At 39.0% G+C, this 72,089-nt stretch overlaps 2 protein-coding genes across 2 annotated transcripts; both read left to right on the forward strand.

Annotated features, from left to right (window-relative positions):
• The first annotated feature begins 27,119 nt into the window (after window positions 1-27,119).
• LOC142174405 (uncharacterized) lies at window positions 27,120-29,705 on the forward strand. The gene is made up of 3 exons (XM_075240192.1): window positions 27,120-27,677; window positions 27,732-28,614; window positions 28,987-29,705. Exons 1-3 carry the CDS (start codon window positions 27,120-27,122, stop codon window positions 29,703-29,705), a joined length of 2,160 nt encoding a protein of 719 aa, XP_075096293.1.
• A 36,646-nt stretch (window positions 29,706-66,351) lies between these two features.
• LOC107809272 (putative inactive poly [ADP-ribose] polymerase SRO5) lies at window positions 66,352-68,566 on the forward strand. The gene is made up of 5 exons (XM_016633878.2): window positions 66,352-67,121; window positions 67,372-67,613; window positions 67,707-67,843; window positions 67,961-68,056; window positions 68,434-68,566. Exons 1-5 carry the CDS (start codon window positions 66,523-66,525, stop codon window positions 68,533-68,535), a joined length of 1,176 nt encoding a protein of 391 aa, XP_016489364.1. The 5' UTR covers window positions 66,352-66,522; the 3' UTR covers window positions 68,536-68,566.
• Window positions 68,567-72,089: the final 3,523 nt, after the last annotated feature.

Genomic DNA, 72,089 nt, shown 5'->3' on the forward strand with positions numbered 1-72,089 from the left:
GAAGCCTTAATTCCAGTCAAGATAGGGGAACCAAGTACGAGATATACACAAGCTACCGAGGAATCAAATGAAGAAGAGATGCGAGTAAACCTGGATTTACTTGAAGAAAGGAGGAAGCTGCATTAATAAGTATGGCAGCACAAAAACAAGTTATGGAACGATACTATAACCAAAAAGCTCGTCTTAGATACTTCAAGATTGGGGACTTTGTACTCAAGAAAATTTTCGAATCTACGAGGGCAGCTAATGCAGGAAAGTTAAGTCCAACTTGGGAAGGACCTTATAAGATTCATGGTATCACAGGAAAAGGAGCATACGAACTGGAAAGACTGGATGACAAGATTCTACCTTCAAATTGGAATGTTGTTCATCTGAAGAGATACTATTTCTAAGGAAAAGAAATACCCATGGGCGTGTATCCTCATTAACAACTTTTATTTTCTAATTGTTAAAATTTTACTAATGATTTTAGATGATAGGCAAAAAGCTAGCCCGCACTAAATGATGAATTACGACCTAAAAAGACACGTGGAAAAAATATAATTCCTGGTCTAGGGTTACAACTATTCCGATGGAAATTTAAATGGGTTAAGCAGTCTTCATCTAAAATCGTACCTCCGAGTCCCGTATGTTTTTCCTTTTCAGGAAAAGGACCGCATGGAAGGAATGATCAATTGCTCGAGATTTCATACTTCAAAGCTCAAACACTTGGGGGACTATATAATATACATATGATATATGGCAAAGAAGACTGAAAACGATTAAAGTTCAAGTCAAGCCCAAAAGTCTACTCATCAAATGTATTAAGTTCAGAGCAAAGTCACGAGCCAATAACACAAGCCAATAAAAAAACCTTCATATAGATTTCAAATCTTATGATGTCTAGGTTAAAGGCAAAATTTAGCCATGGGTTATAAAAAACCCTTCGATTTTCTTTCCTTTGTTGCAAATCTGTTGTAAAGAAAACAATTACGAAAAAGTAATAGAAGGTATTTAAATACATGTAAGATGTTATTTAAACTTGACAAAGTTCATGAAAACTTTATCAAAGTTATTTCAAGAAACATGTGTATTACTATTTCTTTTTTCGTATATTTATACCATTATGAAGTAGAGACGTCTTCTTCATTAAGTGTCGTATATAAAAGGGTCCTCTTTTGTAATTTCATGTTTGATTCAAAGATACATGAAGTTAGCAAAGCATTTTATAAAAAGAATGCAAAAAAGGGTAAGACTAAAACCCATGAATTAAAAAGCAAGACCTTGAATTTACATAATGAAACAAGGCAAAAAGAACAGAAACTCAAGATAAGTAAGTTGGGACGAAAAACTTTATAATATTAAGTTTAGACTAAGTATGAACTTAGTCATAAACTGATTGTCATTTTTACAAAATGCCCGGAAAAGGTCTGGGGACTTGTCATTTCTAAAAACTAAACCCCCAAATGGGACCAGGGATAAAACCACATTCCACCAAGATAAAAAAAAGGAGTCAAACTTCATAAACTTTCATTGGGGAGAAGAAGAAGAGTCTAAAGCAGCATCATCAGCAACGGAAGGCTCGATTTGATCTAAAGGAACTGGGACATCTACCGCGCCTACATTAGCTTCAATATACTCAGGATTATCAGCCATGGGAGAAGGAAAACTTTGGTCTTGCTGAGTTTTCTCAATGGTTTCCTTTACCTTAGCTAACTAAACATCCAAATTAAAACCTTCTTGGCTAACTTCCACTACGGTATCATGGCATGTATTTAAGATAGCCCAACTTATTTCAATAGCAGCTTTGTCCTCAAGAGCTTCATAATCCCTTTCCCATTGGTCAATCTCATTTTTGAGTTCTTTCTTCTCGGCCAAAGAAGCATCATAAGAGGATTGCAAAGGGGCAAGTGAACTTTCTAAGAATCTGACCTTATCAGAAGACACTCAAAGATCCTCTTGGGTCTGGGTGAGTTTCTGAACAAGTTCACCTACATAGACTTCTTTCTCATTTAGCAAGGCCCTAAATCTTATAATCTCTTCACTAGCTTTGCAGAGTTGCTCGGAAAAGGATGTTTCAAGGAGATTTTTATCCTTGCCAGCCTGATTGGAAGAAGCCTTCTCAACTGCTAGCTCCAATGCCATGACTCTTAGCTACTGCTCTAAGGTACACTTGCTTTCTTCTAGAACTTCCATTTCAAGCTGAAGACTTTCGTATTGCTCTTTCTAATTGTCTACTTCAATTTGATAATCATGCATTAAATGCTCCGTATGAGAAACCCTCTTCATCATTTCTGTGCCAATAAGATTGATCTAGAAAAGAAGAAAGGGGTAAGTACCTTAATAAAAGAAGAATGGAATAAAGTGTAAAAAGAAGCAAATACCTTCAGTGATGATTGCACTATATCATTCATCTAAGTCAAAGAACTATGACTCTTGAGCTTGGACTTTTCGACTAGACCAATCAAAGGTTTCAACCATACGTTAGCCCGACCTGACTTTTTCAAAAGATTACCATCGACAGGGACCTCAATGGTAATCTGCTTCATCGCGCCACTTGCACTCAAAGAACCAACCTCAGTACGAGGAACGATAGTGGTGGGAACTGTAGAGAAAGTCATAACAGCTTGGGGCGGAGCAGGAACAGTAGCAGTAACAACCGGCAAAGAATGTACCACAAGAACAGGAATGGTAAAGGAGGCAAGGGGTACTTTATCATAAACTAAATCCAAATTCTCACTATCAAACCCACGAGAAAAAAGGTGATCATTAGAGTCACGAGCTGCCGCAGGAGTATCATAATCAGAGATCACCAAGGTGGCTTCAACAGGCTCGGTTATGGGAACAGAACGAGGAGGAGTCGCTTTGTCATCTAAAAAGACGCGTCTTCTGGCTTGCGGACTTTTAACCAAGGAACTTCCATCCTGTTCCTCCTCCTCCTCAGAATCCTGGGTTGCATCAGCCTTCCTTTTCGATGAAGAACTCAAGATTATCTCTTGAGCTCTTTCCAAAGAAACTTTGGAAGACGCAACTGCTTCAGCACTTACACCACATATGGGAAACCCTAATAAAAAGAAGGGTCAAATAAATTCTAAGGGAAAGATGAATGAAAAAATGAGAAGGAGAGGGTTAAAGCATTTACCATGAGTTTTAACCTTCCAACCAAATCTGTGTGAAAGAGTTTTCCACGATCCACCTTCCATAGGAGCAATTGTCAATAACTTCTCTACCCAACCACAGAAATTGGGAATCTCGTCAACAGTTCCCATGGTTGCTGAAAAAAGGGAAAGTTAAACAATCGCAGGAAAAATAAACCCTTTCAAAATAAAAAAAGGGAAAATTGCAAAAGTAAAACTTACGTGCAAAATTCCACTTTTCAAGGAATGATACATTTCTTCACCTACTAAACCAAAAGTAGGGTCAGCAACAAATCTGGCATACCAGCCACGGTCCTTGTCATCCTCAGGACTAACTAGCACTCTCTTACTTCTCGGCACTAAAGTGAAGATCCCATGTCGGAAAAGCTTAGGGGTGTAGAGATGGATCAAATGGAAAAAAGTAAAAGGCAAATTAGCCAACCTTGTTAAGTGTCTTAAACAAGCAACAACCCTCCACACAATGGGGCCAATATATCCTAGGCAAACGTTGAAAAAACGACAAAACTCAATGATAACAGGATCAATGGGGGGTTTAAAATTCAGCGTAAAGGGATATGTATACACAAAAGAAAACCCGATCAAGTAAGATGTAATTCTTTGGTTTGCATTAGGAATTATAATAGGGAAATCAGATCTCCAATGGCAATCCATGCGAACAACAGAGATCAAACCTTCAGTGATTTGAGAAGGGTAAACATCAACACGATCTAAAGAAGACATAGAAGAAACTTAGTTTCTAATCGATTCTCTATCAGTGTAAAAAGATAGTTCAGCAGGGATAATTTCATCTACTAAAGGCTCACGAACGGGTTCATTAGAGTCTTTACTTCTAGATGAAGGTCTATGGGAAAGAGAACCCCTAGTTCTAGAAGGAGGAGTAGAACTCACTTGAGGTAAAGAAACACCCTGTATAGATGAAAACCTTAAACTACGCAATCTTCCTCCTCTTCTGCTTCTAACAGGAGCAAGAGGAAGTTCATCAACAATGGGGACTCTTCGAGGATTAGGGTTTGAATAAGACATGGCAGTACGAGGAAGAAGAAAATAAGAGTGAATATTCTAAGATAGGTAACTTTTTATGAAAGACAAAGACAAAAGCTATATTTATACTCAGAAGCAACCGTCAAAGAAAAAGGTGTAATAATGGAAACGTCATGATGGAAATTGTCGCTTCGTAATTGATAAAGCCTCAAAAAAGTCCTAAAAACGCTGAAGAGTTGCAGAACCAATCGAAAGATGTCACGTGTCACGAGCATTAAATGGAAGTGACATATGAAGCGTCAGTTCCAGAGAAGGTATAATGGCGGCAAAAATTCTCGCTTTAATGAGATCCACTTCCCAAATATTCTATTGATGAATAAATGGCAAGTGGGGGGACTATCTGTATTGGGAAAAATCAAGTTAATATATCGAATTAATTATGTGCTAACATGTCATGACATGCAGATCAGTAAAGGAATGACAGTTGGCGAAGAATAGTTGAAGAGGCACGAGCTTTAACAAACACGGGCAAAGATCCGAGAAAACCAGAAGGAATGGGTGCTCGAACCTCTTGATAATTTGAAGAAGCATCGGAAGAATGAACAAAAGAGTATAGATACGTATTATTGGTAGTTAATGAGCATTAATTACGGAAAACGTTATAGAATCTGTATTGAAATAGTTACGATTGCCAATTATAACATTACATTAAATGTCATTAATTGTCCATAATGACTCCATTATGGAAGGAGAGAAACGTCTTACTTAGAAATAACAAGGTGAGGAATGAACATTTATAAGGACACGAAATACTATTGGAATATACTGATTTACTTTGCTTTTTATTCAGCTATTATTTACATCAATTATTCCTATTTCTATTTGATTATCAGTAATCCAAGTTCTTCTAAAAACAAGCTTTGACCGAAATCTCTATTTTTTATTAAACAGGGATTGTAGTAATTTTTTATCCCCATAAAAAGGTGGAATAACTAATCCAGGTTAACTAATCCCAGAATAATTAATCCTGGGATAACTTCTTTCCAACCAAACGATCCCTAACTATACTATTAATATTCTCAAAGAAGGATACTTTAAAGGGTTGTTTGGTTCAAAACGAGGATATCCCAAGATTATAATCTTGGTACTATAACTTGTATAATCAATTCAACCTTTATATGGGATAAGTTATAGTATGATGTTTCGTATAAAAATAATACTGATTTTAGCTAATATCTCCAATTAAGCATAGGATAAATTTAATCCCAAAACTTATACAGGGATAATACACTTAACCTTGAACCAAACGACTCTCAAATGCAGATGACATACATGGAAGATCTTATAAGTGATGCAAAGCGTGTGACATGAATATTACAGATCGGAAGAGTCATATATGGGGTACATTATTACTCCATAATGGAAGCATTATATCATAAAATGAGGACAGTTATGACTTATGCGTGATCAATAATATTGCTTGCGAGCCAAGAAATACAACTACGTCTATCTCTTTCAATGGTTGTATCAGATAATGGGCTCTTTTGGTTGGTTAGCGACATGTCGTGTGATAGAAATATGTCACGAAAAGGAACGCCTGCATGTACGTCCCATCTAAGTTGTTATCTTATTCATTTCATTTTACATTTTATATGAAGCTAATTAGCTGTTTGATAAGATAGGAAATTAGTTTAAGAAGAAAAAGAATTCTTTAAAACTTACTATCTTAAATATATAATATATTTGTGTAATTATAAATTATATCATTAAAGGGTAAAATGTAATACTAAAATAAAATTAATTTTAAATATAAAATATATTATTCTTTTTGAATAGACTAAAATGGAAATAATATCACATAAACTGACAGATGAAATATTACATTTATTTTTATACTTTTTTGTTATTTGTATTTCAGAATGAGAGAAGTTTCTTTTCTTTTTCTTTGATTGGGATGGGGAGGATATTATAACTATCTATTTTAATTTGATAAAGTGAAGATCATACGCAAGTTGGTTAATCTACTTATATAATATACTCTAATAATGTTCAAACACTTTGCACAATCATTAGATCATTAGATTAAATGTAAAGTTGGATATGTAATAGTATCACTCTTTTTTTTTTTGGACAATGTTACTCAATATAACTGACACTTGCACAGGTGAGAGGTACCCATAAAAGTAGCCGAAGTGTGGCAAGCTTACCCGAATAAGCTAGTATTTCAAAGAAAAGTTTCCCTCTTTTTTAATTCGAGAGCAAATGTTCCTGACTTATAAGTTACTTATAGCCAGTTTGGCCAACCTTTTTATTTGGCCAAAAGGGTTTTTTTTAGTTAAAAGTTCTTTTTTTCTTGGGTCAAAATTAAGGTGTTTGACCAAGTTTTTTGAAAGAAAAAAGTGCCTTTGAGTAGAATCAGAACCAGTGTTTGAGAAGCAGAAAAAAGTAGTTTCTCTTCAGAAACACTTTTTTGAAAAGCGCTTTGAGAAAAATATATTTAAAAACACCTTTAACAGCTTAGCCAAACACTAATTGCTGCTCAAAAATACTTTTTAAATAGATTAGCCACATACAAACTGCTACTTACAAAAAATATTTTTTTTTAAAATACTTTTTAAAATAAACAGATTTTGCCAGCTTCGTCAAACAAACTATTAGTCTTAACTCCCTCCCCATAAAGAAGAGGAAAGTGAGAAAAGGGCATCGTCATTATAACGCTCACACGTACGATTGCACCAACTTGCTGATTCCAGCGTAAGTAGAGGATGCAACCAAGCAGACCAAAGTTGCCCCTTAGGATGTGACGACCCGGTCGGTCGTCTTAAGAATAACATCCTGATTCCCTATTAACTGCTTTCCCCGAAGTTTAATTCTGCTAATTTGAATTGCCGGGATATTCGGTTTTAAGTTTCGGAGAGTTTTGGGACACTTAGTCCCTAAATGAGAGTTTAAGTGTTGGAAAATTGACAATAGTCGAATCAGTGTGAAGACGACGTCAGAAGGGAAATCCGATGGTTCCGTTAACTCCGTTGGGTGATTTCGGGGTGGGGAGCGTGTTCGGAGTATGTTTTGGAGGTACGTAGCTAATTTAGGCTTGAAATGCCGAAAGTTGAGTTTTTGAAGTTTCCGGTCCGATAGTGAAATTTTGATCCGCGGGTCGGAATGGAATTCCGAGAGTTTCAGTAGTTCCGGCATGTCATTTGGGATGTGCGTGCAAAATTTCAGGTTATTCAGAGATGGTTTGGTTAGGTTTTTTATCGAAACCGTATTTTGAGGAAATTTAGAGTTCTTAGGCTTAAATCCTTGATTAATCCGATGTTTCGATGCTGTTTTAGGTGTTTTAAGGATTGGTACAAGTTTGAATAAGGTATTAGGTGATATTGGTGATTTTGGTTGAGGTCCCGGGGGCCTCGGGGTGATTTCGGATGGTTGACGGGAAGGTTAAAGAAGTGTTGCAGCAGCTGTAGCATTGCTGCTTCTGGTATTTTCGTATCTGCGGCTTGGGAACCGCAGATGCAGCACCGCAGAAGCGGCTAAAGGACAGCCGAAGCAGCTTTGGGTCGATTCTTCAGAAAATGCAGATGCGGTGTGAGGCTCGCAGAAGCAAAACCGCTCCTGCGGTTAAAGGTCCGCAGATGCGGAAGCTGGCGTTTTAGTGAGAGTTGCAGATGCGATGTTTTGTCCACAGAAGCGGGACCGCAGATGCAGTCTCAAGGCCGCAAATGCGGTAATCGCTAGGCAGAACATATAAATAGTTGCCTTTGCGAAATTGAGCCATTCTTCCACCATTTTCATCCGGGTTTGAAGCTTCTAAGAGGGATTTTTGAGGAAAACAAAGGGGAATCACTTGGAGGTAACGTTCTTGGCTTTATAACTCGTTTTCATATGATTAAAGCCTTAAATAATGGTGAGAAATTTGGGAAAAAGGGGTAATTAGGGCTTGAGTTTAAGAGACTTTTAAATGAAGATTTCAGGTATCATTTGGACTCCGATTTCAGTGTTCTTGTTATATATAGACTCGTGAGAGTATAAGATTTCTGAAAATATAAATTTCACCCGATTCCGAGACGTGGGATTGAGGGGCATTTTGGTCATTTTACATAATTTCGCGTATTAGCTTAGACTTTAATTGTAGAATCAGTTACTTGAGGTGTTATTTACAATATGTAATTGAATTGAATAGATTTGGGCCATCTAGAGTCGGATACTCGTGGCAAAAGTGTGGTTTCGAGTTGATTTTGAGCCGGTTCGAGGTAAGTGGCTTGTCTAACATTGTGTGGAGGACCTTCCCCTTAGGATATGGTATTTGATAGTTGAAATGCCTTGTACGTGAGGTGACGAGCACGTACTTGAGCTGATTGTTGAAAATCCAGTTTTACTTTAAGTATTTAGACTGAGTTCCTTTCTTACCTGTTTTTTTGTTCTACTTGCAAACTTAGCCTGTGTTAGTTTAGAAAAACATGCTTAGTTGACTTAATTGCCTATTTGCTTAAACTGCCTTCATTCTGTTACGTGAAGCATGTTAGGCTAGAATTAACTGTTTACTTGTTTCCAACTTAGTATTTATTTTGATATTCTTGAGCTGCTGCTGTGTGTTTTAATTTAGGACTATGGGACAGCATCACGGGAGATCCCCTACACGTATTTATGATCTGGACTAAGGTGCGGGATACCAAGAGATCCTGGCATATATATTGAGGATACCAAGAGATCATCGGGATACCAAGAGATCCCTAGTGTATTTATTGAGGATACCAAAAGATCCTCGGGATACCAAGAGATCCCTTGTATGTTTATTGAGGATACCAAAAGATTCTCGGGATACCAAGAGATCCCTAGTGTACATATTGAGGATACCAAGAGATCCTCGGGATACCAAAGATCCCTGGTTATTATCCTTGTTGTGAGCGGTGTTTTTCCTTGTGTTATGCCTTTATTTTTGTTCCATTATTGTACTCTTATCATACTGTATAGATTCTTACTATAGATTCTCATTTATACTGTTTATCTTATCCTTTCATGTTTATTATTATTTACCTCAGTAGGGCCCTAACTTTCTCGTCACTACCCGACCGAGGTTAGGCTTGGTACTTACTGAGTACCGCTGTGGTGTACTCATGCCCCTTTCTGCGCATGTTTTTCATGTGCAGATCCAGGTACCTCTTCCCAGGCTTATCACCCTTGAGGCAGGGAGATCTTTCGGAGACTTCAAGGTACATCTACCGCGTCTGCAGACCCAGGAGTCTCTATCTTTATTCTATCCTGTAGTGTTAGCCTTTCTATCTTACTGTTGATGTAGACATTCTGGAGATTAGAGCACTTTACTGTATTTCTTCTAGCTTGTGTTCCTGTGAGTTTTCGGGTTTTAGGAATGTGTTGTAGAAGTTTGAGATGTCGTGATGTATATGCCGAGCTGCTTTCTATATATTGCTTCCCTTTTTGGTTATTCTTGGTTTTCCTTTATTTATATTTCCGCAAGTTTCAATTTTATATTTGCACTTGTTAGGCTTACCTAGTCATAAAGACTAGGTGCCGTCACGACAGTTCACGGAGGGCGAACTGGGGTCGTGACAAGTTGGTATCAGAGCTCTAGGTTTATAGGAGTCACAGAACACAAGCCGGTTTCTTAGAGTCTCGCTGATCGGTACAGAGACGTCTGTACTTATCTACGAGAGGCTATGTAACTATTAGGAAAATTTACACTTTTTTTGATTTCCTTGTGCGATATTTTGACACCACAATTCTAAACTTCTATCTTCTATTCTCTCACAGATGGTGAGGACACGTGCTACTTGAGATTATCAGACACCCGCGCCCCCTACTGCCGTTGTCAGAGGTCGGGGCCGGGGTAGAGGCCAATGACGCACACGTGGTGTAGCAAGAGTACCTGCGCAAGCTACCACCGAGGTACCACCAACAGATCCAGCCGGAGTCCAGGCGCTTGATACGCCTACTGCTACTACTATTGCAACCCTTTAGGAGACTCTAGCACAATTCATGAGCATGTACACCACTTTGGCTCAGGCAGGGTTGCTTCCCCTTGCTGCAGCTACATCCCAGGCCGGGGGAGGAGCACAGACTCCCGCCGCCCATACTCTTGAGTAGCGAGTGCATGTTGAGCAGGACCCTGAGATTATTCTTGTACCGCCTGCAGTGCCAGTTCAACCCGAGGGCATGACAACGGCTTCCGAGCAGGAGCAGCTAAGGCTTGAGAGGTTCAAGAGGTACAAGCCCCTAAGTTTAATGGTCTAGCATCGGAGAATGCTCTAGGATTTCTTGATGAGTGTTACCGCATTCTCCGTACTATGGGTATCTCAGGATCGAGCGGGGTTTCTTTCACTACCTTCCAGCATCGAGGAGCCGCCTATGATTGGTGGCACACCTATGAGTTAGACAGTCCAGATGAGGCTACTTCACTAACTTGGGCTCAGTTTTTGGATCTGTTCCCGAGAGAGTATGTTCCTCAGAGCTCAGGGATGCATGACACGTAGAGTTTGAGCATTTGCGCTAGGGTGCTATGACTGTTTCAGAGTATGTTGTCCGTTACACCAGTTTGGCTAGGCATGCACCAACCTTGGTTGCTACTGTTTGCTAGAGGGTTCACCGGTTTATTGAGGGGATTATTCCCAGCATCAGGTCTAGCATGGCTCGTGAGTTGGAGATGAATATTTCTTATCAATAGGTGATGAGCATTGCTAGGGGGATTGAGGGTATGCGTTCTAGGGAGAAGGAGGAGAGGGTGACCAAGAGGTCTCGAGAGTTGCGCCATTTCTCAGGTAACCGTGCTACAGCTTCAGGTCGTCATGGTAGATGTTATATGAGTCGCCCCGTTCATTCAGCTCTTCTAGCAGCCAGCAGTTCTCCAGCTCCTCCTAGGCCTCAGGAACCTTATTATGTACCTCTGGTTTCTAGTGTGCCTCCTGCGTGGGGTGCTTTCAGAGGTCAGTCCAGCAGACCTGGCTTGAGCCAGTCACAGCCACCACATCCTCCCAGAGATTGTTTTGAGTGTGGTGACACACGTCATGTGGTAAGGGATTGCCCCAGACTTGGGAGGGGTGCACCTCTACAGACTTCTCAGCCACAACATGCCCCGCAGTGTGCTCAGGCTATGGTTACAGCTCCAGTTGCTACACCACCTGCTCAGCCAGCTAGAGGTGGAGGTTAGGGAGGTAGAGGTCGCCCTTGAGGGGGAGGCCAAGACAGATACTATGCCCTTCCTGCCCATACCGAGGCTGTTGCCTCCGATTCTGACATCATAGGTATTATACCGGTTTTTCATAGAGATGCATCGGTTCTATTCGATCCAGGCTCCACTTACTCTTATGTGTCTTCTTATTTTGCTCCGCATTTGGGTGTATCCCGAGATTTCTTGAGTTCCCATGTTTATGTTTCTACTCCTGTGGGATATTCTCTTGTTGTGGACCGCATTTATCGATCGTGTTTGGTTGCTCTTAGTGGTTTTGAGACCAGAGCTGATCTATTGTTACCCATCATAGTTGATTTTGACATTATCTTGGGCATGGACTGGTTGTCATTCCATTATGCTAATCTTGATTGTCACACCAAAACCGTGATGCTGGCTATGCTAGGTGTACCGCCTGTTGAGTGGAGAGGTACCTTAGATCACACTTTCAGTAGAGTTATTTCTTTCCTTAAGGCTCAGCATATGGTTGAGAAGGGGTGTGACACGTATCTAGTTTATGTGAGAGATGTCAGTATCGATACCCCATCGGTTGATTCAGTCCTCGTAGTACGGGATTTTCCTGATGTGTTTCCAGCTGATCTTCCAGGCATGCCGCCTGATAGAGATATTGATTTTGGCATTGATCTGTTGCCGGGCACTCAACCCATTTCTATCCCTCCGTATCGTATGGCTCCTCCTGAGTTGAAGGAGTTAAAAGATCAGTTATAGGAATTGCTTGATAAGGGTTTTATTCGGCCCAGTGTTTCACCTTGGGGTGCTCCTGTTTTATTTGTGAAGAAAAAGGATGGTTCTATGCGTATGTGTATTGATTATTGCCAGTTGAACAAGGTTACTGTGAAGAACCGTTATCCTTTGCCTCGTATTGATGATCTGTTTGACCAGCTTCAGGGTCCACGAGTGTTTTCTAAGATTGATTTGCGCTCAGGTTACCATCAGTTGAAGATTCGGGAGCCAGACATCTCGAAGACTGCTTTCAGGACTCGGTATATCATTACGAGTTCCTTGTTATGTCATTTGGGCTGACCAATGCCCCAACAGCCTTTATGAATTTGATGCACAATGTGTTCCGGCCGTATCTTGACTCGTTCGTCATTGTCTTTATTGATAGCATTCTGGTGTATTCCCGGAGTCGGGAAGATCATGAGCAGCACCTGAGGACTGTGCTTCAGGCTCTAAGAGAGAAGAAGTTATATGCTAAGTTCTCGAAATGTGAGTTTTGGTTGGATTCAGTGGCATTCTTAGGTCACGTGGTATCGAGGAGGCAACCTGGGAGACCGAGCAGGATATGTGCAGCCGTTACTCTCATCTTTTCACTACTTCAGGTATGTCTCTATGCTCGTTCGAGGACGAACGAATGTTTAAGTGTAGGAGGATGTGACTACCCGGCCAGTCGTCTTAAGAATTAACGCCTCGATCCCCTATTAAATGCTTTCCCCCAAGTTTTAATTCTGCTAATTTGAATTGCCGGGATGTTCGGTTCTAAGTTTCGGAGAGTTTTGGGACACTTAGTTCCTAAATTAGAGCTTAAGTGTTAGAAAATTGACAGTAGTCGGAACAGTGTGAAGACGACCTTGGAATGGAAATCCGATGGTTCCGTTAGCTCTATTGGGTGATTTCGGGAGGGGAGCATGTTCGGAGTATGTTTTGGAGGTACGTAGCTAATTTAGGCTTGAAATGCCGAAAGTTGAGTTTATGAAGTTTCTGGTCCGGTAGTGAGATTTTGATCCGAGGGTTGGAATGGAATTCCGAGAGTTTTAGTAGTTCCGTCATGTCATTTGGGATGTGCGTGCAAAATTTCAGGTTATTCGGAGATGGTTTGGTTGGGTTTTTGATCGAAAACGTATTTTGAAGAAATTTGGAGTTCTTAGGCTTAAATCCTTGATTAATCCGAGGTTTTGATGTTGTTTTAGGAGTTTTAAGGATTGGTACAAGTTTGAATAAAGTATTAGGTGATATTGGTGCTTTTGGTTGAGGTCCCGGGGGCCTCGAGGTGATTTCGGATGGTTGACGGGAAGGTTGAAGAAGTGTTGCAGCAGCTGTTGCATTGCTGCTTCTGGTATTTTTCGCATTTGTGGCTTGGGGACCGTAGATGCACCGTCGCAGAAGCGGCTAAAGGACCGCAGAAGCGGCTTTAGGTCGATTCTTCAGAAACTACATATGCACTGTGAGGCTCGCAGATGCGGAGCCGCTCCTGCGGTTAAAGGTCCACAGATGCGGAAGCTGGCGTTTTAGTGAGAGTCGTAGATGCGATGTTTTGTCCGCAAATGCGGTAATCGCTTGGGCAGAACATATAATAGTTGACTTTGCGAAATTGAGGCATTCTTCCACCATTTTCATTCGGGTTTGAAGCTTCTAAGAGAGATTTTTGAGGAAAACAAAGGGGAATCACTTGGCGGTAATGTTCTTGGCTTTATAACTCATTTTCATATGATTAAAGACTTAAATAATGGTGAGAAATTTGGAAAAAAGGGGTAATTAGGGCTTGAGTTTAAGAGACCTTTAAATGAAGATTTGAAGGGTCATTTAGACATTTCGGTGTTCTTGTTATGTATAGACTCGTGAGAGTACGAGGTTTCTGAAAATGTAAATTTCACCCAATTTCGAGACGTGGGCCCGAGGGGTATTTTGGTTATTTTACATAATTTCGCGTATTAGCTTAGACTTTAATTGTAGAATCAGTTACTTGAGATGTTATTTACAATATGCAAGTGAATTGAATAGATTTGGGCAATTTGGAGTCAGATACTCGTGGCAAAAGTGTGGTTTCGAGTTGATTTTGAGCCGGTTCGAGGTAAGTGGCTTGTTTAACCTTGTGTGGGGGACCTTCCCCTTAGGATATGATATTTGATAGTTGAAATGCCTTGTACGTGAGGTGGTGAGCGTGTACTTGAGCTAATTGTTGAAAATCCGGTTTTACTTTACGTATTTAAGCTGAGTTCCTTTGTTACATGTTTTTTTGTTCTACTTGCAAACTTAGCCTGTGTTAGTTTAGAAAAGCATGCTTAGTTGACTTAATTGTCTATTTTCTTAAACTGCCTTAATTGTGTTACGTGAAGCATGTTATGCTAGAATTAACTGTTTACTTGTTTCGAACATAGTATTTATTTTGATATTCTTGAGCTGTTGCTGTGTGTTTTAATTTGGGAGTATGAGACGGCATCCCGGGAGATCCCCTGCACGTATTTATGTTATGGACTGAGGTGCGGGATACCAAGAGATCCTGGCATATATATTAAGGATACCAAGAGATCCCTTGTGTGTTTATTGAGGATACCAAGAGATCCTCGGGATAACAGAGATCCCTAGTGTATTTATTGAGGATACCAAGAGATCCTCGGGATACCAAGAGATCCCTAGTGTACATATTGAGGATACCAAGAGATCCTCGGGATACCAAGAGATCCCCGGTTATTATCCTTGCTGTGAGTGGTATTTTTCCTTGTGTTATGCCTTTATTTTTGTTCCATTATTGTACTCTTATCATACTGTATAGATTATTACTGTAGATTCTCATTTATACTGTTTATCTTATCCTGTCATGTTTATTATTATTTACCTCAGTAGGGCCCTGACCTTCCTCGTCACTACCCGACCGAGGTTAGGCTTGGCACTTACTGAGTACCGCTGTGGTGTACTCATGCCCCTTTTTGCGCATGTTTTTCATGTGCAGATCCAGGTACCTCTACCCACCTTGAGGCAGGGAGATCTTTCGGAGACTTCGAGGTATATCTGCCGCGTCCGCAGACCAAGGAGTCTCTATCTTTATTCTATCCTGTAGTGTTAGCCTTTCTATCTTACTGTTGATGTAGATATTCTGAAGACTAGTATGTTTTTCTTTGTGCTTTATTTATTATAATTGCAAAATATAAATATATCTAAAATTATTATCAGACAAAAGTTGAATTCGGGGATAAAAATATACTTAGAAGTACATTGACTAGTATCATAATTTTTTCATGTATGACGTTATTGTCAAAACTTCTATATACCATCTTTGTGCTATTACATAAGCTATTCGGCGGATCTAACTTTTTCAGTAGCATGATAGACATATTCTTTTTAAAATTAATATATATGCAACAGAAGATCAATTTTAACTTAGTATATTATATATATGGTGACAGTAATATAAGTAAAAATTAATAAACTTGACAACAAACCTGTGTGGTAGAAAGCCATTTAGTATTAAAGTATTTAAGTATTCTTCATGGTAGTAATTGTTGGTATCATCGTCCGCTAAGTCAAAAACTGAAAAATATTTTATTTGTACCATAAAATTTCGCAATCACCCTTTTATTTAGTTGATCAATATATTCATTTTTGCTAACTAAGATACCTTTAATTTCTATCATGAAATTTTTACAAAGTGTGTTTTAATATAATGATAGAAATATTTCCCTTATTAAATGCATTATTGTTATATAATCATTTGAGCTGAGGGTCTCCTGGAAACAGCCTCTCTACCCTTCGGGGTAGGGGTAAGGTCTGCGTACATATTACCCTCCTCAGACTCCACTTGTGGGATTATACTGGGTCGTTGTTGTTGTTGTATTGTTATATAATCATCTTTTATTAGATACTCTTCTTTGTTTCCGACACGAATCAAGAAGTTACCGAAAACTAGATCTGTTCTTATTTTATATTTTTTATTAGTTGACTTTTTTTCATTTGAGGCCATAAGTACAATTTTGACAAGCTAGTTTTTATAGTCCCTGCTTTCGTCGATTTTGGAACTACTGTAGTACTTGACAGAAATCACCTTCCAAATAATTAATTTTTCACCAAGCACTTCATTGATATTCAATATATATCTCTAGAACTCGGGGCAACTGTTTCGATCTTTTGACACTTAGCCATAAGCACTTCATCCCATATTATCAATTTTGCTTTTCTTATAAATTTAGCAATATTTGCTCTGCTTTGTTATATTTGTGATGGTTATTTCAATTGATTGAAAAGGTATATCGAATCTAAAGTAAATGACCTTATAATAAAATTGTTGTTGGTAAACCATTTGTTATTTTGCTAACAGTATCATGCCTCTTGATTGACATTTTCAAGTAATGCATGACATAGAAATATTATTTCGATACGTTGGAGACATCTACAAGGATAATCCCGCTATACCAGAGTCGACTCTTTATAATATAGTCTTGAAAGTTTGTTCTTGTTCAGGATTTAGCTTTGATTATGCTTCAACAGACAATTGTGTGGCTGTTTGATTCTTAATACTATACTAACATTTTTTAGTTTGTGATCTAATTTTAAACCTATAACGCTCTTTTTATGGAATAAAGTTATGTAGCCTATAATTTTTTTTTAAAATTGAAAAATAATTTTACTCATATGATGAATTTAAAAATAATTAAATTGGATTCTCTTGATAAATATTAATTGAAAGATTTTATTGTTTGGTGTATAACATAACAAATAATTTATTTTATGTTTATTAAGATTCTTACTTTTAGTTAAAGATTTAATCATAATTATAATTTTATCCACCATAAATATTATTTTCAAAGAGTAAAAAGATGATCTAACATTTAACCTTTTAGATCTTTATGTATGCAGAATTATTAGTGATATTGACTTTTACCAATTATTTTTTTCTCTTTGTCACACATTTATATTCTTAAATAATTTCTTAGTTGTAGATATTACATGAAAAATCAATTAAAAATATATTATTTGAGTAGAAAAATAATTCAAATACATTATAAAAGTATATTATTGGGATATATTTTTCTCTAAAATTCAATGCTTTAGGCAATTCATTTAAGAGTATTTTTATTTTGTTTTGGCATTGAATGTTATGGAGTGGTAATGTACTGCCAATATGGAGGATTCTTATAAAATTAATTTAATTTCTACATACTTTTAATAAGAATTTAATAGATAAAATTTTATTAATTTAAAAATCTTAAATTTTAAAAAAAATCAACATAGAAGGTATTGTAGTCCAAAAGAAGAAGAAAGTTATTTTAGTTATATCCTTTACCTATGAATTCTTCTATTTAATATTTAAGACTATTTTGGTCTTTCAATATTGTATTCGTACTTTTATAATAATATATGCTCTCCTTTTTTCACGTAGATTTGGACAATATGAATTAGTAATAGGACATTATAATATGTTTTCAAATTAAATTAGTAAAAGAAATATTTAACGTGTCTATGCTCGAAAGTACTTATACTAATAGAATTCCTAACGTGTAGTATTATGTAAAACTAATAGGATTGTAAGCCTAGTGCCTAGAATTTCAGTTATGTCCTTTTATGTGAGTTATTATGCTTTATATTATAAGGTTATTTTTGTAAACGATATTGTATTCATGCTTTTATTAATAATATATATATATATATATATATATATATATATATATATATATATATATATATATATATATACAATAAAATGCTTTTATTAATTATTATCGAACAGTAAATAACTTAAATTCCAAAGCATGTCGATTTTATAAAAATAAATGCCCTTTAAAAAGTTTATGATTGAGAATATGGAATAAGTGACTTTATTAGAAGTATTTGGTCCTCCTTTTTTTTTTGAATGAATTCATATAATACGTTCTCAAACAAAATTGAAATTTGGTTCAAATAAAAAAGGGAAAGGAAATTAAATTAAGTTATTTAAATAATATGAGTACTTATTATCGTTGTTGTCCAAACATGAATAGGATTATAGGTATACTTGGTCCAAAATGAAGTATGTCTATGTCTGACAAGTAATTACTAATTAATAAAATTAATAAGGAATTTAGGATCCAAAAGGTAATATGTTTACATGGTTACGTGTTCCTAATAAAGGTAATTAGTATTCCTAAAGGTAATTGGTTTACAAGGCTAACGTATAGTGGATAGTACATGTGTATGTCCTAAAACTAATAGGATTATGAGGCTAATGTCTAGAATTTCGATTATGTCCTTTTATTGTGAGTTATTATACTTAATATTAAAAAAGTTATTTTTGTAATCCAACATTGTATTCATGCTTTTATAATATTGTGAGTTATATTAGGGATATTTCATCCTAAAGTGATAATTTTCGAAGGGAAAGTAATAGTTTTGCATACTTATTGTATATGGTAAAATATGATATAACACATGGTCATCTAAAGGAAGGACATGTGGAACCCATGACGAGGCTGGCCTAAGACTGAACACAGATATTTTGCTTGTCATCGGAAGAGATAACTTTTATAGAGGTGTGTTAAATGCCTGGCGTCCGGTAGCATTTAATAAGGAATATTCTGCGACATTAAGGGCAACGACCAGTTATAGGGAATTTGATATTTATGTCCACCGTTACATCTTCATCAATATCCCTTATAATTGACATTAAAGGAGAGCACGATCCTAGGACCTCCTAATTTCCTAGACACAACTATAAATAGTGAACTTATTTATCATTGTAAAAGATACAAATTTTATAACAAACTTATACTACATTCTATACAAGCTTAATACAATTTTACTTTCTTACCTTTTGATTTCATCATCGCTGTGCTCGGAAACCCTGTTCCCGAAATTGTCATATCTGTTATTTCGTCTACATCTAAGGCTAAGTATTGCATAATTCTTTACTTATTTTATTATTTTCAGGATCAAATTACTTCACTTGTCTAGAAACCACATATAAATTTAACTGTACCGTTTTACGGGTAAACAGTTTGGCGCCCACCGTGGGCCTAGATACCCGTGCAATTAAATTGGTCCTTGCCTTATTTACTAACGTACTTTGATTGTTTGGTCTTAGAGAAAATCACAAAAAATGGCAGATAACACTGTTAACAACACGTACAATCCTGAAATTCAAGGGGATCAACCTCATTTCGAGAATTCAATCAGTGACACCCACAACGAGGGGAATGACGCCACGCGGTGCATGACAGGCAATATCCTCGACATGTTCAGGAGACAACTCCGATGATGCTAAAGAGGAGCATGTCGTCGATGCAGTTAGGGTCTTGCAAGAGCAACATGCGATCATTCTAGGCTAACTCATGCGACAGGATAAAGTTATGATAGAGCTGAAGCAGGCGCTACCGGGGACTTCGAATAATGCAAACGGACGAAATTCAATTCCTCCCGGTGTTCCCGTAAACCAAAAAAATGCAGAGGATCGACATCAACACTCCCAAGGGTGAAGTCGGCTCCGAAAAATCTTGGGGGAGCAGATCCGGTCTCAATAACTTGAATGATCCTTTCAAGAATGAACTTTTACGGCTTATGAGGGAAGTAAACTCCTGCATGGACCAAATCCCGGGCGCGCCACCAGTACTGAAGGGCCTGAACTCCAAGAAGTATACTCAATTGCCGTACAAGCCAATCGCTACACCAGAATTAATCCCAAAGCGGTTTAAAATGCGCGAAGTGCCAAAGTATGACGGAACTTCAGACCCTCAGAAGCATATTACTACCTACACAATGGCGGTAAAAGGAAATGATTTTGTCATGACCCAAACTGGAGGGCCATGACTAGCACCCGACCATACTTGCCGAGCACCAACGTACATTTCATCTAACCTTCTTTATTATCTTTTAGGGATGACGAGATCAATATAAATGGTAGACCTGGATCATGGACAACCAGCAATAAAATATGACGGCATGAACATACATAGCAGGGGATGACCAGACAATCAAGAAACTATATATAAGGTATGAGCTACCACGCTACCATGAAAGACTATACAACAAAAACCAGTCGACAAGGCATACTAAACTATACATGAGTCGACACTTGTCTATGAGCCTCTAAATGAACATAAGTGCTGCAACATAGCCGAAACAGGGCCCCGACATACCCATAATATCTATAACAGAAATGCATACCAAGACCACGACAAGTTTGGAGAAGGGATCTCGCCAATCACCGCTGAACTGGACAGCCTACTGTGGTGGGGGAGCTGCACCTGTCTGCCTATCAGGACCTGCAACACGACATGCAACATCCACAAACAAAAGAACGTCAGTACGAATAAAGTACTGAGTATGTAAGGCAGGGAACCATAAATACGAACAGTAATGTAAGCAGGGATAGAGAATATACAACCTGGAAAATCTGAGTACCTCTGAGGGCTACTGACATTCAATGCATGATACATATGTATGTATACATAAACTTTTAAAACATACGCCTCTGTGGGAATCATCATCATCATATCGTACCCGACCATAATAGGCTCGGTAAAAACATACCCGGCCATCATAAGGCTCGGTAGAATCGTACCCGACCACGTGAAGCTCGGTAAAACCCAACTGATCAGTGGTTGCATAATAGGTGTCGTACCCGGCCGACTATAGCGCAGCTCGGTAGAGTAAAATAGATATATATATACTCGGCCGACTATTGTGTGGCTCGATAGAGTAAAATAGATACATATATATAATGCATGCTCGACTCATGAAATCACATTCTAAACCTTTCGGAGTGACGTAAGGTCGGTATCCTCTGTACACGTTATTAGGACCAACTCTTCATTACGAACCTTATAAGAATCAGGAAGTACCAACAACATTGATAACATAAGAATAAGAGAAGCAACATCAAACATCAATCGTTCCATAAGAGGGAAAGCAATGTAAGTACTGCTAGCTTCTAAGAGTAGAGTATCTTTGGAAGCTCGTTCATTACATTATGTACAATCGGAGTCGTGCAAAAGAAGAAAAGAGATAGCCTCACATACCTTGTATATACTGCCCCAATCACAAGCTATGCAATTTTCACAACTCCTTAGTCTACAATAAGAGAAACGATACTATCGTTATCATTTAAGCGTCATAACTATTATGTATCGACCACAACCTATTTTACGTTGAAACGGACAGCACCTCCCCTATATATATGACTTCACACCATTCAAAACAATCACCAAACAGCCCAAACAACATCAATAATAAACATATTGAGCCTCCCAAAACAGTCCACGCACAACCTAATTACATCATACATACGACGACCACCGTAGTCGTGTCAAACGACCCGGAAATGTTATGAATAACTATCATCCCACAACCCTACATATATATGGTGTTTATACAACCCTTCCTCCTCCAAAACTCCACAAAACATTAGTAAAATACGCAGCCTAACAGCAACGCAAAATAGTCCACAAAATAATAACATTACTACCAAGCCTTTCGATATATGTTTCACAAGTTCTAGCTTCAATGGCTTAGCCGCAACTTGGATAATCTTAAATTCATATTGAGTAAGAGGTTCCTTACCTTTATATAGAAAGAAAAACTCCAATTTGACCTTAAATTTCCATGAAATATCCCTCCAATGCTACCACAACAACAAAAAAGCGAAACTAGCGATCAATTAGTGTTTTTTGGCACTAGAATCACTTTAGAAGGATTGAAATCACCTAGGATTGATATTAAGAATATGAGGGAGTATTTACAGAACATAAACCCTTTAAAACAACCTCCCACACGAGCTAGAACGACACAAAAATGAGCAACAACAAGAAGAACAAGAGACTTACTAGCGCCACGGAATTCCCGACACTTGATTTGTGTTGTTTGCCCTTTTTTGGGGTCTTGAATCTTGAGAGAACCTTGAGAGGATGTTCCTAGGGTTCTAAGTCTGAAAATAGTGAGGATAAATGACTTAAAACGGGTTGGAGGCATCCTATATAGGTCCAAATATCTTAAACCGCCTTAGTGGGCCCCATAAAGAGGTGCTTGGCGCAGTCTCGCAAAAATGCGAATATCTCTCTACTCCGAGATCATATCGATGAAAGGTTTAATGAGTTGGAAACTAGACTCATAGATATTTAATTTAGTTGGTAGATCACCCCGTAATTCCTTGGAAATTAGGAGAAAAGATTAGAAACATTTGACCTAATGTTTAAGTAAAATTATGAACCTAAGTTGCGACAACTTTTGTCGACTTTTGTTTCATAACTCGTTTGACTTCAAGACTTATGATACGGATATAATATGATTAAAATACCTTAATAAATGACCTCTTAAGTGTATTAAGCACCGCTAGATTTACCTGAAAATACGAGTTACAACATCCTTGATTCATTTAACTTCTAATACTTGTTAATCACCCTGATACACTCTTGTATCACTTAAGACCAATAGGATTGACTTCTTATCTTCTCAAAGATAATTCCTTCTTGAATTTATGTTAATTAATATATGGCACGAACTAACACATGTGGATATGGGTTGTAACAGATCTAGCTCCTCAAGAAATTAAATCTGTGTTGTTAAAGAAATTTTGAGAAACTCTTACAAGGGGAGCTTTGACGTGGTATTTGCTGTTACCCGAGCATTCCATAGATTCCTTTGAAATGCTCGTGGATTCTTTTATTGAGGCCCACGTCGGGGCCAGAAAAGTACAGGCCCGAAAGGCTGATATATTCAGAAATGCATAAGGAGAGTCCGAGTTATTAAGGGAGTTTGTTACTCGATTCCAGAAGGAAAGAATGTTGCTCCCGACTGTCCAGGATGAATGGGTAGCTGAAGCATTCACCAAAGGATTGAATCCGAGAAGTTCAGACGCTTCCCAAAAATTGAAGGAAAGCCTGCTTGAGCTTCAAGCAACGATTTGGGCGGACGTCCACAACCTGTACGAGTCAAAAATAAGGATTGAAGATGATCAGGTTGGTTTTCCATTATTGACCAAAGGATGGGAGAAGAACAGAGAAAAGTCAAAGGATGATTACGACACTGACATACGAACTTCGAGGGGCCGATTTTTGCCCTATGAGTGGACTGAAGGCCATAGCAGAATCTTCCGGACAGTAGACAAGTTCACCGTTGATAGAAGGACCAATTGCGGTTGGAACAATAGATAGCTGCAGGATAAAAAAATTTCAGGGTCACGGAATTTTTCTTACCCTAGGTTATCGGAATACAAATTCAACATCAGTATAGTAGAATTGGTGTCAGCCGTGAGAAACATAAAAAAGGAACGGTTCCCCAGACCAATGGGATCTAATCCCGGATAGAGGGATCCTAACTTATGGTGTGAATACCATGGAACAAATGGCCACCGAATAGGGGACTGCTGACACCTACGGGAAGAAGTGACAACACTGTTGAAGAATGGTCACCTCAGAGAATTCTATATTAACCAAGCTAAGAACAATTATGGTTGGAACAGAGACAACACAGAACCCTCAAAAGTAGGAGAAGAACCCCACACCAATTGATCAGTATGATCTTTGGAGGGAATAAGACTAATGGGGTTACCTTTTCGGTAGAAAAGAAGACGAAAATATCAATACCTCATAGTAAAAGGCTCCGGGAAGACGATATCACTTTTACGGAGGAAGATGCAGATAGATTGCTGCTACCACACAACAATGCACTAGTAATTTCTTTAAATGTATTATATTTTAAGATTAAATATGTTTTAGTGGATTCAAGGAGTTCAACTAATATCATACAATAGAGAATACCGGAACAAGCTAAACTTAACGGAAGCATTATTCAGGCAACAAAGCTCCTTGCTGGATTCAACCTCGCGAGTGTGACAACCCAGAGAGAGATTTTGCTGCTCACAATCGCTGAATGAGTAATGAAAACAACTCTCTTCGAAGTTGTAGACGAGGACATGGGGTACAATATCATCCTAGGAAGGCCATGGTTACACAAGATGAAAGTTGCGCCTCCAACATATCACCGATTATTGAAATTTTCGACACCCGAGGGGATCAAGCAGATAAGAGGCGATCAACCGGTAGTAAGGGAGATGAATGCAATTTTGGTCTCTAGTAGCAAAGGAAAGGAGCGCGCGGTATAGTAATTACAAGAACTGACATCTGCCCTCGAACCAAAAGAATTTAGCCCGGGACAGAGGAATCAGAATAGTATCAGGTCCCAAGGTATTTTCAAGTTCTAGAAGAGATGGACGCAGTGAAGTCCATGTCGAAATAACTAGAGCAAGTTGCGTTGTTCGAAGAATTACAAGAAAGGAAATTCCATTTGGGAATAGGACTGCACCCGGAGCTCAGGTATGATTTTATTGAATTCCTTAAAATTAATGCCGATTATTTTGCATGGTCGCATGAGGATATGACAGGTATCTGATGTGCCGAAGAATTTCGGCACATTTCAATACAAATTGCTTAGATTTTAGCTTGTTTTGAATGCAATTATCTCCTTTACTTATGTAATTTTAGTGTTTTTGCAGTACATGAGTTTAAGGACCTAAGAGCATGGAAATGAAAGCAAAAAGCCACAAAAAGACAAGAAATGAGCAAAATGCAGCACAAAGGTAAAACTGCGGTGAAAGATGCGATCACAAATCCTACATGCGAGCCGCATAATGTGCAAAGGATCGCAAACCAAAACAGAATGTTGGCCAAAATCCAGTGCAAGAAATGCGGTCCAGAATTCCATCGCATAACAGGTTTGTGAACCGCATAATGGACCGCAAACTCATGGAGAGAAATGCTGATGGTGGAAATTGAGACGCAGAATGCGATCACATATCTGGAATGCGGACCGCAAATCCACAATGCGACGACGGCCTAGAAACTAGGGTTCTGAAGTGCGATGGGCATGAAAAGAATGCGGACCGCATGTCTGTTATGCGACAGAAATACGGTCACATATTTGACCTGAAAGGGTATTTTTGTCCGTTTTCTATCTCGACTTTTGACCCTCTATAAATAGATTTATTGTAATTTTGTGGGCTCATATTGTATGACTTTGAGACTACAATACAAGGCCTTAATATTCCTCTATTTTGGAAGCTTTTAGGTCAAGAATCTTTCACTTTGTAAGCTTTATGGCATTAAATACTCTATTCCTTTTGTATTTTAGCATGTGTAGCTAACTTTAAATACTAAGGTTGTGGACCCTAAATAGGTGTTTAACATTGAATATATATATATAATGGTTGATTGATATTTATTTACTTCTCATTCTTCATTTATTTTTGGTGGTTGTAAATATTAACAAGTGCCATTAAATTCTTACTTAGCTTGGGAAAGTGGGTTAGAATTTGGTAGAAGTAAATATCAAAGACTCAAGGCTTTAAACCTTATTTAATATAATCGCTTAGGAATAAGTGGGTTTTATTTGGCATATATTGATTGTTCTTAATTGCAACTCTTTTATATTTGGAAAAATCATAAAGAGGAAATACTACCCAATTATTGGAAAATATTGGGTAGTCATTTAGACATCATCTGCATATCAAAAGGACCTTCCATTAGAAATATATCATATTAACACTGATTGCATTACACTTCATTAAAGGGGACACAACCTTGGTTTCTTTAATCAAATTATTTACATTCTCAACTCGAAAATTAGCTATTACTTCAAACCAAAATCATTTCATACTCTTGTTACCATTAACTGAATAGAATTACGACTTTAGTCAAGTAACACACTATTTGATTAACCTTTTCACACCTATTCCCTGTAGGATTTGGCCCCAACCTTGTTGGGTTATTATATTTGACACCGACCGCCTTACACTATTTATTAAAGTGTAATTTGAGCGTATCAAATTTTGGCGCAGTTGTCGGGGAATACGGTTTTGAAATTACTAATTAGAGTGTGCTTTACTTTACGTCTTATTCTATTCCATCACACTTTGGTTGTTTTGCTTGGTGTTGATAGGAAAACATGTCCGAATATGGTGAAGACATAGAGGCAGAAATGGAAGAAAATCCTTTTGCGGACATCAAGGAGTACATTGAGGATACAAATGCTATTGTACCTCCACCGTTGGCGCTGCAACTTTCAAGGTGGAACATGGTTTAATCCTTATGCTCAAAGCGTAGGGGTTTTTCAGGAATTTCACTGATGATGATCCGACACAACATCTTAGGAACTTCTTGGGTGTGTGTGCAACACATAAGCAGAACAATGTCTATGATGATGCCCTAAGGTTGAGACACTTCAAGTACTCTCTATCTGGGAACGCAAGGAAATAACTTCAAAATCTGCCACCAAACTCCATTCATTCTTGGCCCGAACTTGTCCGAGCATTCTTATCTAAATGGTTCCCGCAAAGTAAGAAGTCTGAGCTCTGGGATAAAATCCTCTTTTTAAAGCAAGTACCGGGAGAACATCTACATGAGGCATGGAATCACTTCAAATTATATTTGGTGAGGTCTCCCAACCATGGTTTTCCGGATTCTATCTTGTTGGAAAATTCTATATGGGCTTGGATCCTATGAACCAATCTATAGCCAAGAATGCAGCTGACGGATCTTTGATGGACAAATCATTCGCAAGGGTGACACAAATACTAGACAAAATGGAAAAGCATAATCAAGCATGGCATTCTGAGGACACCACAGGTGGAATTACATATGGTTCTCCTTCCTTGAGCAACATGATCAAGGAAAATCAAGAGAGAGAGATCAAGTGATTACATGGCTTTCCACAAATGTCAATGTGTTGACAAAGATGTTCACCGAAAGCCAAACGAAGAAGGTAAATGTGGTTGAGGATCTGCAACCCATATCAAAGGAGGATTTTGAGGAAGAAAATTATGTCAACAACTATCAAGGAGGCTATCAAAGGCAACAATACCAAGGTCAAGGACAACAAAATCAATGGAGGCCAAACCCGCAAGGGCAAGGCCACCAACAATGGCGAAATGACCAAGGTGGCTCGATCCAAGAAATTGGAACAACAACAACAACAACAACTTCTCAAACCGGAGTTCAAACTCTTATGTTTCCCCAAAGGGTCAATATTCAAATCAAGGTTCCTCAAGTGAGTCTAAGTTGGAAAGTATGCTTGAACGGGTGTTGCAAAATCAAGAAAAATCCGAAACTTCTATGAGGAACATGACCGAGCTTGTTGGCTCCTATACCGCATCCATTCAAAAATTGGAGATGCAAATGAGAGACCTCTCTAGGGAACAAAATTCAAAGCAAAAGGGAACACTCCCTAGTGACACAATTACGAACCCAAAGGGTAGTGAGAGTGGCCGAACTTCTCATGTCATGGAAATTACTACTAGGAGTGGGAAGGTACTACAAGGAGAGGGTGAACAAGTGGTTGAGGTAGAAGAGTTCAAGAAAGGGGTTAAGGTTGAAGAGCCAAGTGTTGTCGAAATTGAGAAGATTTCGAAAGATGTGCAAGTGAAAAAAGAGAACTGGGAAGAGGTAAAGGAAAAGGTAAAAGAGACACCAAAAACTCTTCCACCTATTCCTAGACCTCCTCCTCTATTCCCTCAAAGACTCGCTAAGAAGGTTGATGATAGCAAACTCGAAAAGTTCTACGACATTCTCAAGCAATTATTGGTGAATATTGCATTTGTGGAAGCATTTCAAGAGATGCCGGGTTTTGCTAAGTATTTGAAAGATTTGATCACCAAGAAGAAAACCACCAAAAATGAAGTGGTGAATGTGACTCACCGGGTTAGTTCCATCATTGCAACATCCATTGTTCAAAAGAAAGAAGACCCGGGAGATTTCAACATTCCTTGTACCATTGGGTTACATACTTTTGCAAGAGCCCTTTGTGATAATGAAGCTAGCATCAACTTGATGCCTCTTACCATTTACAAGAAAGCAGGATTAGGTATGCCAAGGCCAACAAGTATGAGATTGCAAATGGCCGATCGTTCCATCAAACGACTGGTGGGAATTGTTGATGATGTACTTGTGAAGGTGGAAAAATTTCATTTACCCACCGACTTCGTAATCCTTGATTGTGCGGTTGACAAAGAGATCCCTATCATCTTGGGGAGACCATTCCTTGCCACTGGAAGAGCACTAATGGATTCAGAGCGGAATGAGATCAAATTCTGTGTAAATGATGAAGAGGTTACATTCCAAGCAAGAAACGGTATGAAACTACCGCATGAGCATGAAAGCATCTCGGTGATCGATGTTGTTGATGAAGTAGAGGATGCGGTTGAAATGAAAATGGAAGAACAATGCCTCAGCGAGGCACTGTCGGCTATTTTGGTGAACTTTGATGGTGAAGATATGGAGGGGTACATAGAATCGGTAAATGCATTGGAGAGGCTTGGGTCCTACACTTATGCTCCGGCAAAGCTCTCTCTCGACTTGGAGAATAGAGCCACTCCACCCGCAAAGCCTTCTATTATCGAACCTCCTCAACTAGAGCTCAAATCACTTCCACCACACTTGAGGCATAAATTTCTTGGCTCAAATGATACTTTACCGGTAATTATTTCTTCTTTGTTGAATGATGTGCAGGTAGAACAATTGTTGGAAGTCTTGAAGGAGCATAGGCAAGCCATTGTATGGACAATTACGGACATCCGTGGGATTCCTGCAGGAATTTGCGAGCACAAAATCCAACTGGAGGGTAAAACAAAACCAAGTATGGAACATCAACGACGGTTGAACCTGTCAATGCAAGAGGTGGTAAAGAAATTAATCATCAAATGGTTGGATGTCGGGGTAGTCTACCCTATTTCTGATAGTTCTTGGGTGAGTCCGGTGCAATGTGTGCTGAAAAAGGGAGGCATGACCATAATTGAAAATGAGAAAAATGTGCCCATCCCAACAATATAGGTGACCGGTTGGAGGGTGTGCATGGATTATCGGAAGCTCAACAATTCCACATGCAAAGACCATTTCCCTATGCCTTTTATTAATCAAATGCTTGATCGGCTAGCGGGAAGGTCATTCTATTGTTTCCTTGATGGATATTCCGGCTACAACTAAATCAACGTAGCATTGGAGGATCAAGAGAAGACGGCATTTACTTGCCCCTATGGAACTTTTGCCTTTAGCCGGATGCCATTTGGTTTATGCAATGCCCCGACTACTTTTCAAAGATGCATGATATCCATTTTCTCCGACATGGTAGAGGATTTTGTAGAAGTCTTCATGGATGACTTCTCGGTGGTAGGTAATTCTTTTGAGCATTGTCTTAACAATCTTAGACAAGTGCTTAAGAGATGTGAAGAGACCAACCTTGTGCTCAATTGGGAGAAATGTTATTTCATGGTGGATGAGGGCATCGTGTTAGGGCATATAATTTCAAAGCGTGGCATAGAGGTTGACCGGGGAAAGATCGAGATTATTTCTAAGCTTCCTCCACCTACTTCCGTTAAAGGTGTTCGAAGTTTCTTGGGGCATGCCGGATTCTATAGGCGTTTCATCAAGGATTTTTCCAAGATTGCAAATCCTATGTGCAAACTCCTTGAGAAAGATGCCAAATTTGTGTTTGATGAGAAATGCCTCAAAGCCTTTGAGGAATTGAAGCAAAGGCTCACCACGACACCTATTATTGTCCCACCCGATTGGTCTCTTCCATTCGAGCTCATATGTGACACCAGTGGTGTAGCTGTTGGAGGCAATGCTTGGCCAACATCACAACAAGGTTCTCCACCCGGTCTATTATGCAAGCAAGACACTCAATGGGGCGCAAATGAAACACACAGTAACTGAGCAAGAACTTCTTGACATTGTCTATGCCTTTGAGAAGTTCCGGGCTTATTTGTTGGGATCCAAGGTGATAGTGTACACAAATCATGTTGCTCTTCGCTATTTCATGGCAAAGAAGGATGCAAATCCTCGGTTGATTCGATGGGTCTTATTGTTTCAAGAATTTGACTTCGAGGTCAAGGATCACAAGGGAACTCAAAATCAAGTGGCAGATCATTTATCAAGGCTTGAAGAGGCAGGGAGACCAAAGGGAAATCTTGAAATCAGCGATGCATTCTCGGATGAATGTATATTGGCACTATCTAGCACTTTTGCTCCTTGGTATGCCGATATTACTAACTATTTGGTTAGTGACCTTATTCCTGATGGATTTGAATCCTATCAAAAGAGGAAGTTCTTGAGAGACTGTCGGCAATACTATTTGGAAGAACCATTCTTGTTTTGTGTTTGTGCTGACAATATTATCAGAAGGTGCATCCCAGAAGAAGAGATTATGCCAATTCTAAAGGCATTCCATGGCTCACTGGTTGGGGTCATCATGGAGGAAATCGAACGGTGGCTAAGGTGCTTGAATGTGGTTACTATTGGCCGTCAATCTATCATGATGCCAATCAAATGGTCAAGGCTTGTGACCAATTTCAAAGGCAAGGATCAATCTCCAAGAGGCATGAGATGCCAATGCACTTTGTGATGGAGATAGAAATCTTCCACGTGTGGGAATTGATTTTATGGGTCCCTTTGTTAGCTCTTATGGGATGAAATATATCTTGGTAGTTGTGGACTATGTGTCCAAATGGGTGGAAGCAATTTCCTTACCAAACAACGAGGCAAGAAGTGTGACCGCATTCTTGAAGAAAAACATATTCACTCGGTTTGACACTCCTAGGGCCATTCTTAGTGAAAGTGGGTCTTATTTTTGCAACAAGGCTTTCACGGGACTGCTAGAGAAGTATGGTGTCAAGCACAAGGTGGCCACACCTTATCATCCCCAATCTAGTGGTCAAGTTGAGGTGTCCAACCGGGAGATCAAGAGCATTCTAGCAAAGACTGTCAATGCAAACAGGACCGATTAGTCAAGGAAGCTAGATGATGCATTATGGGCATACCGCATGACGTACAAGACTCCTATTGTTACTTATCCTTATCGGTTAGTCTTTAGCAAAGCTTGTCATCTACCCATGGAACTAGAGCACAAGGCCATGTGGGCTCTGAAGAGGTTGAACTTGGATTGGGCTGAAGCTGTGAATTTGGGGTTAACACAACTCAATGAAATGGAGGAATTCCGTTTCCATGCATATGAGAGTGCAGTTGTGTATAAGGAAAGGATAAAGTCCGTCCATGACAAAAAGATCTTCAAGAGGGAGTTCAAGTCGAGTGACTTGGTTTTACTCTTTAACTCAAGGCTCAAATTGTTTTCAGGCAAGCTCAAATCAAAATGGTCCAGTCCATTCAAAGTGGTAAATGTCTCTCCTTTTGGAGCTGTGGAACTAGCATCGGAAGATGGGCTCCAGACATTCAAAGTCAATGGCCAACGAATCAAGCACTACTTGGGCGCAGATGGAGAAAAACATTTAGTGGAACAGTTGGCTCTCTAAGATGGTCCATGCCCGACAAATGAGTGAAAAGAAATGCCAACTTTGTCGTACCACGACGTTAAATCAAGCTCTTCATGGGAGGCAACCGATGTGTGGTAACACCCTTGTTGTTCTTTAAATTTTTAATTTTTGATAGATAGATTTACTTGATCAATTTAAAATGTGTGTTAGAGTGCAGGGGATTCAAACGATCATAACACTGGGTAGGAATGCATAAGAAAGGAAGAAAAATTACCGTGTGAAGTTTGCTACAAATCTGCGGTCTGCATTGGTCGCAAACCAAAACAGTGAGTTTGGCTAATATTTTTGGTCAGAATGCGACAAGGTGGTGCACTTTGTGGACTGCATTTCAACTATGCGATCGCATTGTGCAACACATTCTTTGACCTTCAGCAAGTCACTTGAACCTACCGCATAACACTTATGCGGTCACACAGTGTGTTATGCGATGACTTAAGCACCGCAAAATGGTCAAGTATGTCTCTCACACACTCAAAACAAAACAAAAACAAGAAAATTTTTCTAACAGAAGAAAAAAAACGAAAAGAAAAGAGAGGCAAACAACGACCCAAAAAGTGGCAAAAAACAACGGCTAGTGGAATCTTACAAAGGACGAAAACCAATTCATAATCTCCATAGTGTTCATACTCATCTTCACTAGTATGTGTCCTTGCCCTAATTTTCCATTTTCAATTTCACGTTGTCTCTCATGTGTTTCTTCTTTATTTTCTTACTTTATTTTTGATTGTGTTGTTTATAGTAGTTGTTTTCCTATATCGTGGTAGTTTTTGGGTAGAAAATGTGTCTGGGGTACTGGGTAGTACGAATTGGGACCTCCATTGTTGAGGGTTAGTTTAATCGTTTGGGACAATAAACTTTGCGTCTCGCAAAATCAAAATGCGGTCCGCATTTTTTCCACATAACTGAACCCTAGATTGACTGAGGAAGATGCTAAAATGCGGTGAGTTTGCGATCGCATAATTGATATGCAGACCGCAAACTTACAGCATACTGAGACAGTGCACCCAATTTATCAACATGATTTTTGCGACCATTTTGCAATCGTATTTCCTACTTTGCGGTGGAATTTGCGATCGCATTTCAGGCTTTGGTTTTCTATAGAATCAAGTTTGCGATGGTTATGCGGTCCGTATAGTGGTTATGCGATCGCATAACCCATCGAATACTTGTATCAGTTCAAGAGCTGCAAGTTTGCGACAAGTTTGCGGCCCACATAGTGGTTATGCGACCGCATACCTATCGCATTCTTAACTTCTTCTTTGTTTTTTTTCTGTTCTCTTTTCACTGATGCTTACAATGTCGCTCACATTTCACTTTCGTGCAGATATGGCTCCCAAGAAACATGCATCCTCTGCATTAAAAAGGGCCTCCACCATTCGTCAAGCGTCACAAGCAAAACGACCCAGGATGGACCCTAATGTTCCACATCCCTCCTAGTCTGATGAGGAGGAGACCTTGCCTTCAGTAGACCTACAGGTAGAGGCAAGAAGAAAGAGGGGAGATGACTACCAACTTTGGTTTGCAATTGATGGTTCGAGGGAACTCCATAGAGAAGGGCTAACAAAGAGAAAAATCCTTGCCGAGAAGCAAGTGATCATGAACGGACTTAAAGAGCAGCACCCCCACATTTGGGAGAACATAAAAGCTAGAAAATAGGAGTGTTTCACTGAGCTGCCAGATGACTACAATGAAACCCTTGTCCGTGAGTTTTATGCCTCATACGGAGCTTTCAAGACTGCTCACCACAAGCACAACAGGGTATTCTGTGATACTGTACTAGTTCGGGGGAAAGATGTGAGCTGCAACGCTAAGAGTATTAATAAATAATACATCCTTGACTGGAGCCCGGGAATAGCTGAGTACCAAGCCAAATGGGTGAATCGGGAAAATGAGCGAAGTTGGATAGCATCAGTGATAGCAAAGGGAACCCCTACGTGTATCAGTCATGTGCAAAAAATTTTCAAAGAGGATCTCACACGAGAGGGTTGATTTTGGCTCAGTTTCGTCACCTCTCGACTGATACCGTCCACAAATGAAACTGACATCAGCATTGAGAAGGCTCTTCTCATTGCCTGCATTATGACGGGAAACAAAATCGATGTGGGTGCCCTTATCTTCCAAGAGTTAGGGATCCGAGCAAGGCAGACAACCACTTCACTGCCATTCCCCTATTTGATCACAGCCATCTGCAAGGATGTGAACGTCCCACTCATGTCCCACTCTTACAAGATAGGGAAGGTGCTAAAAGATATTGACATCACGCACATCAGTGATGCTGTTACTCCCCCAGAGGTTCAGACTCCAATGCCAGTTGATGTAGATCCCTCATAGTCCCAGGCTCCTGTGTCCTCCCAGGCTCCGGTTGCATCCACTTCCACTACACAGCCCACTTCTCAGTCCACCACTACTTAGTTTCTTGCTGCATTGCCAGCCGACTCAAGGCTTGGTCTCATTGCTCATCATGCCAATACTAAGGTAGACCAGCTTTTGAAGATCTTGCCCAACCTCATCAAACAAGCCTTGACTGCTATACAATCCTCAGTGATAGCACTCCAACAACAACAAGCAACGTATGGGGATCGCCTACAACAGCTTGAGTTGAGGGTTGAGAAAATTGAGTGAGGTGAGGTGAGTGATTTGCCTAAGCTACGGGAGGAGGTTGCCACTATGAAGACCGAGCTACATAAGATGCAAACTTTGGAGTTCGATCTATCATCTCTCCTGCCCAAGGAAGGTGAGCAGAGAGCAGACACAACAACACCTGATTTGGGTCTTGATTTTACCACTTTGATGATAGACTTCACACCTCCGACTGCTGAGGCTTCCTATCCTCCAACTTTTCCTATACGTATTGATATTCCTGATGAGGAGGTTTCCGGACGCTCTACTGAGTCCGAGGGTGAGGAGGCTGATGAGGGCGAGGATGAGGAGGATTCATGGTCCACGGATGATGATGGCCCTCAGGAGAAGGGCAAGCAGATTGCTGCTCCTACAGCTGAGGACGAGGAGCAAGCAGACATTCAGATGGAAATACAACATTTGCTAGCAGATATGGCCGCCCCTGCAGATCCATCGGCCACTCAGCCATCAGCAGGCGAGGCTAGCATCTCACAGGCCCCAGCTCCAGTATTGGGCCAGCCAAAGATCCCTCCTCAATCAGTGGAGGTCACTCTTCAGGCCGAGATCTCATCGGTCACAGCTTTAGTATCAGAGGGTGACCCCACCATCACTCAGCCGGCTGCCGACTCCCGTAGCGCTTAGTGCGCCTCAGGGAGCCCCTTAAACTCTACTCTATGTTCTTATTCATTGGGGACAATGCATACTTTTTAGTTGGGGGTGGTATCCTTGTATATACCTTTGGTTGTGAATATTAGACTTGAATGACATTGGCAATTGTTGTACGTATTGATGCTTTTGTGCTACAAATAGACTTATGTACCCATGTGTATCTTGTGATTTTGTATATATTAGTGTTGTGATTTAGTGTTATGATTTCCGTACATAAGTTGTGTTGTGGAATCCGTGATTGTGTATATATTAGTGTTTTGTGATCTCCGTACATAAGTTATGTTATCCTTGTGCATATAAAAAAACATAACAAAACAACAAAAACAAGTAGATAGTTGTCCATCTTTAGTAATTAGCAATAAATTCCCCATGGTTTTTCTTCACCAGGTTCTTTCCCAAAGGTGTAATAGTAGAACCGAGACAGTAGAATGAAACATGTTGACCGGTTTGGTGTAATTGTCTAGTCTCAAGCATGTGTGTCTGTATATAGCCTATACCCTTCCATTAATAATAATAATAATAAAGGAGATCAACTGTGTAAACTTGAGGCTCGCTCTGTGACTCTATGTCTACCAAGAGTTATACATGTATATATGATGAAAGCTTTGAGTTGCCAAGTATTGACTCGAGGGCTTCAAACTATGTAAACCAAACAGTTCGTGTGCCATATGTGTGAGTTCTTTGTGTAAATAATTCTTGTGTTTACTTCTGCCATCAAGAACTTGCCCTATTGGTTTTTCGATGCTTATAATAATTACATTTGGTTGGAGAAATGACCTTATGCAGTCTTTGTGATTTTTTTTGGAAAACCAGTTAGCCTTTCAAGCCGCCCAATGTACAGATAGTATCACTAGTCACCCCATTTGAGCCTTGAACCTTTTCTTTGGCTACCTCATTACAAACCTTTCCTTTTTGTGAAATAATTCCCTCTTTTGAACCCGTCCCTCCTTGAGCATTGAGAATAAGGCTAAAAGCCTAAGTTGGGGGTGTGGTGTAAAGTCGAAAATCGGCAAGATTGTACAATGAGCGTAGGAAAGTGAACCTCAAAATGTGAAACTACTCATGCTCCAAAAGCATTATATAAAAAAAAGAGAAAAAGAAGAAAAAAAAATATAAGAGTTGTGGGTATAAGAGGTAGTTGAGGCAGCTAAATGGTGGAAAAGTTAAAGCTAATGAAGGCTATATGGTTGGAAAATAAGGAAAGAGCAACAAGAAAGAAAATGTGATTAGTGTTCAAGGAGCGAGTAGTCACTTGTACCTAAATGCTTATCCGACTCTTCCCTAAACCTACATTACAAGTGTAAGGCCCCGGAAAATTTTTCCAAGTAATTTGAGATTTTGTCGTGCCAAGGTAGGCTAACTATTTCATTTTGTGTGCAAATGAGGATTCATGATATAATGGGTATCAATTGGATATATTAATAAGAATATAATTCATATTAGAGGTGAATTGGGGTCTAAGGAGAGGCCTAAGTCTAAGCCAAGTTAGAAAAGTTTCATATTAGACGAAATCTGTAAATGAGTGCGCACAAGACCTCACTTTGAACGATCATATCTCCAGGTATATAAGGAGTTGTGTGATGCATAACCAATAAAATTAAAGTCCTTTGAGACTAGTTTCCAACTCAACAAACCGTTCATCAGTTGGAGATGTATACAGAAAGTTATAACCATTTTACTGGGCAGGTGTCACTAGCGCGAACATTAGCGCGAAGTCGCGCATTATGCTGAGTATTCTGCCTCCCGCCAACATAGCGCGCGCTCGCGCACGTGGAAGGTTTTTAAATATCCTAAAGACCGGAAATAAGAGAATTTGAGTCATTTCTCAAGCTTAGGGCTTCCTCTACACCCCCAACTCGACCAAGGCATCCAATTGCACACCTAAGGTGAGTTTTTATGTGTGTTTTCATGGTGATTTCACTTCTCAATCACTAGTTACAACATGATTTTGATTGGGTTTCATAGGATTTCTTCAAAATCTCAAGAACACCCCAAAGTTGTCTTTCAAGATTTGGTCTACAAGAGGTAATCCTACACCTTAGACTTACCTAGGTTGGAAGTTATTATGGAAATATGAGTATGGATTAAGTATTCTAACTCATGGGATGGGGATTGGAAGTCATAGGTGCCTAACCTAGGTCGTGTTGGTATTGTAGAGATTGTGAGGTGGGTTATTGAGGTATGATTCTTGGGGTAATAGTATTATGTATACATGCATGTACAAATTAGGTTTGTGGGAAGATTGATGAATATAAATAAGTAAAGATTGGGTTGGGGAATGAAGAAAATCTTGTAAAAGGAATTTAAAATCAAGATGCTCAACTAGTGTTTGATAAAATGCTCAAATGAGCTGAAACCATGAATACCTTCCTAATTTGTGTTAATTTTGTTATGTCTCAAGTAGATTGAGATTGCTAGAATTTTTGAAACGTCGTAGTAACTTAAGGAAAGCTCAAACGAGGTATGTATGGCCAAAACCCCGTCTTTTAGAAATTGAGATCTATCGATGCTTGTGTAAATGTGGTAAGACTAAACTTTGGATTCTTGCTTTGATTGATACTTTACATGAATTGGTGCTGTAACCCTATATTTGTGAAAGATGCATTCAAATATGATCAATGTGCTATTCTTGATAACTTGAAAAGGTGCAAGGAATATGAATTATGTATTTAAATGCTTAGACAATAAATTGAGATTGAAGAATGTGAAGTATATGCTAAATTGCCTAGATTTCAAGTCAAGTTTAAATTGTGATTATTGTGCCGAATCATGAGAATTCCTCTCTATGCTTATAACTTGAATTTCTCAGGTTTATTGACATCTTAAATTGAATGACTTGTTGTTGAAATTGATATTGATGTGAAATATTTGGAAATGATGTGAAATGTGGGAAAGAAGAGATTGAGTTATAAAATGTGGCCTAGTGCCAAGTATGATGTGATAATTGTGGCCCCAAGTGCCTATGAGTTGATATATGTGAAATAAAGATTGAAATGAGATGATTAATGAGAAAGGAACAGTGTCTTGGTAAGGAGGCCTAGCCGATCGGGCCGTGATTGGACGCCATGCAGCACACATGGTGGTATTATGCTGATATTGAATTCTGGAAAGTGAGAATGAGATTGTGATTGAGCTACATGTCTCAAATGAGGCAACCTAGCCGATCGGGTCGTGATCGGACTCCACTCGATAAAGCGGTGGTATTATGAATGATGATGAACAATATCAAGTGCCCCAAACTAAGTTATGGAAAACATGTGAAAGATTATATGGTTCGTTTAGTTGATGATGTGGTGATTGTTAAAGCTTTTGATTGACCTTTATGATTTCTTTACTCTTGTTTGATAGTTCTTTCTAATGAGAAGGTGTTTATGATTTCTTTGTTCTTGTATGATAGTTCTTTCTAACTAGATGTTATTTATTTATACATACTAGTGCTATTCGATGGCACTAACGTCCTTTTTGCCAGGGGCGCTACGCCTTTAAATGGATGTAGGTGTTCCTATAGCAGGCAGTGTTGGTCCCAGCTAGTGCCGCATCATCCTTTCAGCTGACTTGGTGAGCCCCACTTCATTTCGGGGATCTGTTTCATCTATTTATCTTGTACGTTGTATTTGAGGTATAGCCGGAGCCTTATTACTGGCATTTCCATATTACATTACTCTTCAGTCATGTCTAGAGGCTCCGTAGACAGGTTGTGGGTAGCGTCGGGTGTTGAAATTTAAATAGAAATATTGATGTTTGGCAAAGATTTATGAAACTTGTAATATTTTGATAATTATGATTTAAGTTGCTAATGGAAGTTGTTAATGAAATACTTACTAAATCTGATTAAAGGAGTCCATCTCCTATTTAATCATGAAGTTGTTTGGGTAGAATGAAACCTACCAGGCTTGCTCAGTCGGGTTTACTCGGTTGAGCGCCGGTCGCGCTCCTCGAATTTTGGGGCGTGACAAACTTGGTATCAGAGCCTAAGGTTTTAAAGTGTCCTAGGATGTCTCAGAGCCGTGTCTAGTAGAGTCCTTCTTATCGGTGTGTTGTCGACCACATCTATAAGTTGGAGGCTATTCGGACATTTAGGAATTTCACCCTTCTTTGATACTCCAATCGTGTGATAGAGCTCAAGTTAGGGAGCTGAATTCCTCTCTAAGTCTATTCTCAATATTTGCAACCTTGATACCATAATCCATGAATTAGAAGCATGTAAGGAGGGATTTATCCAACCATTGAGTCCGAGTGGATTGCCCAAGGACTTGTAGGAGAATGTATTGAGTTGTGGATGGATTGGTAAAATATATCGCTAAGAGGGGAGTGTCCTTGTCCCTATTGATGTCTCTTCACCATCAGATCATATAGTATATTAGTATGTTACCTACGTACGTTAGGGATGTGGAGTCGATGGGTATCGATTAAGCTATTGCCCTATCAACCTAACGTCATTAAGGGAGTCAAATGAAAATTTCTACTCATTGTATATGTACATCCATATTGAAGAGTTCTCATAAACATGGTCTTAACAAGGTGTTGAATAACAAAACATTGCGTGTATCGACTCTTTGAACGAGATGCACTATTCGTGAATCCACTCTATTATGAATTCTCTTATTCACATTCTTGTGGAATTAAGTTCTATAATTATGCCCTTGAATTGAGTTATAACTCTAAGATTGATACTTCCCACTTGTTTTTCCTAAATTCTCACCAAGGGACTATATCCGATGAATTTCTTACAGAATCTTTTATTTAAATGGACAAAATCTACTCGTTTGTGCCTATACTTGCACCGTCGTAAAGTTTACCTATGTGGTGTCAAGTTCCATGCAAAGCGTCCCAGCGTTGCGATCCTGCTCGAGTCACTCTTTTGCTCAGTTGTGTATATGGCTTATATGGTTTGAACAGTCAATCTATCCTCTTGCGAATATCATCAAGAAAGCTTCTCGCTGCCTAGTAACATAAGAGCATACCTTAACACCTCACGTGAGTGCATGTCAATCGAAATGGTCACCGTGTGCAAAAAGTCTCTCTGAAATTTAAGATCCTTATATCCACGTCATAGGAAGATTATGCGTCGACATAACTTTCGTGTCCACTTGGGACGTGCCGCAGTAAGTAGCTCACTTTGTCCTAGTATTGTGGTTGCTCATGGCATGGTCGTATATTGCAGTTGGGAGTTAATATAGCAGAAGCATGTCCATCTCATAACAAATGTTTACCTTCTCCTTACACCTCCATAACATGTGTTCATTGTGTTCTTTAGTTAGTGAATTCATTGTGTCAGTTTCCCCACACTTGTTCGATAACCATGAGAGAACATATCCTTCTATGAGTCATTGTAACACTTTCTGTCTCGTAAGGACCCTTACTAGGCTCTCCGTCAAGACCAAGCACACCTTTGGGGGTTATTATAGCACAACGCCTATTTCTCATATTCTTCTGTATTTGATTAGCATCTGGGTAGTTCTCAAGTTAAAATCCATGAAGAACTCATTATGAACATCTGCAAACCCTCTATGATTATTCTATACTATCTCATTGGGATCTCATATCACTTCAAGTTCATCAAGGGTTGATAGCATGCCGCAATTACTGAAATTGAATGATCTCTTTCCGATAATGGATTATCTACACTTGTGCTAGTCCAACGATCTGCTTATCAGTCTAACTCCCGCCTTTAGGTTTTGGGTTGACAAAGGAGAAATATACCTAGTAACACATTCATATGTTAAAGCCTTTCTCTCCGTTAAGTCTTATAGCATCTCCCAAAGTGGTTTGCAATAGCTGGTTGTGTGGAAGTGTGTTGTAGTGCTTCATTATGAAGTAGATTTGCTAAACATAATTGGATTTTAGAATTACAGAGCTATACGTCACGTGACTTCATACAGAGATCTTCTTTCAAAAATGTAGCTTCTCGTAATCGCTTTATATTACCACCATTCCTAGTGGTTACAATGTAAAAGGACTTCCATAAGGCTCTTTCACTTTCTTTTCATTTTTCTTGCATCGTGTGTTGTTTACTCATAATCTTCAATGCGATATTATCTCAATGTCTTGACTAGTCATCCAACTATACGATTCGATTAAATTCACCTCATTTTTTTACACTCTACAAGTACCCACTTCTAAAAGGACATTGAAAGTAGGTAAATCCCCCTTTATTATGGACTTCTAATATCTTTGACTTAGTTTAAGATTTTTGGTTCCAAATGGTGCTCATTCGTTTTGCTACACTAATATCTATTTCATATGATAACTCTCATTGTAAAATTCATTTATGTTTCATGGCATCAAAGAGGAAGTCTGGTAGCATTAAGGAAGGGGACATATTCCTTTAGTTGGAATAAGTAATTATTATTGGTATTCTTTGTAGGTGTTCTTCTAACAACCATTTACCTGCTCTGCCTATCCATGTGACTAGATAACCCAGGTTACTTATCCTCGATAAATGCATTAAGACGTCTCATTCATTCGAACTTATCCATGTGAGCACTTTGAGGCCTTGTTTCATACCAACTCGTAATGGTTTTAAGTACTTTATTGCCATTGTTAACGATTTTCTAGGACTACGAGGGCTTGTCTCTTGGATTTCAAAAAAAAAGTAAGTTATGATTTTCCTTAAAGTTTGAGATTTAATTGCCATAATTTCAAACCAAAGTGTATACCTTTTTCCAAAGTCTTAAATGGGTCGGATTGGATGGGTTACGTGGCTTTCTTCTCACTCGGCCTCTAGAATAATTGACTATATCATTGTCATGAGAGAGGAGTTTTGCTACCCTTGGTATTACACCTCCTTGGGTGAATAAGACTGTCATTTGTCTTTCTCCCCGGGGCATCATGTTTACCATTAGAATGCCTCTAACCAGTACATGATTTCATCCCAAAATTTAGATGTCCGAGCTATGTGGTTTTACTCGTGAAAAGGGGGAGAGATTAGATGCCCTCAGATTTTTGCACATATCATGAGCATATTAATTTGGAAGACAAGTTGTCATATCTTTAGTTCTATCATATAGGATCAACTATCAGGATGAGTTAAGCTGTTTGAAATATGATAATCTCATAAGTGTTCAACTTCATTTTCATCCTCATGGGCTTACGACATAGATTCCTTGTGTCACCTAACGTTAGGAGTGTAATTCCACTTCATGTATTTTGAATCCCATATTGCATTCAAGGTACCAGAGCATGAAATGATTTTCCCTTCACCCTAGGAAACGACTGGGTCATGTACTTGAATATTCCTCCTTAATAATTCCTATTGCCAATGTATTACTTACCCCTATGCCTCATTTGTGTAATAATTGACATCGTCATAGTAATTAACCATGTCAGCATTATTAGTCATAACTTTCGTGTCCCTTAGCATATAACCTCAAAAAAAAAAATACTCTACTCAGCGCATTAATGGATTCCTGAATAGCTCCAGCCTAATCTTGAACTCTATTGTTCCTCATTGTATTAGGTCCATTGGGTATTGTAAGATCAGACAAGTCAAATAGGAAGCTTCGCAGTGTGATCACATATATATTTGATAGGTATTTTTATGGTCAGTTTATAATAGCACATCTTAGAGTAATTGTTGAAGGTCATCATGGGTTTAGTGTGAGTGTTCGCCTAGAGATTTAGAGTTTGGAGGGTGAGCAGGCTATTCTCAATATTTTCCCCTGAAGATGTTATGTGAGTTGATAATAAAGATTGCATAAGTGTATTCCACATTAGGCCGCACTAGGAGTATGAAGTGTTCCCATAGTTGTCCGCCATATATCCTGTGGATTCATATGTCTATGTCTAAGAAGGTAGGTGGAGATCATTGTGTATCATTCCGGTGGAAATTATTGAAGGTGAAGTTAGTGGATGGTTAGCTTATGCGAAATATCTACTTGTTATCCTTGTTAAGTAAGTTTAGGGGTCGAAATTACTCCCGTGAATGTGTTCTGGCGAAGTCTGTAGATATGAGAGGCCATTGAGGGCCGAGAGTGTTGTGGGAATAAAATATTTTCTCTTGATTGCATAGCAGTTGGTTTTGATTTGAAAGACACCTTCTAGGTGATATGATTTAAAAATGTGCAGTCCATGCCCAGGTATCATCGGATAAAGTAGTGTTTGTAATGCTGAGGTTCTTGTCATTGATATATACATTATGGTGCTTTGTCGAGCTATGGATGAGTTTTTATGATGGTTTTGGGTGATTCTCTGACAGGTGGATATGCCTAGTTACAAAGGGAACACTGCCGAAAATTTCGAAAATTTAAGGAGTTAGCCAAATTCGGGGTTGTTGATATATTTCATAATGTGAAAAAGCAGAAGTTACATAAAGATGACTAATGAGTGAACCTTGATCCTCATTCGAGGATGAATGATCCTAATGGGGGGAGAATGTAAGGCCCCGGAAAATTTTTCCAAGTAATTTGAGATTTCGTCCTGCCAAGGTAGGCTAATTATTTCATTTTGTGTGCAAATGAGGATTCATGATATAATGGGTATCAATTGGATATGTTAATAAGCATATAATTCATATTAGAGGTGAATTTGGGTCTAAGGAGAGGCCTAAGTCTAAGCCAAGTTAGAAAAGTTTCATATTAGACGAAATCTGTAAATGAGTGTGCACAAGACCTCACTTTGAACGATCATATCTCCAGTTCTTTAAGGAGTTGTGTGAGGCATAACCTATCAAATTAAATTTCATTGAGTCTAGTTTCCAACGCAACAAGCCGTTTGTCATTTGGAGGTGTATACAGAAAGTTATGACCATTTTACTGGGCAGGTGTCACTAGCGTGAACATTAGCGCGAAGTCGCGCATTATTCTGAGTATTCTGCCTCACGCGCGCGAACATAGCGCGTAGAAGGTTTTTAAATATCCTAAAGACCGGGAATAAGAGAATTTGAGTCATTTCTCAAGCTTAGGGCTTCCTCTACACCCCCCAACTCGACCAAGGCATCCAATTGCACACCTAAGGTGAGTTTTTAAGTGTGTTTTCATGGTGATTTCACTTCACAATCACTAGTTACAACATGATTTTGATTGGGTTTCATAGGATTTCTTCAAAATCTCAAAAACACCCCAAAGTTGTCTTTCAAGATTTAGTCTACAAGAGGTAATCCTACACCTTAGACTTACATATATGGAGTGATTATGGAAATATGAGTATGGATTAAGTATTGTAACTCATGGGATGGGGATTGGAAGTCATAGGTGCCTAACCTAGATTGTGTTGGTATTGTAGAGATTGTGAGGTGGGTTATTGAGGTATGATTCTTGGGGTAATAGTATTATGTTTACATGCATGTACAAATTAGGTTTGAATCAAGATGCTCAACTAGTGTTTGATAAAATGCTCAAATGAGCTGAAACCATGAATACCTTCCTAATTTGTGTTAATTTTGTTATGTCTCTGTCTCAAGTAGATTAGGATTGCTAGAATTTTTGAAACGTCATAGTAACTTAAGGAAAGCTCAAACGAGGTATGTATGGCTAAAACCCCGTCTTTTAGAAATTGAGCTTTATCGATGCTTGTGTAAATGTGGTAAGACTGAACTTCGGATTCTTGCTTTGATTGATACTTTACATGAATTGGTGATGTGACCCTATATTTGTGAAAGATGCATTCCAATGTGATCAATGTGCTATTCTTGATAACTTGAAAAGGTGCAAGGAATGTGAATTATGTATTTAAATGCTTAGACAATAAATTGAGATTGAAGAATGTGAAGTATATGCTAAATTGCCTAGATTTCAAGTCAAGTTTAAATTGTGGTTATTGTGCCGAATCATGAGAATTCCTCTCTATGCTTATAACTTGAATTTCTCAGGTGTATTGACATCTTGAATGGCTTGTTGTTGAAATTGATATTGATGTGAAATATTTGAAAATAATGTGAAATGTGGGAAAGAAGAGATTGAGTTATAAAATGTGGCCTAGTGCCAAGTATGATGTGATAATTGTAGCCCCAAGTGCCTATGAGTTGATATATGTGAAATAAAGATTGAAATGAGATGATTATAAGAAAGGAACAACGCCTAGGTAAGGCGGCCTAGCTGATTGGGCCGTGATCGGACACCATACCGCACAAATGGTGGTATTGTGCTGATATTGAAATCCGAAAATTGAGAATGAGATTGTGATTGAGGTACATGTCTCAAATGAGGCAACCTAGCCGATCGGGTCGTGATCGGATTCCGCTCGATAAAGCGGTGGTATTATGAATGATGATGAACAATATCAAGTGCCCCAAACTAAGTTATGGAAAACATGTGAAAGATTATATGGTTCGTTTAGTTGATGATGTGGTGATTGTTAAAGCTTTTGATTGACCTTTATGATTTCTTTACTCTTGTTTGATAGTTCTTTCTAATGAGAAGGTGTTTATGATTTCTTTGTTCTTGTATGATAGTTCTTTCTAACTAGATGTTATTTATTTATACATACTAGTGCTATTTGATGGCACTAACATCCTTTTTGCCAGGGGCGCTACGTCTTTAAATGGATGTAGGTGTTCCTATAGCAGGCAGTGTTGGTCCCAGCTAGTGCCGCATCATCCTTTCAGCTGACTTGGTGAGCCCCACTTCATTTCGGGGATCTGTTTCATCTATTTATCTTGTACGTTGTATTTGAGGTATAGCCGGAGCCTTGTTACTGGCATTTCCATATTACATTACTCTTCATTCATGTTTAGAGGCTCCGTAGACAGGTTGTGGGTAGTGTCGGGTGTTGGAATTTAAATAGAAATATTGATGTTTGGCAAAGATTTATGAAACTTGTAATATTTTGATAATTGTGATTTAAGTTGCTAATGGAAGTTGTTAATGAAATACTTACTAAATCTGATTAAAGGAGTCCATCTCCTATTTAATCATGAAGTTGTTTGGGTAGAATGAAACCTAATAGGCTTGCTCAGTCGGGTTTACTCAGTTGAGCGCCGGTCGCGCTCCTCGGATTTTGGGGCGTGACAACAAGCTTAAAAAGTCCTTGTGGGATCTCCAACCGAGCGTTCTTAGAATTAAGCGACGAATTAAAATACGGGCAAGCCTATGGTATAGTGTGTTGCAACACTTGAAACTCTTTTTGAGAGTGAGTGTATTTATGAATTCGTCCCTTCTTGTTGTCATTGTAAATATTGTGATTTTGGGACTTTCTTTCTAGTAAGGGCACATGAACTGTAAGGTTTGACAGAAGTTGAGTTTTTGAATCAAATGTAAGTGCACTCAACTGAGGGTAACATTTTGTCAAATTGATCGAGGCTCAAAGTTTCACAAGTTGATTAGTTTTCCTTGTATGTATTGATGGTTCAGGAAGGGTAAAACAATCGAAGATGCATGCTTGAAGTACTAACAACAAACACCATCCATGGTCACTATTCTTTCATTTCTTGTAGATGAAGTCTAGAATAGGATAGTGTTGTTTTAGTTGATTGAGGACAAGCAAGTGTTTAAGTTGGGGGTGTTGATGTGCCGGAGAATTTCGGCACATTTCAATACAAATTGCTTAGATTTTAGCCTGTTTTGAATGCAATTATCTCCTTTACTAATGTAATTTTAGTGTTTTTGCAGTACATGAGGTTTAAGGACCCAAGATCATGGAAATGAAAGCAAAAAGCAACAAAAAGACAAGAAAAGAGCAAAATGCAGCACAAATGTAGAAATGCGGTGAAGGATGGGAACGCAAATCCTACATGCGAGCCGCATAATGTGCAAAGGATTGCAAACCAAAACAGAATATTGGCCAAAATCCAGTGCAAGAAATGCGATCGTATAACAGGTTTGCGGACCACATAATGGACCGCAAACTCATGGAGAGAAATGCTGATGGTGGAAAATACGACGCAAAATGCGATCACATATCTGGAATGCGGACAGAAAATCCACAATGCGACGACGGCCTGGAAACTAGGGTTCTGAAGTGTGATGGGCATGAAAAGAATACGGACCGCATGTCTATTATGCGACAGAAATGCGGTCGCATATTTGACCTGAAAGGGCATTTTTGTTCGTTTTCTGTCTCGACTTTTGGCCCTCTATAATAGATTTATTGTGATTTTGTGGGCTCATCTTGTCTGACTTTGAGACTACAATACAAGGATTTAATATTCTTTTATTTTGGAAGCTTTTGGGTCAAGAATCTTTCACTTTGTAAGCTTTATGGCATTAAATACTCTCTTCCTTTTGTATTTTAGCATGTGTAGCTAACTTTAAATACTAAGGTTGTGGACCCTAAATGAGTATTATGTTAATGGGTGTTTAACATTGAATATATATATAATGGTCGGTTGACATTTATTTACTTATCATTCTTCATTTATTGTTGGTGGTTGCAAACATTAACAAGTGCCATTAAATTCTTGCTTTGCTTGGGAAAGTGGGTTAGAATTTGGTAGAAGTAAATATCAAAGACTCAAGGCTTTAAACCGTGTTTAATAGAATCGCTTAGGAATAAGTGGGTTTTATTTGTCATATATTGATTGTTCTTAATTGCAACTCTTTTATATTTGGAAAAATCATAAAGAGGAAATACTACCCAATTATTGGAAAATATTGGGTAGTCATTTAGACATCATCTGCATATCAAAAGGACCTTCCATTAGAAATATATCATATTAACACTGATTGCATTATACTTCATTAAAGGGGACACAACCTTGGTTTCTTTAATCAAATTATTTACATTCTCAACTCGAAAACTAGCTATTACTTCAATCCAAAATCATTTCATACTCTTGTTACCATTAACTGAATAGAATTACAACTTTAGTCAAGTAACACCCTATTTGAGTAACCTTTTCACACCTATTCCCTGTGGGATTCGACCCCAACCTTGTTGGGTTATTATATTTGACACCGACCTCCTAACACTATTTATTAAAGTGTAATTTGAGAGTATCAGTATCGCGACGGAGGTGGCCGTGCACAAGTTAATCTTGGATCCCAACATACCTCCGGTAAGACAAAAGAAGCACTCTATTGCAGAAGCCAAGAATAAATTTGTCAAAGAAGAGGTAACCGTCTTACTCAATATCAGTTCAATCCGAGAGGTAAGGTATCCAGAGTGGCTCGCTAATGTAGTAGTAGTTCCTAAGAAAAACAATAAATTTTTCATGTGCGTAGACTATAAGGATCTTAATAATGCGTGCCCGTAAGACTCGTTCCCATTGCCAAATATCGACCAAATGGTTCATTCCACGACCGGGCACGAGTTAATGATTTTCCTTGATGCTTATTCTGGGTACAATCAAATCAAGATGAACCCAGAAGATCAGGAAAAGACTTCGTTTATAAAATATTTCGGTATGTATTATTACAATGTGATGCTCTTCGGGTTGAAAAACACTGGAGCCACTTATCAACGACTCGTAAATAAGATGTTCGAAAAGCAAATAGGAAAGACTATGGAATTATATATAGACGATATGCTCTCTAGGTCTTTGAATGCAGGTGACCATCTCAAGCATTTGCCAGAAACATTTGACACCCTGAGGAAGCATATCATGAAACTTAACCCCGAGAAGTGCGCGCTCGGGCTCAGTTCTGGTAAGTTTCTAGGATTCCTGGTCTCGCAAAGTGGAATTAAGGTAAGCCCCAACAGAATCAAGGCCATAGAGGATATCCCAGATCAATTGTCAAACGTAAAAGAAGTCTAGAGGCTCACATGGAGATTAGAAGCTTTGAGCAGGTTCATTTACCGATCGTTGGAAAAATGTCATTTCTTCTTCGTACTGCTCAAAAGGAAATATAATTTTGAATGGACAGTGGAGTGTCAGCAAGCCTTGAAGGACTTGAAGAAGTACTTGTCAAGTCCTCCGCTGCGCTCGAAGCCAAAAGAAGGTGAAACACTACTTGTCTACTTCGTGGTTTTAGAAGTTGCAGTAAGTCCAATTTTAGTTCGAGAGGATGAAGGTACGCAATCTCCCATTTATTACATTAGTAAAATTTTAATAGGAGCATAAACTTGCTACCCACATTTGGAAAAACTGGCCTTAGATCTCGTAGTTGCCGCTCGGAAGCTGAGGCCCTACTTCCAATGCCACCCGATAGTTGTGGTGACCACTTTCCCTTTGCGGAACATCCTCCATAAACTTAAGCTCTCGGGTATGCTGGCCAGATGGGCCTTCGAGATGAGCGAGTTTGACATAGAATATAAACCGAGGACTGCAATTAAGTTGTAAGTCTTGGCTGTCTTCGTCGTCAATTTCAGTCCAGGACTTTACCTATGGCAGCCAAGGAGGCAGTAATGGTGTCAAAATCGACATCGGGTATTTGGACCTTATTTATGGATGGAGTTTCCAACATAAGAGGGTCATACTCGGAATAGTCTTAATCACGCCTTCGGGGGAAACCTTAAGGCAAGCCATCAGAACGATCCCTTTAACCAACAATGAATCAAAGTACGAAGCTTTGATTGCATGGCTCAAATTGGCCCGAGGACTTGACTCCGAGGTCATTGAAATCAAATGTGATTCACAGTTGGTGATAAATCAGGTCTACGAGATCTTTGACACCAAAGAGGAACATATGTAACAATACCTGGTGAAGGTCCAGGCTCTATTGGCATGATTCTGCGAGTGGTCAATTACTCATATCTTGAGGGAGGATAACACGGAAGCAGGTACATTGGCAAACTTGGTCTTATCAACAAAAATCAAGGGATCGGAATCAGAGATGGTAGTACAACTGATGAATTCAGTCCTTGATACAGAATTGTTACTATGAGGTGAATTCGACTAGTTTGGTTTGGGACATGAGAAGTAAAATAATTGACTATCTCGAGCACGGGAAGTTGCCAGAAGAACCCAAAGCATCACGAGCGTTACACACCAAAGCTGCACGTTATAGTTTCAAGAAAGGTCAATTGTATAGAAAATCCTTCCAAGGTCTATTGGCCCGGTGCTTAGGAGCGTCAGAAGCTAATTATGTCATGAGAGAGGTCCATGAAGGGATATGTGGTAACCACCCGGGCACAAATTCTTTGGTGCTGAAATTAGTTCGGTAGGATATTATTGGCCCAGCATGGAACAAGAAGCCAAAGACTTGATACATAAATGTAATAAGTGCCAACGCTACTCACCACTAGTACATCAACTGGCTGAACCTTTACATTCGGTTATGTCCCCATGGCAATTCATTAAATGGGGGATGGACATCGTCAGACCGCTGCCACCGGCTCTTGGAAAGGTAAGATTTCGTTTAATTCTGATTGACTATTTTTCTAATTTGGTAGAAGTAGATCCTAATCAGAAGATCGGAGAAGTTGGGTCCAAAAGAGATAGCATGCGACAATAGGTTGTAGTTTAGCGGCACAAAAATTACAAAGTTCCTTGAAGATTTGAAGATAAAGAGGATCACCTCTTCACCTTATCATCCGAGAACAAATGGTCAAGCGAAGTCAACAAACAAAGTGATTATTCAAAACCTCAAGAAAAGGTTGGAAGTGGCATAAAGCAATTAGCCCGAAGAATTACCCGGAGTTCTTTGGGCCTACCGAACAACGACCAAGTCAACCACATGAGAGATTCTTTTTCCCCTTGTGTACAACGCATAAGCTCTAATCTCGGTGGAAGTAGGGGAACCTACCTTGATATATTTTTAGGTAGATGAAGAATCAAATAATGAAGCAATGTTAATCAACTTGGAGCTGCTCGAGGAACGCATGAACTTGGTGTGTGTAAGAATGGTAGCTCAAAAGCAGAGAATGGAGCGATATTATAATCGGAGAGCCAATTTCCATTATTTCAAAGTAAGAGATTTGGTTCTGAGGAAAGTAACTCAAAATACCTGAGAGCTCAATGCGGGGAAGCTGGGTCCAACATGGGAAGGTCCCTACCGGATTTCAGCTATCACGGGGAAAGGTTCATACGAGTTGGAGAACCAAAATGGAGACAAGTTTCCCAACAATTGGAACATGGTGCACCTCAAAAGATATTATTGCTGATGAACAATATCCAATCTGAAAGTATGTGCTGTACTCTTTTTCCTTCGTTCAGTTTGTTTCCCAATTGGGTTTTTGTGGCAAGGTTTTTAATGAGGCAACGATAGAAAGCATACTACGAAGACAACAACAATAAGACCTTTGATAGAAGGGTAAACAAGCAAGCTTCCACTCGGGGACAGTTAGATAATCTTTGGTTCGATAGCAAATTCCCACTAGGAAGTTAAGTTTGCTATTGAACAAATGTTACCCGACCGTTCATGAGCATAAACCACAAGATGATTGTTAGATAATCTTTCGGTCGATAGCATATATTCCTGAGGGAAAGTAAGGTGTGTTACCGAGTTGAGGATTATCTAGCAATTCATTGGTGGAATATTTGAAAGTACAAGACTTCCAGTGTTACAATTCACATTCTTCGCATTCAAACACTAGGGGGGATGATATGAGGATACGACATCAATAACTACTACGTTGTCCGGGAACAAAAATTTGGAAACAAAATACGTTATCAGGACCGTGGACTGTGCAACCAGCCCCGTAGAAACAAGTTGTACAAGATAGCCACAAGTAATGGCAATTTCTTTTTAGCATAGCAAATGCATGTATACTTTTGAAGATATAAGGAATTAAATAAAATGAAATCCTTTTATTTTTATCTTGTTTCTGGTCTGAATGATGAACTAACTTTTTCCTTTTGAAAGTTAAACAAGTACTTCAAATGCTAGTGCCGCAATGAATAGGAGACGTCATCTTCAAGAGCACCGTAAACATAAAAGGGCCCTCTCTTATAAAAACCCTCACGTTAAAGGGTTGGTTTCAGAAGAATTTATGCCCAGAATTAAAATGCCTTTAGGGAAAAATGCACCCGAAGACGTACACAGAAGGACGCAAAAAGTAAACTTGCGAAAATAATTGTAGAAACCCTCATGTAAAAGGGATAATACTCGGAACCAAAATGCCTCGAGGAAAAAGCATCTGAGACTACACATAGTAAAGCGCGAATACAAAAACGTGCGCAAAATTCTTAAGCAAACACAAAGATTGAATACTTGCATAGATATGCAAACGAAAATAAGACTCAAATAATATTTGAGCAAAAATACATCTTTATTTACAAGAACATGCCAAAATGGCAAAAGTACAAGAATGGGAAAAAGAAAAAAAAAAGCTAAACTACGGTATCTTCGGAACCAGCAGGAAGAGAAGTGCCCGCATCTCCGGGAGAAGTAGGTGGGTCCACCGATGGCTCGACATTTTCCCTAGTTTGATTATCAGCATCGTCGCCTTCCGATTCCTCTTCAATTCCCGAAAACTCAAAACCGGAACTAGAAGAACCACGAGCATCAGACTACATCGGGAGTTCATTTTTAGTAGCCAACTCAAGCTCTTGGGCCTTAGCAATTTCAGCATAAAAATCAATGATACCAGCTTTGGCCTCTTCCAAGGTTTTTCTCCTCATGCTATACATAACGTAAGTTTTCTCAACAATAAGGGAAGCTACCCAGTGCTTAAGTTCTTCTTTTACTTGATCTACCTCGGTAGAAAGGCTGTCCCTGGCGGACTTAATAGATCTGAGGGTAACGTCAAGGTCAGAGACAGTTGAACTATAGAGACTTTTATGATCAATAGTTTTCTTGTACTTATCTTCCAACTGGCACGTTTCGCCCCTGAAGCAGTAAGCTCTTCGATTTTGGAGTTAAAGGCTTCCTTGAAGTCAGTCACTTTTTCAGCAGTAGCAGCCTCGCGCTCGGTTGCAGCAAGAACGACGTCATGGATTTCGGACCATTTGGCCATGACTTTGTCAAATCTAACCCTTAGCGGGCCAATTTCTTGGCTAAGTGTTATCACTTCTTGCTCGCTTTGCTGCAAACAAGCCTCCAATACAACGACCTTAACAACTTTGTCTTCCAATTCCGAGAGACGAGTGATACTTTGCTCTCGCTCTGCAAAAAGCAGATCCCTATCAGAAGTAAGCTCTTCCTTATCACGAATCAACCTCTGAAGGCCGTCGGAAGCAAGAAAATTGGCCTACAAAATAAGAAAAATGAAACTGAGAATACGTTCATATAAAAATAGAATAAATAACAAAGGAAGAAAAGAGCGCACTGCTGCGGCATTGTGCATGGCATTATTCAATAGGAACTCTCCCGGGAGTTCCCTAACCTTTTCCCAATATTTCTCTGAAACCAAAGGCTTCAGATAATTAGCAAGATTCACCGACCGGGAAAGCGGGTTGCACTCGGTAGCATTATTGTATCCCAAATTCCCATGAACTGGGGACTGGGGAGGAGGAACATGTCCTTTATAATTAGATGCGGCCAGTGGAGATGATGTAGAAATTGCTGTTAGAAGAGTAGATGAAGATGGAAATGATGTAGCAATTGCTGGTATTGGTAAAGAGGGAAATGAAGCTGATGGAGTTGAAGAGTAAGAATCAGTTGCATCAAATGCAGTACTAATCTTGGTTGCTCACCAACCAAAGATGGCATGGACTCGGTACTTAGCCTTGTGATACCAGGCATGACAATTAGGGCCCGAAAATGGGAATTGGCATTTTCCACTAAATCATATTCCCCCAAAGTGCCGAGATATCGTCCTAAGTTACTGTATTTAACCCAACAGGTTGAGCATTTTGTTAAGTTAATGATGAACATCGCCTTTGTGTAGGGAAGCCCCATCATCACTGGCTTCACTATCATTATTAATCATCACGGTGTCTATGACCGGCCCGGGAGGAGGGCTAGTGATCACAACTTCTAGAGATGACACAACGGTAATAGTCTTCGCCCTCTTGTTTTTTTTCCCGACCACAGAAAAACACCTTCTTTTTTGTTGCTTATTCTCCGACCGGTTGACTTCGTAATAAAACACTTTCTCCCGAAGCAGGTCCAGAGACACCTGCTTGAGTAACTGCCTCCTAAAGTAGCCTTGCCACATCAGCATGATCAGCCAAAACGTCCTCCTCAAGGACAACAACTAAGCCCGCATGTAGAACTAGTTTCAAGGAAGAGATAGAAGGGGTTAGTCAAGTTCTTCACATGAAAAATTGAAACAAGGTGAGTTTGAATTACCATGATTTTTGGCCTTCAACCCATATTTAGGGGCCAGTTCTTTCCACAAATAAGTTTTGGGCGTTGTAAAATCTAAAATCTTCTGAACCCACCAATCTAAACCTTCAACCACCTGTGGGGTCCATCGAGTTGCTGAAACATGTGAAGGGTAAAAAATCAATATGACTACAGAAGGATATTTAGTAAAAATATCAAACAAAGATCTTACGAGTGCGGTTCCAAGCGACCGAAAAGGATGATGCCGTTGTTGGAATGATGTCGTTGGTGGCAACTACGGAGAACCGTTCCATCCACCCACGGTTGTTGTCATCATCCATTCTAGTCAACAGAGCAAGGTTGCTATCATTCCCCCACAGAAGATCCTGGGAGAGTAGAGATTTATTATATGAGCTAAGATTAGCTCTTCTCGAGTCTCCTGTCATAAAAGCCGAAGGTAGGCGACTGTTCTCCACATAGAAGGACTTACTTATTCCAAACACACTTGGTAACGGAGGCAAAATTCCACAATCATGGAATCAAGCTCTCCGCTCAAAGAAAATGCACCTAAAGTAAAGGGATACGTGTATAAATATGTAAAACCATCTTTGGGTTAGGTCACTCGCTCTGATAGATCAGGAGCGATAATATCCAGCTCAGGACAGCAGCAGTCTTTCTTCACAACAGGAATATTGGAAAGACAGATGGAAGAAGTGTATCTATTGATGGCTTATGTACGAGAGTTAGCAGTAGGGAATTTCTCCTCAAAGTCTTTTATGGTAGTAAGACTTCTAGGGCTGATGGGGTGTAATGTTGAAGGAACATCATCCTCAATCTTTTTCTTGTTCTTTGAAGAACTGGTATACTTTGAGGAAGAAGACATTACGTGAAAGGAGGAGAAAGGTTTTTGTTTGAAGAGAGTTAGAGAAAAGATGAAGAACAAAGGTTCAAGCTTGGAAAATTATGAAGTGTAAGGGAAAAGGATGATGCATATAATTAAATTTTTGGTGGGTAAATTCATGGCCATGATTACCTCGTTAATCGGCAAAACTTGTGCTGAATCGTGGGATGACGCATGTTCGGGGCATTAAATGTGGAGAAACCTCTGTCAAATCAACCGTTAGAAGCCAATAGAGGGAGTTATAGAAATTTTCGCCAAAAGAGTATTTCTACCAACTTCTTGGTAATACAAAGTTATGTCACCAGAATGCAGGGAGACTATCTATATAGGGTAAAATATGAAATAACATGTGGTCATCTAAAGGAAGGACACATGGAACCTAAGACGGAGATGTCCACTGACCGTAGATATCACCAGAAAGAATAATGATCATAAAGGTATATTAAATGCTCTGCGCCCGGTAGCATTTAATAAGTAATATTCTGCAGAATTAAGGGTGGAGGCCCATTACAGTGAATTTGGCATTTATGCCTACTGTTACATCTTCATCAATGGCACTCATAATTGACACTAAAGGAAAGCACGATTCTAGGACCTCCTTCCCTAGGCACAACTATAAATAGAGAGCTCAGTCTTCATTGTAAAAGAGACAAATTTTCTGGCTAACTTACACTACATCCTATACAAATCTTAATACAATTTTACATTTTTGCTTTTTGATCTCATCATTTCTATGGTCGGAAACCTTATTCCCGGATTCGCCATTTCTGCCATTTCATCTACATTTTAAGGCTAAGTATTGTATATTTCTTCAGTTATTTCTTTATTTCAAGATCAAATTAGTTTACTTGTCTAGAAACTACGTATAATTTCAACTGTGCCATTTTATGGGTAAACAATTACCTTATCAGAGAGGCTTTTCCGGGCGGACCTAACAGATTGGAGGCTAATATCAAGGTTGCAGACAGTTGAACTAAAGAGTCTATTATGTTCGATAATTTTTTTTGTACTTCTCTTCCAATTGGGCACACTTCGCCTCCATAGCAGCAAGCTCTTCGATTTTGGAGTCTAAGGTTGCTTCTAATTCAATCACTATTTTGGCAGTAGCAGTCTCGCGCTCGGTTGCAGCAAGAATGACATCCTGGACTTTAGCCCACTTAGCCTTGGCTTCATCAAATCTAACCCTCAGCGGGCGAATCTCTTGGCTAAGATTTACCACCTCTTGCTTGCTTTGCTGCAAACGAGCCTCCAAAACAATAACCTCAGTGGCTTTGGTTTCCAATTCTGAGAGGCGGAGAACGGCCTGGTCCAGTTCCGCCAAAAGCTGATTCCGTTCAGAAGTAAGCTCCTCTTTCTCACGAATCAACCTCTGAAGGCCCTCGAAAGCAAGAAAGTTGGCCTACAAAGCAAGAGAAGCAAAACTTAGAACACATTCATGCAAAAGTAGATGAAATTACAAAGGAAGAAAAGAGTGTACCGCTGCGGCATTGTGCATGGTGTTGTTCAACAGGAACTCTCCCGAGAGTGCCCTAACCTTTTCCCAATCTTTCTCTGAAGTCAAAGGCTTAAGATAATTAGTGAGCTCCAACGGCTGGGAATGTAGGTTGCACCCTGTAGAGATCGAAAGGGTAACATTCCTTCTCCGATGGGGATCTTCAAAAAGTGCAGCAAAATTTTTCCCCAAATTCCCATGAACTGGGGACTGAGAGGAGGAATATCTCCTCCGTGATCAGATGCGGCCGGTGGAGATGATGTAACAATTGTTGGTGGAAGAGCGGATGAAGACGGAATTTATCTAGCAATTGCTGGTGTTGGTGAAGATGGAAATAAAGCTGATGGAGTTGAAGAGTAAGAAGCAGGTGCATTACTAGATAAAAAGATTAATATTTATAAATATAATGATATAACATTACTCAAATATTTTACTAAAAAAATAAACTATAAAATGAATGGCATGAAATTTGAGCTAATAAGTCAATACTAATATAAAAAAATTATAGAACCAAAAATATAACATAAATTTAAAATCCAAAAAAAATTAACATAATATTTTTATGTAAAAGTACAACATAATGTATATAATTTAAGTAGATATAATTCAACATAAAAGGGAAACATAAGTCTATAACCTCATTCAATAATGAGATTCTATTTTAGTAACATCAATTATTATATACCAAGTTTATTAATGACTCATTGTTTCTAATACTATGTAACGACCCGGCCGGTTGTTTCATGAGTTACCACTCCGTTTTTCCCATTTCTGCTTCTTATTGTCTTGTTCAGTTCTATTATGTGATATCGGGTTGGTTGGTTCGGGTTCGGAGAGGTTTTGGAAAGGAATGAGACACTTAGTCTCTTTTGAGTAAGCTTAGGTTGGAAAAGTCAACCAGATGTTGACTTATATGAAAAAGGGCTTGGATGTGAATTCCGATGGTCCAGATAGCTTCGAGAGGTGATTTGGGACTTAGGAGCATGATCGGAATGTGTTTTGGAGGTCCGGAGTAGATTTAGGCTTGAATTAGCGAAATTGGAATTTTGGCATTTTCCGGTTGATAGAGGAGATTTTGATATAGGGGTCGGAATGGAATTTGGGAAGTTGGAGTAGGTCCGTTGTGTCATTTGTGGCGTGTGGGCAAAATTTCAGGTCATTCGGACGAGGTTTCATATTCTTGAATTCTTGTCATGCGAATCTGTTGATCCGAGTACTAAACTTCTGTTATTCTATTCTCTCACAGATTGTGAGGACACGTGCTACCGGTCAGGATAGATGACCACCGGTACCACTAGCTGGGTCCACTAGAGGCTGAGGGTGCGGTCGAGGCCATGGCAGAGGCAGGTGTATAGCTCGCACAACAGTTAGGGTAACACCTGCAGATCCATCAGCCGCCCCAGTTCATAATCAGGTCCTAGTTGTGGATGCTCCAGCAGCACCAGCTCAGACACTGGCTGTGCCTATTTTGATTGTAGGCCTTCAGGAGGCCCTGGCCCAGATTCTATCAGTATGCATTGGCCTAGCTCAAGCGGTCTCAGTTACCACAGCCGCAGCTACTTCTCAGGTTGGGGGAGGCACTCAGACTCCCGCCGCTCACACACCTGAGCAGGTCGTGCAGGGACTTCAGACACGGGGGCACCTCCAACCCAGTCGGTTGTAGCTGCTTAGGACTATGTAGCTCCTATTATGCCAGAGGACGAGCAACGCAGGTTTGAGAGGTTTGGTAGACTTCAGCCTCCGACTTTTAGTGGTACAGAGAGCGAGGATGCCCAGGTTTTCTTGGGAAAGTGTTAGAGGATTCTTCGTACAACGGGTATTCTGGAGACCAGCATGGTAGAATTTACCACTTTTCAGTTTTCTGGAGTTGCCTTCACTTGGTAGGGGGCTTATGAGAGGCGTATGCCTGTTGGTGCAGCGCCTCTTACCTGGCAGTAGTTCTCCGTTCTCTTTTTGGAAAAGTATGTGGCACAGTCTTGCAGAGAGGAGCTGCACAGGTAGTTCGAGCAGTTGCGTCAGGGAGATATGACTGTGATGCAGTATGAGATGAGGTTCTCGGAGTTAGATCGTCATGCTATTTGGTTGGTTCCAACAGATAGAGAGAGGATATGAGGTTCGTTGATGGCCTCACATATCAGCTTCAGATTCTCATGACCAGAGAGAGTGTGTCTGGTGCTACTTTTGAGGAGGTTGTTGACATTGCTCGCGAGATTGAGTCAGTTCGTCTCCAGGAGCGAGATGAGAGGGAGGCCAAGAGGCCTCAGGGATCTAGTATTTTTGGTGGTGCTCCTTCGGGAGGTCAGTTTCAGCACGACAGAGACCGTCCATTCAGACATGCTCAGTTAGCTTGCCCAGGTTATCGTGGAGCATCATCGGGTCATTTTTCTCACAGTTCTCATCAGGGCCATTCATCACTCAGTGCCTTTCCAGCCCAAAGTTCATCCCGTGCTCCATCAGTTCAGGGCTCCTCTATTGGGGGTCTGGAGACCCAAGTGGACCTGTTATTGCTTTGTATGGTGGACTTCGATGTGATATTGGGCATAGATTGGCTATCTCCGTGTTGTGCTATTTTGGACTGTCCTGTTAAGACAGTGACGTTGGTTATGTCGGGTGTGCCACGGGTTGAGTAGCGAGGTTCGACTGATTTTGTCCCCAGTAGGGTGATTTCGTTCTTGAAGGTCCAGCAGATGGTTGGGAAGGGTTGTCTTTCATACTTAGCCTTTGTGAGGGATGTCGATGCAAAGACTCCTAGTATTGATTCTATTCCTGTTGTGAGGGATTTTCTCGATGTGTTTCCCGCAGACCTGTCGGGCATGCCACCGGATAGAGATATTGATTTTGGTATTGATCTGGTGCCGGGCACTCAGCCCATTTCTATTCCACCGTATTGCATGGCACCAGCGGAGTTGAAGGAGTTGAAGAAGCAGCTTTAGGAACTCCTTGATAAGGGGTTTATTCGGTCTAGTGCGTCGCCTTAGGGTGCGCCTGTTCTATTTGTGAAGAAGAAGGATGGCACAATGAGGATGTGCATTGATTATAGGTAGTTGAACAAAGTAACAATCAAGAACAAGTATCCTTTGCCTCATATCGATGATTTATTTGACCAGCTTCAAGGAGCGAGAGTGTTCTCCAAGATTGATCTTTGTTCAGGGTATCACCAGCTGAAGATCAGGGACTCGGATATTCTTAAAACAACTTTTAGGATCCGATATGGTCAGTATGAGTTCCTGGTGATGTCTTTTGGGCTGACCAATGCCCCAAAAATGTTCATGCATTTGATGAACAACGTGTTTCGGCCTTATCTCGACTCGTTCATGATTGTTTTCATTGATGATATTCTGGTATACTCACATAGTCAGGAGGAGCACGATTAGCATTTGAGAGTTGTGTTGTAGAGATTGAGGGAGGAGAAGCTTTATGCAAAGTTCTTCGAGTGTGAGTTTTGGCCCAGTTCAGTGGCATTCTTAGGGCACGTGATGTCCAGTGAAGGTATTCAGATTGATCCGCATGGTTCAGTTAGATGGTGATTTGACTTATGATGTGGAGCCAGTAGCTATTCTGGAGCGTCAGGTTTGAAAGTTGAGGTCAAAGGATATAGCTTCAGTGAAAGTGCAGTGGAGAGGTCGTCCCGTAGAGGAGGCTACCTGGGAGATCGAGTGGAAGATGCGGAGCAGATATCCTCACCTATTTGAGACTTCAAGTATGTTTCTTGACCCGTTCGAGGACGAACATTTGTTTAACAGAGGAAGGATATAACGACCCGACCAGTTGTTTCATGAGTTACCGCTCTATTTCCCCCATTTCTGCTTCTTATTGTCTTGTTCAACTGTATTCTGTGATATCAGGTTGGTTGGTTCAGGTTCGGAGAGGTTTGGGAAAGGAATGAGACACTTAGTCTCTTTTGAGTAAACTTAGGTTGGAAAAGTCAACTAGATGTTGACTTATGTGAAAAAGGGCTCGGATGTAAATTCCGATGGTTCGGATAGATTTGGGAGGTGATTTGAGACTTAGAAGCGTGATCAGAATGTGTTTTGGATGTCCGGAGTCGATTTAGGCTTGAATTGGCGAAATTGGATTTTTTGCATTTTTCGGTTGATAGGGGAGATTTTGATATAGGGGCCGGAATGGAATTCCGGAAGTTGGAGTAGGTCCATTGTGTCATTTTATGATGTGTGTGAAAAATTTCAGGTCATTCAGACGAGGTTTGATAGACTTTTTGATCGAAAGTGGAATTTGAAAGTTTTTGGAGTTCTTAGGCTTGAATCCAATGTTAATTTGGTGTTTTGATGTTGTTGAGCTTTCCGAAGGTTGGAAAAAGTTTGAATGATGTTATGGGATATGTTGGCATATTTGGTTGAGGTCCCGAGGACCTCGGGTGAGTTTTGGGTGGTTAAACGGATCAAATCTTGTTGTGGGAAGTTGTAGAAAATCTGTTGTTGGTGTTGCAGACATTTGGCCTTCGCGTTCGCGAGAAAGCTCTTACGTTCGCGAAGGGATGTGGTGTGAGGTAGGAAGTTTGGCCTTCTCGTTTGCGATGTGTGTCCCGCATTCGCGAAGGGTTAGGTTCATTGTTCATTGCGAACGCGAGGAGGTTCCCGTGTTCGCGTAGAGTAGATGGGAGCAGCTGGGGTCCTGGTCAATTGTGCTTCACGTTAGAGTTAAGGGGGTCGCATTCGCGATGGTTTGAGAAGCTGAAGCTTCGCATTTGCAATTAGGAGGTCGCGTTCGCGAAGAAGAATTTAACTGGTCAACGATTTTTGTGCTTCGCAAACGCGAGCCTTTGACCGCATTTGCGAAGAAGGAAAGGGTCACCTGGGCAGAATGTTTAAATAGCCATTGTCCGCGATTTTGGGTCTAACTTTCACCATTTTTAGCGATTTTGGAGCTTCTTGAGAAGAATTGAAGAGGGAATCAAAGGGAAACACTTGGAGGTAAGATCTATGGACTTAATACTCGATCCTATTGTGATTTCTACCTAATTAAACATGAAATTTGTGGAATCTAAAGCCTAAAATTGGGGAGTTAGGGTTTGGAATTTAAGACTTTGATTTGAGGATTTGAGGGGTCATTTGTGGTCAGATTTTGATGTATTTGATATGTATGAACTCATGGGAGTGTAAGGATTCTAGTTTTGTGATTTTTATCGGACACCGAGACGTGGGCCCAGGGTCGAGTTTGGCCAATTTCGGGATTTTTTATGTAAATTGGTTATTTTCGAGTGGGCTTTGTTTCTTTAGCATATTTTGATAGATAAATATGATTTTTTGTTAGATTTGGAGCATTCGGAGACCGAGTTGATAGGCAAAGGCATCGCGGGCTAGAGTTTAGATCGGATAGAGGTAAGTAATGATTGTAAATGTTGTCCTGAGGGTATGACACCCCGGATTTCATATCGTTGTGCTATCTTGAGGTAACACACACGCTAGATGACGAGCGTGGGGTTGTGCACCATTGGGGATTGTGACATAGTCCGTCCCGTATGACTGTTAAATCGCATATTTGATTGAAAATTGTTTGATATCATTGTGTTTTGGAAAGTATTATCATGTTTGGGCTGAATGCCATATCTGGGCCTCGTGCCAACTGTTTTGGACCCTTAGGGAATTTTTACTACTATTCCTCACTATTTTGACTTCATATTTGTACTCAGTCATGCTGTATTCTACTATTTTCATAACTCAGCCATATTTACTCCATTTTAATATTTAAATGATAGTTTGGGCTGAGCATCATGTTTTACTGTTGCCCGAGTGGCTTGAGAGATTTCTGACTGAGTGGGTCGAGAGCCTGTGTTGTGAGGATATTATAGGATCGTGCTGCACATCGCAACAGTGTTGTACCGATTCATGATTATAAGGCTGAGGGCCTATTTTGTTACACCACAAGGTGGCTTGTTATAACACCGAGGGCCAGTTTGATTATGCCACGAGATGGCTTGTTATAGCGCTTGGGCTGTAGGAGCCCCTCCAACAGTCTGCACATCCCAGTGAGCGCGGGCACCCAGTGTGAGATGTGATATTGCCCGAGGGGCTGATACGAGTGATTGTGAGGTAGCCCAAGGGGCTGAATCTGTTGGTATTTTGCCCGAGGGACGGTTATGGTACTTGTTTTGCCCTCGGGGCTGATTTATGTTTCTATCCTTTTCTCACTGTTTTCATCACTAGTTTGAACTACTGAAAGATGTTTTAAAAAGATTTTTACTGAACTGAGATGTTTTTACGAGTTTTATTGCTTTACTGCATTGTTCTGTGTTTATACTATTTTTTTGTAGTATAATGTTGTGGTTTACGTATTTTCTTACTGCTCAGCTGCCTTTACTTTTATTACTTACTGAGTTGGCGTACTCACATTACTCCCTGCACCCTGTGTGTAGATACAGGAGTCTTCGGTCACACTAGCGAGTGTTGATTTGTCATCCAACAGGCTTTCGGAGTTGACTAGGTAGCTGTTTAGCGTTCGCAGCCCAGTGCTTCTCCTTCCTATCTTTATTCCGTTTTGTATTAGTTTGATTCAGACTATGTTGTCTTTTCATATTTCTAGACGAGTTGTAATTGCTCATGACTGGTGACACCCTATTGTCGGGCTGTATTTTGTTCTGCACCATTCTATTCTACCTTATATTTTGGGATTTTAGCTTATTAATGACTTTAAATGACTTATTATAATTCTTTGACTGGTTTATGGGGTCTGTGTCGGCTGGCCTAGTTTCACGATAGGCGCCATCACAATCAGGTCAATTTTAGGGTCGTGACATATTAGGAGTTGTAACTTCAAAACTAGCTAGAATAATAACATAATTATGCTAAATGAAGTAAATAAAAAAAATAAAAAATATGAGGAACTGCATGGAATCACAAAAAATAAAGGTTGGAAAATGAGAATATTATTTAAATATTAAAAAATAATGTATCATTTTAACATAGTTAAGTTTGCATATAATCTCATTCAATAACAAAGATCAACTTTGATGACATTACTCATTATACGCCAAGTTTGTGGATGATTTATTCTTTCTAAGATTACGAGGTATAATATTTTGAGAAGAATTAGAATAATAACATAGCTAAAGGTAATAAAAAATAAAAACATAATTAAGAAAGAAATAAAATGAGAAATTATGTAGAAACACATAAAGTAAAGGTTGGGATATGAAATAAGGAAACAAAAGATAAATAATGCAAAAAAATAATATTTAAAATAAAAAATAAATTAAAAAGAAGAAAAAGAATAGGAATGAAAAGTAAATTAAAAAGAAAAGAAAAGAGATTCAAAAAATAGCCTTGTAATTGCATCATGTAGCTACCAGCAATTCTCAGCCCCTTGAGAACTGGAGAGTGTAATTATACCCCCCTCAATTGTATCCAATTATATGCCGACAAAATAATTATTTGATTAGATAAATGTGCCAAAACTGTGTAATTACATCTAATTTCATCCAAATTCAATTACAAAGTGACTTTTCAAACAGGCCCTAAAAGCACGTGTTCAGATAAGCTAATGAAGTGACGGACTAGTCAGCAAAAAATGCATGTAGCTTGGACATTTTTGAAAATCCTTTGGATTACCCGTTCCCCTGCTTTTATCATTCTTGCTTTTGAAAGAGATTAGAGCCGTCAAAATGGGCTTGACCTGTGAGGCCAGCCCAACCCAACCCGCTACTTGGATAGGGTTGAGTTAGGATTTTTTGAGCCCATTTAAAATTGAGGCTTATAAGCCCGGCCCAAGTCGGCCCACTGGCCCTTGAGGCTTGACCGAGGCTGGGCCTTGGTCGGCCCGTGGGCCAAAAATTAATTAAATTCAAATTAGTTAACAATTAAATATTTTAAAAAAGTAAACACTAAAAAAACTATTAACTATAGTCCCCATTCTCCAACCCTAGTTTGCTCATTTATCCTTCCGTATCGACTAGAAATTTTGATTTTTTACATGCATGTAATATGACAAAACTAGTTTTTCTTTTGCTTAATTAATAACGAACTCGAAAAGTTTTAGGTGGCCAATAATAATAATCTTTTTTCAAAAGAAAATATTAGTTTAAGTGGCCAATGATAAGTTTGGATTACTTTAATATATTGTTAATATTTAAACTACTCTTCAATATAGAAAAAGATCAATTTTAAACACACACACAAAAAAAAAATTGACAACTAGCAAATTTCAGAAATTTGAAAAATTTTATGGACTATAATGATGAAATCAGCAAATGATGTTAATCCTAAATTAAAAGACCTCAGCATATAAACTTATTGAAGCAATCATTGAATCTGAGGAAAATGAAAGAAAAGTATTAAGAAAATATTCTTGTAACTTTAAAAAAGAAGAGCTAGAGATATAGAGAATTTACATTTCATTGTGAGATTCATCGTCAAATATCAAACTTTTTGTATGCTCTAAGCAAACAGAAGTTGTTTACATGATTAATCGATTATGTCACGAAAAAATATTTAAGAATTTAAAGACACTCTTTTTTCTTAAAAAATTTTGAAGGGCCGGCATCCCTAGCCCGCGGTCCTTTTAGAGCTGGGTTGGGTTGGTCATTTTAAGGCCCATTCATATGGCGGGCCGGTCTGTCCTAGCCAACCAAATTTAAAAGCCCACAAGATTTGGGCTGGCTTGGCCTGTCCCGTTTTGACAGCTCAAAGAGATAGCATAGGGCCTATGTTACCTAGACTAGTCTCCCTTTGTAATGACACTTAAGTAGCTTTATTTTGAATAAAAGTCTTTTATTACCAAAAAAATGGTCCAAAATCGTTCCTTAATTTGGTTTCACTCAAAATGGTCCCTAATGTAAGGTGAAGCAATTAAAATAGTCCTCCAAGTTTTAAAACTGATGCATATATATTTAGTTCAGTCCAGCGAGAGCCATCTATATCTAATGAAACAAATATAAATCAACGACTGTGTTACCAAATGTTTCAAAAGGACTCAATTGGTTCTCTAGGTCTTGTATTTCTTATTTCTTATGAATCATAATTGGAGAGAGTGAGAAACACTAATTTAGAAATTTGTGAACAACATAAGAGAGTTGCTGAATAAAAAAGGAGAATTCAAGCACTTGACCGTTGAATATTTAAGAAAATATATTAGTGATCATTTTAAGTAAATGGGATAGTGATAATCTTGTAATTATGAACCCCGATTTACATGTCTTTTTCTTCATTTACTTCTTTTTTGGGTCAAAACTAATACTAGTATATATTCCCAACGACTGACTCGATCACATGGAATAGGCATAGGCTAGTTTGCTTTGAACTGTCACTTGAGTGTATCTGCATATAAAGTAATCAAGGTTTGAAAATAAACTAAATGGTTAAATCTCATACCAAGAACAAGAAAAAGCTAGTACGTATCCATGAAGAGATCTTACTGCGTCGAAATATTATTATCGAATGAACATGGGAATCTCGATCGCCCGTGAAATGAAGAACGGGAAAAGAACAATAAAAGGATGTTGTAAATTATACTTATTGCCCTCCAACAAACAGGAGGAATAACAATATTGAAAACTAACATGTACATTAAATTAAATAAGTTAAATTTAAAAATTTACAAATATGAGTGAGAATCCATGTCGATGATAAAAAATTTAAATTATTAACCATTATTTTCCATTTATGAATTCAATGTAAGCATTTATAAGTTTATGTAAAATAATAAGACGCCAACATAAAAGTCAAGACTAACGAATACGTAATTTATTAATAAACATAACTTCCCAAGCCGTGCCTCTCTTTCCTCCCAAACCAAACCAGTACTAATTAAGACTTTCCAAATTCTTCATACAAACATAGTGTGCAAAAGGACTTCATCTAGAGGGTTATAGTACTACTTTATCCGTATCAATTTATGTGAGATCAGTGCTTTCTTCATTATCAAGAATTATGCTTTTTTATATTTTTTATTTTATCTTTTTAATAAAATAATTTATGATCACACAACTATTTATATGTTATTTTATAAGTTTTTAATTTTTTTCTTTTTTAAATCGGTATGCAATCACAGTACATCACATAAAATAAAACGATATAAAAAATATTCGCTCTGTTTCAGTTTAGATGATTTTTTATTAGTTCGTTCAAAAAATAATGATAAATTTCTGTTATTGGAAATAATTCAATTTTAAACTTTTTATTTTACAACCACACAAATGTCATGTCCCTACAAAACTTTTATCCCTTAAGTTTTTAAGACTACAAGTTTCAAAAATTATTTTTTTATTCTTAAACATCGTGGCGAGTCGTTTAAATTAAAAGGAAGAACTAATTAGCTACTCGTTAGATCGAACCATTGACCGCCCGCCTTCTCAAGCAAGGAATATAAAAACGTAGGCTTAAGAAAACAGAGTGCTCCCACCTCCTGAAATGTTTTAAAGAAAAACAAGCTGAGACCATCACCGCCCACATTCTGTAAACGTGTCCATGCCGTTGGCTTCTCTTCTTTAATTTCATCATTCTTGTTTTCATTCTTCTTTCTCAAGTAATTATCTGTAGCAATTTTGTGCTTTTCTTCAGCTAGAGTTTCGTTTCTTATATACTGTTCCGAATTATTTCCATCTTCCATGAAGAACATTTTGCAGCATCAGCCTCAATTGTTGTCTCTTTTTCCAGTAGAAGCAATTCAAGATGCATATCCCAACCGTTACAAGATTTATGCTCCTTCCAATATGGGAAAAGCGAAAGCAGAGCACAACTCCGAGCACCATTTGATGGAAAGCACAAACTCAGGCTCTGATCATAACGATGACATTCAAGAATCAGCAGTTTCTGACTCTGAGAGCGGTATTTTTGGCTCCAATTATCAAGAGAACGCACAATCAGATGATTTGATAAGGATTGATGAAGGTGATAAGATGCATCAGATTATCAATAAAAAGTTTATTTCAGGTTTGGGTATACTTGGATTATCTACACAAATTGAGGCCATTGACAAGAATGCTTATTCTAGCTTCACAATGCAAGCTAGGCTTCAGTCATTCCTTAGATTTTCCAAAGCAATGGAGAAAAAATGTGGGGGGAATGCTAATGAGAAGTATGCTTGGTTTGGAGCCTCCAAGGATGATATTGACAGCATATTTTCTCATGGTTTTGGGAATCCTATGAACAATGGAGCTTATGGTCACTGCATTTGCCTCTCTCCTTATGATTATCCTCTTGATTGGTATGTATGCTCATCTTTTTACGATTGAAATGTGTAGCCGTCTCATCTAAAAGTTTATTCAGGTGCATGTCTTACTTTATACATACTGTAAGAACATTGTTTGCTCTGATACCGTGTTAAATTGGGTGATCACCTAGTCTAAAAATTTAAATTATTAGGTAGAAAGCATCTATTTTGTTTGTTTTAGATCTCTTTGAACTTTTACAATTATATTTTTTTGACTAATTCCTAATTTTCTTATGTCTTTCAGTCTTCAAACAACTATTCCTGATAAGGATGGGCTAAGACATTTATTGCTTAGTCGTGTGATACTAGGAAGATTAGAAGTTGTTCATCCTGGTTTAGGACAATCTCATCCAACTTCTGAGCAGTTTGACACTGGGGTTGACAATTTACATTCTCCAAGAAAATACATTGTGTGGAGTAGCAACATGAATGCTTATATTTTCCCTGACTTTGTGATCAGTTTCAGAATAATTTCGAAGGTCAAAGGTACGCTTTAATACTAAAGAAAATTGGAGATGCTTTGATTTTGGATGATTGTTCTGTAGTATTAATAAATTTTGCTCATCCTTCACTTTGCAGAGAGTAGAATATTTTCAGTTCCTTTAAAAAGTCCAAGTTCAGCGTGGATTTCTTTTCCTGCTTTGATATCTGCACTATCAAAAATTTTGCCGCCTAACACCGTCAAACTGATTAAGAAATATCATAGTGATTATAAGGTAAGTGCTTGCTATTTATTAAATTCTCGACTATCTTTCTTCGATTGGATGTGACTATATTTTTCTACTTCCCCTATTTTTATCCCATTTTTGTTGAAGTCCAGTATATTTTTTTAGGAGAGGAAGATCACTAGGCGCGGGTTGATACAACAAGCTAGAAAATTAGCAGGAGATGAGTTGTTAGCTTTAATCATAAAGTCCTGCAAAACTAAGGTATGCCATCACATTAAATCTTGTGTTTGAAAAACTGTGACTGGAGCAATTATTATGGTAAATTTAGTTCGACTGAATAAGTCTTCTACCATGTAATTCTCGTGATCACAAGATATACCAAAAGACAAGTACAACTTATTCTGCAGATTAACAATGCATTGTACCATCAATGGAAAAGAATTCTTGCAGTTTACTATAATAAGTTGTTAGCTTTTCAAGTTAATTTCTGTAAGTTATAGGCTCACTCTCTTCCATGGCATGGTTTATTCAATAGGTAATTAAGCAAAATGAAACAGCCAAAATTAGGATGCCTTTGTAAGTTCCTATTCTAGTTGTTCAGAATCTTACAACAATTGTTTGTGCTTTTGTATTTGCAGCAAAATAAAGGATCAACTGCAGACTCACCCAGAAGCAGCTCTATCAACCTTCAACAATGGGATAATGAAACCTATCCTTTGCCTAAACAGGATTCCATTTGATATAATAGTTTTGGAAGTAGCTTATTATCCACACACAGGCCGCGAGAGCGGTACCAAATCGAGGCAAACTCTGAATACTAGATATGACCTCAAAATAACTTTTTGGTAGCCTCAAGGGTGTTGCGAAGTAATCCTCCCTCTTCCTAAATTATATGGCGGTGTTTGACTCGGCACAGAATTTAAGAAAGTATAATAACCCATACTTTTGAAGTAAGATTTGAATGGTTCAACGTATGTAAGAATACCCGAGTCCTAAAGAAATTGAGCTATACTCAAGATATACGTCATCAAGAGTCGATAAAAAGTTTCGTCGGAATTAAGTGGGTGAATTAAGCTCGTATAAGGTACTACTTCAGTCACGACCCAAAATCCCAACATTGGGGTCATGATGGAACCTAACATCCACTTGCTAGGTAAGCCGACGTGAGATAATTAAATAGCCAATTTTAAATAGTTAAAAATACAATGATGATATACAATGAGAAATAAAACCCAATCTGATACATTACTAATATAAGTTACGTGATAATATCTACTCCCAAAGATCCGGAGTCACGAGTACACGAGCAACTAGAAACCTACAAATAGATTTTGAAACAAATACAATGTTTCGAAGGAAATGAATAGTAAAAGTGTGAAAGAGGAAGGGGACTTCAAGGTCCGCGGACGCTAGCAGATCTACCTTGAGTCTCCGTAAGCAGTGATCCAAGATGGCGCACCTCATGCACCGTGGAGATCAATACCAGTATCTGTACAAGAAGTGTAAAAGTGTAGTATGATTACAACCGACCAATGACTCAATAAGTGTCAAGCCTAACCTCGTCGAGGTAGCGACGAAGCTATGATAGGACACTATGTAAATAACATGTACAAATATATATAAAGAAGCAATAATAACAGAGAATGGTAACGTACAAACTAGGAGGGGGTATGCAAAAGGGGGCAAATATAACAACCGCGACAGGTATGATATCACGAAAGAGCCAAGAAAATCATTAACCAATGAAATAAGATAAATCAATGACATGAAAATGGCACGGCATAACCCCTTGGTGCTTTTACTCTCATCCTTAAAATGTAATAATGAATAAATGAGATGAATGGCACGGCATCACCCTCCCTGCTTTTACTCTCTTCCTCACCATGTGATAATGAATAAATGAAATAAATGGCACGACACCACTCTTTGTGCTCTTACCATCGTCCTCACCATGAAATAATGAATAAATGAATTCAGGAAATAAATAATGCAGAGAATATATTTAACGTCAAATATGGTGTCAAGATATCAGACTTCAGCTTCTAAAAATATTAAACAACTATGAAATAAGCAATAATTATGAAACGAATAATCAAAGAAGTAATAACCTAGCGTAAGCAAGGATATCATAATTAACAATGCAATGACACAAAGAAACAAGTTTCACCCACATGCTTTAATCTAGTTACAACGTATAAGTACTCGTCACCTCACATATACATTGTTCCCAGACACAAACACGTACCAAATCGACTAACCAGTCCTAATCCCTTAAGTTAAGGTTAACCACGACACTTACCTCGCTTCACAATCAAATCAAAGATCAACTGGCGCCTTTTCTCTAAAATGTGCCTCCGAACCAATCGAATTTAACCAAATATAGTTCAAATAATTCAAAATAAGATTTAAAAACTACCCATGAGTAAAAAAGATTCAATCTTTAATGATAATAGAAAAAGTCAACAAAAGTAAATGCTTGGCCAAAATTCGAGATTTGGACCAAAAATCAATTATCCATTCACCCCCGAGACCGATTATGTGATTAGTTTCGAAATCCGACCTCAATTTGAGGTCTAAATCTCAATTTCTCAAAATCCCCAATTTTTACCTAAATCCCTAATTTCTACCATGAAAAAGCATATACTAAAAATGGAATCAATGGGTGTTGATGGAAATGGAAAAAGGGTTAAAATTTACTAACCTATGAAATAAGGATGAAAAACCTCTTCAAAATCGCCTCCAGGTCGAGCTCAAACTTGAAATTGGTGAAAAAAGGGATAAATCCCTACTTTTGGATGTTTTAAATCATTGGTGTCAGGTCTTCATCGCGATCACGAAGAAATGCAGCCCAAATGGCCTTCGCGTTCGTGAGATGCTCTTCGCATTCGCGATGGCCCTTCCTCTAGCCTTCGCGTTCGCGACCCTTGGATCTCGCTCGCGTAGAACACCCAACAACTCCCCTCCCAGGCCCATTACCTATCGCGTTTGCATGGTGTTGCTCGCGTTCGTGAAGGGTGATCCCAACAGTGCTTCACATTTGCATAGAAGAAATCCTACGCTAGCCCAGGTTACCCTTCGCGATCACAAGTGTGGCTTCGCGATCGCGAAGAACAAAGCACCAGACACCAAAAATCTCTGAAACCAACAATCATTCTAAGTCTTAAATGATCCGTAACCTATCCAAAACTTACTCGAACCCCTGGGGTTCCAAACCAAATATGCACACAAGTGGAATAAAATTATACGAACTCTCTTGCGTGATCAAAACACTAAAATAATACCTAGAACCACGAATCAGACATCAAAATGCATGAAGTTTTCAATGAAACTTAAGAACTTTTAAATTTATAATCGGACATCTGAATCACGTCAAATCAACTCCAGACAAGTCATAAATAGTGAAATGAACTTTTTCCAAGTTTCGGAACTAAAATTCGAACCTTGTAGTAACAAAATCAACTTACGGTCAAACTTAGAAATTCTTTAATCCTTCAAATTACTAGTTTTCAATAAATCGCGTTAAATCAAGTTAGCGACTTCTGAATTCAATTCCGAGTATACGTCCAAGTCCCAAATTATAATACGGATCCACTGAGACCGTCAAAATATTGATTCGGGTCCGTTTACATAAAGTGTTGACCGTAGTCAACTCAAATTATTTTTAGAGCTAAAGTTCACATTTTCGTCAATTGTTCACATAAAAATATTTCAGAAAAAGACACGGACTATGCACTCAAATTAAGGAAGGATAAACGGAGCTATTCGAGGTCTCGGAGCACATAGATGAATGCTAAAACTCAAAATGACCTATTAGGTCATCACATTCTCCACCGCTAAAATAAATGTTCGTCCTTGAACAACCATAAAAAGGTACTTGGACTGGTGAAAAGGTGTGGGTATCTACTCCGCATCTCGGACTCGGACACCCACATGGATGCCTCGATCGGATGACCTCTCCACTGTACTCTAACTGAAGAATAATACTTAGACCTCAACTTCCAGACCTGCAGGGCTAGAATAGTTACCGGCTCATCCTCATAAGTCAAATCCTTGTCCAATTGGACTGAGCTGAAATCTAACACATAGGACGGCTCACCCTGATACTTTTGGAGCATGGAGACATGGAACACCTGGTGGAGTGCTGATAAAATAGGTGGCAATGCAAGCTTTTAGGTCACCTCACCCACTCTCTCAAGAATCTCAAAGGGTCCGATATACCTAGGGCTCAACTTGAGCTTCTTTCCTAGCTTCATCACATCCTTTATGGGTGAAACTCGAAGCAATACCCTATCTC

Source organism: Nicotiana tabacum, chromosome 20 (genome assembly GCF_000715075.1).
Source record: "Nicotiana tabacum cultivar K326 chromosome 20, ASM71507v2, whole genome shotgun sequence".
Classification (NCBI taxonomy): Eukaryota; Viridiplantae; Streptophyta; class Magnoliopsida; order Solanales; family Solanaceae; genus Nicotiana; species Nicotiana tabacum.

Excerpts from the sequence above, each read along its gene's own strand:
- LOC142174405 (XM_075240192.1), top strand. The coding sequence starts at position 27,120 with ATGACCGAGCTTGTTGGCTCCTATACCGCATCCATTCAAAAATTGGAG. Across the intron at positions 27,678-27,731 it reads AAACCACCAAAAATGAAGTG|AAAGAAGACCCGGGAGATTT; the intron begins GTGAATGTGACT and ends ATTGTTCAAAAG. Across the intron at positions 28,615-28,986 it reads GCACAAAATCCAACTGGAGG|CATTGGAGGATCAAGAGAAG; the intron begins GTAAAACAAAAC and ends AAATCAACGTAG.
- LOC107809272 (XM_016633878.2), top strand. The coding sequence starts at position 66,523 with ATGAAGAACATTTTGCAGCATCAGCCTCAATTGTTGTCTCTTTTTCCA. Across the intron at positions 67,844-67,960 it reads AATATCATAGTGATTATAAG|GAGAGGAAGATCACTAGGCG; the intron begins GTAAGTGCTTGC and ends ATATTTTTTTAG. Across the intron at positions 68,057-68,433 it reads TAAAGTCCTGCAAAACTAAG|CAAAATAAAGGATCAACTGC; the intron begins GTATGCCATCAC and ends TTGTATTTGCAG.